This window comes from Ambystoma mexicanum, chromosome 7p (assembly GCF_040938575.1).
Source record: "Ambystoma mexicanum isolate Mex_15411 chromosome 7p, UKY_AmexF1_1, whole genome shotgun sequence".
Taxonomy (NCBI): Eukaryota; Metazoa; Chordata; class Amphibia; order Caudata; family Ambystomatidae; genus Ambystoma; species Ambystoma mexicanum.
Genome location: NC_090939.1, coordinates 637,217,330 through 637,289,418, shown reverse-complemented (window position 1 = coordinate 637,289,418; position 72,089 = coordinate 637,217,330).

Sequence of the window (72,089 nt, the reverse complement as noted above, 5' to 3'; positions counted from 1 at the left end):
CAGATTTCTCTCCATGCCGTTCACTTAGCTGGAGAACTCAACACAGCGGCAGACACAATGAGCCGCCTTTCCACCGTAATCATGAATTGGAGCCGAAGGAACCTGTTCTACAGGAGATTTTCCCAGCCTAGGGTCTTCCTCAGATGGATCTTTTTTCCACAGCACAGAACTGCAAGTGTCCATGGTTTGCAACTCTTCTAGGGCAGAATCCGGAGTCATTAGGGGCTGCCCTACAGATCCATTGGGAAGGAGAAGCATTTCATGCGTTTCCCCCTTTGCCGCTGATTCTGAGGGTACTTTCAAAATTCAAACCTGCACTCTAATTTTGATAGCCCCAAACTGTCCGTCCATGATTTGGTAATCAGATCTGCTTCTCCTCAGCGCTCACCAACCTTGAATTCTGCCAGTGACACAGGCTCTCCTGTCTCAGCAGCGGGGACAAATGTTTCATCCCTTGTCAACTTCTCAGAACTTGTCTGCCTGGTACCTCAGCAGTATGTCTTTGCTGGGTTAGGCATTTCAGATCACAATCTTACCATCATGCAAGCTGCCAGAAAACAATCTAGAATATAAGAGTAAGTGAACTTGGTTCTGTTTCTGGATGCTAGAGCCTTCATTGAATCCTCTTCATCCTTCATTGGGTAATGTCCTCTCTTTTCTATCTCATCTGGCTTCAACAAGCATTACTTGTGGTGCATACCTATGTGCTATAGGAGCTTATTCCAGTTCTCTGGAACTCAATATATCCATGTCAAACCCTGTTATAAAGAGACACTTAGATGGCTTGCTCCATATTTACCCACCAGTGGCTAAGCCTCACCGGTATGAGAACTCATTGTGGTACTGGCAGCGATTTCACATAAGCCATTCGAGCCCATGTTAGCAGCAGATATAAAGCTGTTTCATAGACAACAGCATTTTTAGTGGTCATAACTTTGCTAGAAGAATTAGCGAGATTCAAACTCTGTCTTCATCAGAGCCATATACCATCTTTCACAGGGATAGGGTGGTGCTAAGTACTCACCCTAAATGTCTAATGTTCTTGGCTTTTCATTTGAATCAAGAGATTATTTTGCTTCATTCTTCTCATCCCCGCAGAGGGACAGGAAAAGAGGTTTGCATACACTTGACTTGCGGCAAGAAGTTACATTTTACTTGGACTGATCTATGGCTTACAGAAAATTAGATAGCTCATTTGTGTTCTTCAGAGGACTGCAGGCCGGCACTCATGAATCAAAGGCCACAATAGCAAGATGGAATGTTTCCTGTTTTAAGGAAGCATACAAACTACAGGAAAAAACAGTACCCAAGGGCTTGCACGCCCATGCAGTCACAGAAAAGGCTAAGCTGTTGCGTTCCAAATAAACATCCCATGTGATGTCATCAGTAAAGCAACAACTTGGTCTTCTTTGTTTCCTTTTTTCAAACACTACTGTATGGACACTTAAGCCACAGCTGATACTAGGTTTGGGCAGGATGTTTTACAGAACCTCTTTCCTAAATTATTGTCAGCTTCCCAAGAGGAATCTCCCTTAAATATGGAGAAAAGGAGGTGGACATAATAGTAAGAAAATGTACTCTTAGTCCATAGTCCCCGTTCCTCCATATGCCCCATCCGCCATCCCTCATGAAATTGGTTGTTAGCCAGGTGTCCTGTCAAGCAGATGCAAGTACTGATGGTTGTTGCTGGTAAGCAGAGTCAGCGGGTCTAGCCACGCCCACGCTTGGAGCCTACCATGCAACCTACATTTCTTAAAGGGACATTTTACTGTTGTGCTATGCAAAAGTGTTCCGGTCCCGTCCCTATAGGACGCCAGACAAACTCTGATGCTCTTCTGGCAGCAGCCAATCAGTGTTTATGGCTGGAGATTGCAGGTTACAATACTTGCCACAAGACAAAATAGTTGCTTTTAAGTCCGGGTTCGCTGAGGCTAACTTAATTGCTTCTGATTTACGAGAGGCCGCAGCATATCACAATGATATGGCTGCTAGAGCCATATGTCTTCGAGTATACCTACGGCAGACGGTGTGGGTGAGGGCTACTAATTTTAATAAGGATGTTCAGGACAAAATCCCAGACCCACCTTTTAAAGGAAATTATTTGTTTTACTAGTCAACTGGCGATGAATGAAACAAAAAGAAGACCTCCATGATTACAGCCAAATTGCTCACACTGTACAGGCCTCCAGGCAATCCTGCTTCGATTTTAAGTACGAGAGCCTTGGAGGGCTTCCTTGGCTACCATGAGAGAAAGGGCAGACTGTCTGACAACGCCTAGCTCTCAGAAAAGAAAACAGCAGAGAACCCCAAATAGAGGTTTCTACTCTGCTCCCTCAACCTCAGTTACAGACACTAAGAAACAGTCATTTATACGTCAGGCTAAACTCCTCCCTAGTAGGAGGGAGGATTTTGAACTTCCATCACAGCTGGCGTACCATCTCAGAGGATTCCTGGACCCTCTCTATAGTCAATAGAGGTTACCAGTTACCCATTCCCTCTGTCCCCCCTGCATCTACTCCACTGATTCAACTAGCGTAATTTCTTTCAGGAGATTGCCAAAAGGCAATCGAGGATCTTCCCCCTCAGGAAAGAGAGGGAGCAGCTTCTGCTCTTGCCTGTTAACTGTACCCAAGAAGAACCAGGCTGGCCTGCGGACAGTACTGGATCTTTCCTACCTAAATTGTTCCCTTCCACTGGAAAACGCCAGGATGGTAACACCAGCTTATATTCGGAATGCCCTGACCAGGGGGATTGGTTGTGTGCTGTGGATCTGAAGGGCACGTAACAAGAAGGGCTGCGCACAAAGAATTCCTCAGATTTTCCCTCGGACAGTTGCATTTTCAGTACCTGGTGCTCCCCTTTGGTCTCAATGTCGCACCCAGAGTAGTTAGGAAACTGATGGGACCAAGCCTGATTTGCACACAGCCTTTCTCCTTTTGTAATGGCTTGGCAGGCGAAGAACAATGGTCTTGGGGGTTTCCCAGAGCAATGCCAGAGACTAAGATTAATTCTAAACATTCCAGCCATTACCTCTCTTGATTTGCTGTAGTCACCCGAGTGGGACGGGTATGCCCAGACCTGAGTCCTGTGTCTGCTGGGCCTAGAGACCCAAGCTACTCCTCACAGATGAGGCCCAACGAGGCCGAAACATGTTTGGGGATGTGTGTGGTCTTGTGCAGAAGGGATGAGACCACGCAGATCGGGCTGCACTGCCCCTTTTGGGTTGGACCAAGCCTGATTTGCATACCGTCTTTCTCCTTTTGTAATGGCTTGGCAGGTGAAGAACGATCGTCTGGAGGGTGGCCCTGTGCAATGCCAGAGGTTAAGATTAATTCTAAACCTTCCTATCATCATCTCTTTTGTTTTGCCATAGCAGCGCACTTCAGAGGGAAGGGAATACACATGTATCCCTACTTGGACGACTGGCCCGTCAGAGCAAGAACATGTCATGGGGCAACAGCAGCACGGAAGTAGTCGATACATTTGCTTTTTTTTATTGTGTTCAATGGATTTTTAAAGTTATGCAAAAAAAAGCAACAGAACCTTCACCCAACCTCCCCCCTCCCTTCCCACTCCCCCCACTATCAGAGCAGAAGAGAAGCCATCCCACCCCCAGCCCGCCCAGCACCCAGAGCATGTCTTTGTCACAGGAAGTCCATTATCCTAAGTTCTGTGGACACCACTGAATTTCGAAATCACATTGTAGGTGCACCAGAACCAACCCCCAGTCCTGCCTAAAAGCCTCTTGTGCATCCTGGAGCCTGTATGTTACCCATTCCATAGCCAGGAACTTCAAAACCTTCTGGATCCAGTCATAGTCTGTCTGAGGTTTACTTTGCTTCCAGGCCAGCCAAACCGCTACTAACAAGATCATGAATGCCTTCCTTTGCTCTCTAGATGTCAAGCAGTCTTCTGGATCACCCAACACATCAACCATTTCCTGGGTCCAATGCCTTTGCCAAGCCCAAAAATCCATTTGCTTAATGAGGTCCTGCCAGTAAGGTTGTATCAGTGGACAGTTCCAACAAATGTGAGCCCATGACCCCCTATGCCTACATCCCCACCAGCAGCTTGATGGGGTGTTTGGAAACATTCTGTGCAGCACCTCAGGTGTATAATGCCACTGCAGCATAACTCCGTACCATCCCTCTCTAAATAGAATCGAGCGAGTTAACTTGGGTACATTATGGCAGACACGTTTCCAGTGTTCTCCCCCGGAATCTTGGTTCCCAAAGTTGCATCCCATCCCATTTGGTCATATAGGGCCACCGTTGATGTGTAGAGTCCTCCAACACAAGTTTATAAAGGGAGGAGGTACGTTTTTTCGAACCACAGTGGGTAGTAATACATTTCTCGAAAGGTGTAAGTGCCGGATTTGCCAGCCAGTGCCGTAATTAAGAATACCTGTGTCTATCGCCTTCTGTTAATTCAAACTTTTGTTTGCTTTGCTCAAATGTCAATATCTCTGCTACCAGAAACATATCTCCCAGTTTTAAACACCCCACCTTCGTAAGGTGTTTGATCTGCAGATCGCAGGTTCGAATCCCTTTCAAGGCCATCTCAGCCTTTCATCCTTCCGAGGTCGATAAATGAGTACCAATTTCAATTGGGTAATGCTAGTAATGTATGTAAATATGTCCTAGGTAAAGCGCTTCAGATTAAAGCGCTAGGTAAAAAACAAATTATTATTCTTCCACTGTGGAAACGGTCCTGACTCCATACGCGGAGAAAACTGTGGGTTCCAGAATAATGAGGTAAAGTGAGACGGATTGGTTGATAGTGCTCCATGCGCCATCAAAGAATCCCAAACATCAACCACTGTTGACAAAATGCGACTGATATGCATATTGGATGGTCTATCCGCCCTGTTTAGCCATAGGGCACCCTGCAGCAGAGTAGCGGCCACTGCCCTATCCATGCGCACCCAGATTGTATACATGTCCCCTGTGAGCCACTCCCTAATCACCCTTAATTGGGCATCCTCATAGTACTAGACCCTGGCCTCAAGCCCAGGGACCGTATCTCTCCAGGACTGAAATGGCTACACTGGCTCCCTGTGGCTGCAAGGATTAAGTTCAAAACCCTCTGCATTGTCCACAAGGCATTCTGGGGCCTGAGGCCAAATTACCTTCAACTCTCCCTTCCTAAATATCTTCCTTCTCGAGCACTTCACTCTTCCGCCTCCAACTCCCTCAGGGTCAGCCGCTTCTCCAAGCAACGATTTGGGGGGGATCTCTCTCCGCAGCAGGGGCCTCCTTCTGGAACAGCCTTCCTGCCTCCCTGAAACTTGAGGCGAACCATCTCCGGTCCCGGAAGCACCTCAAAACCTTCCTCTTTGCTTCTGCTTTCTCTCTCCCTCTCCCCTGCTAAATCACTGAAACTGTACTGAATCAGGAACTGGGCCACTCACCAATCTCGGTCCTTGGCCCAGCCACTCTCCCCTGCACTGCCTCCTGGCAACCCCTGCACTGCGGGACTGTCTCTGTATCCCTACAGCCCCTCTTCCCAGCACTTGTCTGCACTTATCTTGCACTTGCCATCAGCTGGCCCTTATTATTTATCTTGTTCATTACTAACCCTGTACTGCACTTTCCCCTCTCCCTTTCCCCCTTGCACTTTTCCCGTCCCCCATACCCATGCACTTGCACAATCTGAATGACACCTGGCCTAGTAGGATCGTTGTCTGTCTCCCCTTGTTCCCCCCTCCCTGCCTCGTCGCGCCTTGAAACTCTTGTGTATAGGCGCGTTACAAATGCCATATCATATCATATCATATCATACTTCAAAAAGTTAGGTGCCCCCAGCCCTCCCCACCCACCACCTCTTGCAACCATTAGGGTATTGCTACCCTGGGGCGCTTATGCCACCAAATAAATGCTAAGATGATCCTATTTAGGGACCGAAAAAAAAGTTGGGAAGGGGGATGGGAACTGCCTGAAAGTAATAAACACCCTGGGCAGGATTACCATTTTTATCAAGGCTATTCGACCTAACCATGATACAGCAAGGGGATTCCATTTTAGCATGTCTGCCTTTACTTTTAGTAAGAGAGCTGGGAAGTTCACCTCGTATCATTTATTTTTTATTTTATTTTATTCATTTATAAAGCACACAGCAGCCAGTGGGCATTGTGGCGCTGTTACAGAAATCATAAAGTGCATTGAGGCCATACAAATGGGGAAAGAGCGCTATTTAAATAACCAAATACAATGCAATACAATATACATAAATTGCATGTGGAAGGCGTATACATCGTTACAATTGATGTTAGAGCAATTCATGCTTACCTTATTCGAACAGCCACGCTTTGAGAGCTTTGCGGAATGCCCAATAGGAAGGTTCTGCTCTGAGAGTGGGGGTCAGCGAATTCCATTGTTTTGCCGCAATGTAAGGGAAGCTTACTCATCCCGCTTTGGCACGTCTGACTTTGGGATGTAGGAGTCTATGGGCCTACAGTATTCTGGTAGGTCTGGATGAGTAGGCTCTGACTATTTTCTGTGAGCGATAAGTAGGGGATGAGTTCCAAGTCTGCTCTTCCCCATAGGTTTCCTGGGAGACTTCGGTATTGTGCCCTCGTCAGCGAGTTTCAAGATGTTTTCCCCTGCCTCAGCTGTTGTGATTCGCTGCTGTCTGCCGTCCCATGTGAACAGTGGGCAAATGGGAATGTCCATCTGTATCTGATGTTTTTTGCATCAATTATTTGGTGATTGGCCCCATTACAATTGCTTTTTGTAGAGTAAATTGTAAGAGGGCTTAATAAAGGTAGATTTCTGTCCCATTCACTACTAGATGCTTCGCCGTACTTTCCGTTCTCAGGATGGTCTTCTTCTGGCCGTAGGATGTCAAAGCCACCAACATTTACTGGGTCTAGCCCCTTGTTTAGATTACTTTGGGCCCACCTTGTGAATTCTGTCAATGCCGATATCTTCACCTCGGAGGTCTGTGACCAGCCCTCCGAAACAGTGCTGAACTGTTTCTTTAAGATCCTTGTCAATGATTTCTTCAGGGAGGCTTTTGATCCTGATGTTTGATCTTTGGGATCTGTTCTCGAGCTCCTCACACTGGATCTCTAGGTTTTACGAGAGAGTAGTCAGGTGTTCCAGGGCTTCGTCTAAATTTTGGCTTTGTCAGACAGATCCTGCAGGGCCCGTTCTGTGGTGTCCATTCTTTGTTCCAATTTCTGCTTTCAGCTCCTTGGTGGATTGTTTGATCCCTTAATTCAGTGCTGCAAATTGATTCTGGAAGGATGATGTAATTTTTTTCTGAAAGTCTTTCAGACACTGGACTAGTTCTTCCTTGCTCGCCACCATGGTATCGGCTACAGTGCTTGGCGTCTTTGTTCCAGGGGAGTACTGTGTTCCCTCATCCCCTACTCTCACCGTCTCCTGTCTCTAACAGTGTTGGAGCCCCCCTTCCAGTGTTTTAGGAGCAGAGGGGTACAGCTGGGTATCACTCAACCTCTCCTGAAATGCCTTTGTTTTCGACGCAGCATCAGCTGGACGCAGCCGGTCCTACACCACCCAAAGTCTCCTCTGGTGTCTGTGGGGTGCTCACTTTGCTCACCAGGTCAATCATCGTAGCCTTAGTGGCTCCCCACATCAAGCGATGGATCCAACAGCAATTATGGAGTCAACATGTGTGGAAGGCCATTTATCCACATCCAACAGATCAGGATTGCCCTACTTCTCTTCCTCCCTTGTTGTGCAGTCTGTTTTTTCATGCTTTTTCCTAGATGCCCCAGGGAGTCTACTAATTCCCTACCAGCAGGCCACCTCCCTCGGAGACCTTGGCTCTGCCCTGTCCCATTCACCGCTAGATGCTTCGCCATTCTTGCCGTTCTCAGGATGGTCACCATCTGGCCGTAGGATGTCAAAGCCGCCAACACCTTCCGGGTTTAGTACCTGGTTTGAATCGCTTTGGGCCCACCCTGTGGATTCTGGTAATGCCGATCTCTTCACCTGGGAGATCCGTGGCCAGCTGCCCGAAGCAGAGCTGAACTGTTTTTTTTAAATCCTTGTCAATGATTGTTAGGCAGAATCACATGCAGTACCCTTTGGGAACACTACATGTAATTAAGACTACAAGTGTCAGTACAATTTCACCTTTGGTACAAGCCTGTACTACACAGTTATGTGGTAGCAGTGCTGAGCAGCCAGACTTACTCTAAGAGTTGAGTGAGCAGTAGAACAAGTTACACAAAGGACCAACAAATAAAGTGATTCAAATATACACTCACTCAAGGTTTCTTGGTAAAAGAATAAAGATTTATTTACACAGTCAGTTTGAAAACATTACACTAGCAAAAGCAGCTCAATATCATATACTAATACACTACAAATACTAAACCAACACGTTACTGAACAAGTTCAGCTCCCCTGAAGTGGGAGCAAAATGGCACTTCAGATACTTTAAAAAGGGATAAAAAGACAAGGTTATAAGAATCAATAGCACAAATACTTGCATAGGCAGGGCAAAGGGTTTCAGTGAACTACAACCAGCAATTCAGTTCATAGGGCTGGGCCAAAGTCAATGGTTCAGAGTCTTTGTATAGGATAGCACAATTCTGTTAGTAAACGGTTAAGTCTTTGCCACAGAGTTTAGAAGAATTTGGCTAGGCGAAAAGTTAGACAAATGTTTAGGGAAGGACAAGCCTTCGAAGTTGAGAAAGTTCCACGAACTTTCACAATGGCCGAAAAGATTTCCGGACTGCGTTTGCACAGTACCTTGTAAGTGAAGAAGAGCTGTAGCTGAGGCAGTTGTTCCTGCCAGTTCAAGCACATCTCGCTGTTCCTGAGCTTCAGTCGTGGGGACAAGAAGGAGGACGTCGGGAGGTTCCTGCACTGCCCAGGGATGAGGCCACAAGCTTAGCAAAACGTCGGTTTAAGGTGTGAGTGCCTTAAAGACCGCACACTGGTATCCTTCCCTCTGGCTATTCGGTTTTCCACAGCACTCTGCAGAAAATTCGATCAGGAGGGGACGGTGTCCAGGCGGCTTATGAGTTGGTTGTTCCCACCAAACTCAAGGGAAGAAGGTAACCTTGAAGGGCTTCTCTGTCGATGGAGTTTCAGGCAATTCGGACCTGCAGCAGGGCTTCACCGGTCGTCCAGGAGTTGCAGCAGTCCTCTTCCTTCAGCTCGTCCTCGGTTCTTTTGTTCCAGTGGTCGACTCTGCTTTCCAAGTCCCAGAGACCTGCTTTTAAACAGTTTTCCCCCATTCATTCCAGCCCGACTGTCACTCACAGCAGGGGGGCTGTCCTTTCAGGACAGCCAGCCAGCCAATCACGCCAGAGTGCATTCAGGTCTCCTAGGAGTCTAAGCACAGGGAGTTTCGGGCACCTCCCTCACATCCTGTGCACCCCAGACACCCAGGCGCCAGAGGAGGGCTTCAGCACTGAAGACCGCCAAAGGCCAACGAAAAAATGGACCAAACCTGGTTTGGTGTGCAGAGACAAACACAAGAAGGATCTTCCCTAAAAGAAATGGTGAAAAAAGTCGACCAGAGTTTTTACAGATAGGTCTTGGGCGCCATATTAAAAAACCTGGCTGGCACGATTTTCAGCTATCGTTGATCACGGTCGGGAAAAATCATGGTAGTGTGATCTAAACCACTTCCACCTGCTATTTAAAGTAGGAAAGGGTAACATTTGGCTGTTACATGAGTGTTTTGACTAAAGGGAAGCTGGGCAACCCCTCCAGCACTCTATAGGAACATAGGGTGTGCTGGGTCTGTAAATTTAAAGAGACTATTAAAGTCAATTTAACTTTACATGCTCTGGGAGACAGTAGTCAGTCCCAGAGAAGGTATTTAAACCTTGGGAAGTCTGAAAGACATTCCTGTGTCACTGCACTGAAGGTGCTGTGTGACACACAGAAAAAGATGATGCCCATGGAGTTGTTTTAAAACTCCATAACCAAAGAACACAAAAGTAAAACACACATCAAAATACATGGAAGAGTGCGAAAAAAAGGCTCACACTCTTCCCAGGTAGAAAAAACAAATCCTAGAAATCCAGCAAAGTTGCTGGGGGTCTCAAAAGGTAAGGGAAATTAGCACATGTTGAGAATTCTCCCTAACACTCGTCCCCCCCAGACTAAGGGACAGGAGGATTTAATACACTCCTTGATGAATTTCCTTACTCCAGTCGGTCAAACATCCTGGAGAGACCATCAGCATTTTGGTGGTGACACCCAGACCTGTGTTCAATTGTAAAATCAAACCCTTGCAGGTTGATTGACCATCTCAGTAGTTTAGGGGTTTCCCCTTTTATTAGCATCAACCATCTCAAGGGTTGGTGGTCAGTCTGAATCACAAAAGTAGATCCATACAAGTATGGTCTAAACTTCTTCAGTGACCACACAATAGCAAAACATTCTCTTTCAATGGTTGCCCACCTTGTCTCAGGTTCCTTCAGCTTCCTGCTGATGAAGCAAATAGTGTGCTACCTACCTTTCTCATCCAGCTGACTCAGAACTGCACCTATACCTGTATTTGAAGCATCTGTCTGCTTAATGAAGGTTTGGTTATAGTCAAGAGCTTTTAGGACTGGAGCTTGACAAAGGGCTTTCTTTAGGCCTTCAAATGCTTGACTGCACTCCTCATTCCACCTGACCTTTTTAGGGAATTTGGGAGAGGAGACCACATTCAAGGGAGAAGCTATGGTTCCATAGTTCTCTATGAAGTTCCTATAGTAACCAGTGAGGCCTAGGAAGGCTCCCACTTGGGTTTGAGTAGTAGAGGTGGCCCAGTTTTGTACAGCTTGTACTTTGCTAGGCAATGGCCTGATTTCACCTCCTCCTACCTCATGTCCAAGGTAGACCACTTTGCTCTGACCAATTTGACATTTACTAGCCTTTATGCTCAGATGGGCCTGCTCAAGAGCCTGCAAAACATATCCTAAGTGGTCAGCATGTTCTTTCCAAGTAGGGCTGAACACTGCAATGTCATCCAAGTATGCCATGCAGAGGTCCTCCATCCCATTCAGAACCTGGTTAACCATCCTTTGGAATGTAGCAGGTGCATTCTTTAGTCCAAAAGGAATTACCTTAAACTGGCAGAGGCCTGCTGGGGTTGAGAATGCAGTTTTCTCCTTGGCATGGCCTGTCAGTGTTATTTGCCAATAGCCTGAAGTGAGATCAAATGTACTGAGGTACTTGACTGAACCAAGTTTGTCCACCAGTTAATCTGTCCTGGGTAAAGGGTGGGCATCAGTCCTGGTGAATGCATTAAGAGGTCTATGGTCCACACAGAGTCTCAACTCCTTGGATCCTGACTTTGGTACTAGAACAACTGGACTAGACCATGGACTGGTAGAGGGCTCTATTACCCCAAGATCAGGGGTTTGTGTTGATGTTTCACAAAATGGGCCACCATGGGTTTATCGTCTATTTTGTTTTTCAGGCAGGACCTGTGCTCACAAATTCTTTGTCGTATTTCACGCTTGCTTTTACCAATGCAATATAGGTTGCACGGGCATATGATTAAATATACGCTCCATTTGGTCAGGCAGTTCGAGAAAGTTTTGTGTTTCCAGATGGTGCTGTTGAGGGTTATCTCTTTCTGGTCTTTTGTGAGGTGGCATACCGAGCATTTGCCACAGCGGTAGTGTCCAACTACCGGTGGAAGCTGCCAGAGGGTAGTTTGGGCTCTGAGTGTGGATTTTTCTATGGGGTACGTGTGTACCAGGTGGCCTTTGATGTTTTTGCTTCTTTTGAAGGCAAAGCGTGGCATTATCGGGGTAAAACTGTCTGTTTGAAGCAGATGCCAGTTACTAAGGATGGTCTTTCTTAGTGCATTGCTCACTGGCGAGAAAGTTGTTACACATGTCATCTTGTCCTTGTGTTCTGTTCTTATCTGTTTAGTCAAGCACTCTGTCCTGTTTCTGTTTCTTGTTGTTTTTCGTGCTTTCCTGATGATGGCCGCTGGGTATCCTCTTGTTTTTAATCGGTTTTCTAGATCCATTCCATGGAGGTCGTACTCAGGGAGTGAGGAATACTGGGTGTCTCTCGTATGTACAGACAATTTACAGTGATCTGTAAGAAGTGTGCTGGGTCCACAACCAGGCCAGTGATAGACAGGTGGGGAAGCCTAAGTTCTTTGTTCTTTGTTCTTTACGTCACCACAACCCCTCTTGATTTAGGCCCCCGTTATCAAAAAGAGGGACACATTACCCCCAGATATCACAATCTTCGAAGGGATTGTGTCCTCCGTCGTAGTCCTTATCTTTGATAATTCGTCTCCAGCTTGCTGGCCTCAGAATTTTTTTTCTCTGTAGAGGGCGCTGCGCGTCGACGTCCGCCGAGTCGATGTCCCTCGACAGCCACCGTATCGGCGCCGACGTCACCATGCCCATAAATAGCCACGCGCGGCGTCCGTTGCTCAGTTCCGTTTTTCCGTGCTTCGTGGGGCCTCGGAATATCGTTGCTCAGTTCAGTCAGATAAACCTTCTACATTTACTCGAATATACCAACTCGTTCTCGATGGCATCTTCATTGGGACCGACAACGCCGCGATCCGGCTTCAAAAAATGTCGAGACTGCAGTAAAAAAATGTCGATAACGGATCCACACAGGATCTGCTTGTGGTGCTTGGGAGCCGAGCACCATTGTTCGGAGTGTGAGGACTGCATGTCCATGACAGCGAAAACCTTGAAGGAGCACAAGGGGAAGCTCGAGAGAGGTAAGTAAGTCAAAACCTCCTCGAAAGTTTCTTCGGCTGAGTCGAGGCATTCGTCTCCTTGCAGTCGAAAACATTCCCGTTCTAGATCTCGAAGTAGCTCCCACCATTCGTCGAGATCAAGACACTCAAAGAAGAGACGTCGAAGATCCCCTTCCTCGTCATCTTCTGTTTCCCCAGAAAGGGTCTCCTGCCCCACAAAACACAGCTCTCAGGCTGAGTGGGAGGAATTCAGGAAGAAAATGCTAAGCGTCTTCAAGAAGGCGGCCTCAACCCCCTCGAAGACAGCTGAGGGTGATGCCCTGGGTGAAAAACCCAAAAAATCGAAATGCCGCGAGACGCTGCACCTGGCGAAAGATTCCACCCGAGAGCGCCACGGGCCATTGGGTAAGAAGGCACCGTCTTCGACGCCGTCGTCGAAGATCCCTTCGACGCATGGATCGGTGCCATCGACGCCGTTGTGGAAGGGTTCTTCGAAAGCATTGGTCGATCAACTCGACGCCATCGTCGACGCCGACATCGACGCCGATGAAAGAGAAAACCACGGCTGCTTCACAGCCAACGGTGATACCAAGAGCCTCCGGCACGACGCCGAGACCGTCGTCGACATCCTCGAGTAGGATCCCAATCCTCTCGAGTTCTTCGAGGCCTCTTCCAGTTTTCTCGACGCCATTCTCGGCGCCTTCGAAGCTTGTCACATCGGCGTCAACGACATCGATGTTTTCTCACCCAATAATGACGAGTTTGGCTCCTTCTGCCTTAGAAATGGGTTTTACACCATTTCCGAGGTCAGAGTACCCCAGATTATTTTCAATTTATGAAGAAGGGGAGAATTCTGACCAGGAAACCTTCGGGTTGCAGAGGACCACACTACCTGTTTCAGAGGATTTCACCTCTGAGGAAAGAAGGTTGAAAGACCTACAGGAGTCATTACATGAGGCAAGTGGGCTGGACACTTCCCCAGAAGTGGAATTTGTTAAACCAGACCCAGGGGAACATTCCGAAACACCCTATAGAACCCTGATGGCAAGGATTATTGAATTTATGGGTTGGTCTGCGCCTTCGCCTGTTTTTCAACAGGATGACCTGACAGACATATTAGACAAAGGTCCACAGGAGGATCCTGTGTTCCCCTTCCATGCAGCCTTACCAAGAAAGATTTCATCTAATTGGGAAACTCCTGAAGTTATCCCTGCAGTCAATAAAAGATTATCAGCCAAGTATAGGGTAGCTGCGGCTGACCCTGAATATCTATCAAAACACCCGACTCCAGAGAGCCTGGTGGTCCAAGTGGCAACTTCATCAAGCAGCAGGTCCGCTTACCCTACTGTCCCACAGGATAGAGATGACAAGAGGTACGATTCTATGGCAAAAAAGTATTTTCAGCTTGTAGTATGGCGTTGAAGTCCATCAACGCCACCTGTACGCTCGCCAGGTTCAGTCACACACTGTGGGAGTGTGCTTCATCAGCGGCTGACTGCATACCCGAAGGAGAGGAAAGGGAAGCCTTCCTTAACATTATTAAAGATGGCAAAGATGCCATGTGCGAGTCACTTCAAACTGGCATTGATTCCGCTGACAGTATCAGCAGGGCCATGGTGGCAAGTACGACAATCCGCAGGTATGCATGGTTGCGAAAGTCTGGCTTTGCTCCAGATGTACAGGCCAGACTTTTGAATATGCCCTTTGACGGCTCTTCTTTATTCATTAAAAAGGCTGATGACAGTCTGGAAAAGTTGCAGACATCTAAAGCAGCAGCAAAATCGTTAGGAGCTGCAATCCGCCAAACTCCTTTTCGCCCCTCAGGAACCTCTGGAAGAGGAAAGTCCTTTCGCTATTATTCCGCATTCGGGAAAGGCTGAGGACAGCCAGCTCAAAGAGGCCAAAGGAGATCCACCAGAGGTGGACGGGTCAAAAGTACTAAAACCGCAGCAGCAGCAGGTGCCTCTTTACCCTCGGATCTGCATCAGCCGCCCCCAAACCACTCTGAGGTCTTTCCACACAAAACACCTGTAGGGGGCAGGTTGACTCACCATCTGACAGAATGGCAGGCTATAACGTTAGATGCTTGAGCATTGGAGACAGTTGCCCAGGGTTACTGCCTGCCCTTTCTACACATCCCTCAGAGTCATCCACCGGGGGACAGCTATCTAAGAGTTCCAGATCCGCTCCTCTTGCAGGAAATTATAGACCTGCTAGAGAAAGGTGCCATAGGACCGGTACCTGTAGCGGACAGGAACAAGGGCTGGTACTCCCCCTACTTTCTCATACCAAAGAAGGACAGAGGACTGAGACCCATCCGGGACTTACGAGAATTGAACAAGTTCCTCAGGAAGGACAAGTTCAAGATGGTAACTCTCTCTCAGATCCTTCAGGCCTCCAGCTCCAGGACTGGCTGGTATCTCTGGACCTTCAGGATGCTTGTTTCCATGTGCCAATCCATCTCAAACACAGGAAATACCTGAGGTTCGCAATTGGCGACTCTCATTATCAATTTCGAGTTCTGCCATTTGGGCTGACCTCCGCCCCGAGGGTCTTCACCAAGCTAATGTCGGTAGTGGCTGCGAGTCTAAGGAGGGAAGGGATCCACGTCTACCCCTACCTGGACGATTGGCTGATCAGTGCTGTATCTTCGGAACAAGCTAAGATCCAGCTAGATTATGTCTGCCACTTCCTTCACAAACTGGGCTTCTCCCTCAATTTAAAGAAGTCACAGATGATACCATCACAGAGACTCCAGTTCATTGGAGCGGTCCTGGGCACTTCCCTGGGAAAAGCCTCGCCACCAGAGGTGAGGGCTCAAGATATTCTGCAGATGGTCAACAAGGTCCAAAATGCCCAACGTCTCCCATCCTTCGACTTTTTGAGGTTGCTAGGCCTCATGGCATCCTGCATCTTCCTTGTGCCAGAGGCTCGCCTGAGAATGAGATCTCTTCAGTAGGCACTGAGAACTCAGTGGTCGCAATTCTCAGGGTGAATGACAGATCTCCTCCGGATTCCGGACAAGGTAGCCCACGACCTTCAATGGTGGGCCTATCCAGAGAACATCTTGAAAGGAGAACTGTTTTGGCAAACATGGCCGGAGATAACTGTAGTCACAGACGCCTCACTCACGGGGTGGGGAGCCCATGCCAACGACTTGACCATCAGCAGTCGTTGGTCTCCATCGGAGTCCAGACTACACATCAACCTATTAGAGCTAGCGCTGAAAGCTTTCCTGCCATCAGTACAGGGGAGAAATGTCCTGATAATGATGGACAACATGGTGGCCATGCACTACCTCAACAAAAGAGGAGGCGTAGGGTCACTGCCACTGTGCAGAGAGGCAATGCAGCTCTGGTTTTGGGCAATTCAGGAAGGAATCTCTCTATCGGCAGTCCACCTAGCCGGAGAGAAGAATTTGACAGCGGACGCTCTGAGCAGGCAGAGCACAGTCTCCCACGAGTGGGAGCTAGCTCAGGAAGTCCTTCAAGAGATCTTCGCCCTTTGGGGAACCCCTCAGGTGGATCTGTTAGCCACCAGCACCAACAGGAAGTGCGATCTGTTCTGTTCAAGGGAATTTCCCCCGAGAGGAGCTCTAGGGGACGCGTTCGTAGTGGACTGGGAGTTCCCACTCCTTTACGCGTTTCCACCAGTCCCTGTTATTCCTCAAATGATCAGGAGGTTGAGAAGATTCTGGAAAACCATGATCCTAATTGCCCCGGACTGGGCCAGGAGAACGTGGTACCCGGACCTTCTAGATATGTCCATCTGCCCTCCAATCCGTCTTCCACTCAAAGAGAATCTTCTCTCGCAGTAGGGAGGTTAGGTTCTCCATCCAGACATCAGAACCCTCAACCTTCACGCTTGGCTTCTGAAAGGGTGAGGTACAAGGATTGGGACCTCCCTTTCCCATTGGGTAGCTACAGAGGAACCCCTCTGGAGCGGTTGCCAGTGTTGTCGGTACCATGGGCGGTTGGCTCCTTCCGCTACCTCGGAATAGAGGTGTATCACACGGTAGAGGAGGAACATTTGCATAATACCAAGGTGGCTGTGGGAAAAATCCGTATAAGTATGAAGTTTTGGGAGAAGTTGCCGCTGGCGATGATGGGACGGGGGGCGATGCTCAAAATGGTGGCCCTGCCCAGGCTCTTACATTTTTTCAGCAATATTCCGTACATGATACCTAAAAAGTTTTTTGCCAAGCTGAATAGAATGTGCAGAGACTTCCTATGGCATGGCACTCAGAATAGAGTGGCGCTATGGAAGTTGCAGAACTTCTATGAAAGGGGGGGTATTAAGCTGCCAAATTTTGAGGCCTATTATGTAGCTGGCCAGTTACAATTTGTGGCCAAATGGCTTTCTGATGAGGTAACTCCTGAATTTAGGGTGTTTGGACAGGACTGTACTCCGTTTTACTTAAAGGAAATTATTTGGTTGCCTAGACTAGAAATGAAGGAGCGCCCGGGTATGATGTTGCTTGGGTGGAAGATGTGGCGTAGAGTATGTCGACTGATGGAGAACCTGTACCCGTGTTCCCCGCAAGTGCCGCTGGTGGCCTTGGCAGGGGAAGACAAACAACTAAGAATGATAATCAGGACCTACTGGGAGTCGGTCGGGCTGGTTACATTGGGAGATGTCTGGCAAGAGGGGGTCATTAAGGATTTTGAAGAATTAGGGGAAGAGGCAGGCTTGCATAGAGGCCAATATGTCACGTATCTGAGGCTAGTGCAGATTATTCGTAATACCTGGCCTGAGACTGCATTGGCGGAGGTGCCAGACGCCACCATGGGGACAATATATGACGTGTCAGAAGGAGGGCACGAGATCTCTAGACTGTATGAGATGGTGATGACCCGGGTAGGGAAGGATTTGACGCAGTTAAGGCTGGATTGGGAAACAGAGGTGGGAGCACAGATGACCGATGGGATGTGGGAGCGTGCTATGGGATACCACAAGAAGGTGTCCAGAAATGCCAGATTACAACAAATACAGTTGTACATAACACACAGAGCCTACATGACCCCGATGAGAATATCGAAGTTTGTAAATGCGGGATGACAGGCGTGCCCAAAATGCGATAAGGTAGATGCTGATATGACACACATGTTTTGGTCTTGCCCAGTGATTGAGAGTTTTTGGGGGGAAGTGGCACAAAAACTAGCGGACAAAGGGCTCACGCTCACTATAGATACGTCCTGGGCCTGCCTGTTGGGAGGGTTTCCCAGACCACGGAATATTAAACATGTTGGGAAACTGAAGGACTTGGCATATGTGCTTGCAAAACGAAGGATTGCCATGGGCTGGAAGCAGTGCCATAAGCCACTGGTCGAGGTATGGTGGCGGGATTTGCAAAAATGGGTGGAGGCTGAAACGGTGGTATGGCAGGAGGCATGTAGCAAGTGTGGGGAAGAAGAAGTGAGTACCTTGCTAGCATGGAGAGTGTTAATAACAGGACTGTTTGGCACAATAACGGATTCTGCAGTCTCAGAAGAAAGCGATACCCTGCCACACGCAGCAGATATGGAATGAGGAAGAACAAGCTCTTGAGGGGGGAGGGATTGGGGGAGCAGTGGTGTTCATTAATTGATGTTCATGTGTTTTGTTGCAAATAACGCTGCTAGTTTGGTTTGTATTGTTTGTTTGTTTGAAAAAATAATAAAAACCATTTAAAAAAAAAAAAAAAGGATTGGGACCTCCCTGATGACCTCATGGAGGTGTTGCTTTCGGCCAGAAGGCCAGCAACAAAGTCTTTATACCGCTGCAATACATTTTGCAGCTGGTGTAGAGTAGAGAATATCGACCCTTTTTCATGTGGTACACCAACGGTGTTATTGTTTCTGCTCTACTTGGCAAACTCAGGCCTTCAAGTTGGCACTGTAAAAGGCTATCTCGCAGCGCTATCAATCTTCAAGCGTACTGGGAGGAACCATCGTATTTCAAACTACCCCTAGTAATACAATTTCTGAAGGGATTAACTAATGTTTATCCTCCAAGACCATTCCAAGTTCCCTTATGGTACTTAAATTTAGTCTTAAATTTCCTAATGGGTACTCCCTTCGAACCACTCCACTCTTGTTCGCTGAGATTTCTCACTCTTAAAACTGTCCTATTAGTAGCACTAACATCTGCTAGGAGGGTGAGCGAATTACAAGCACTATCTTGTAAACCCCCCACCCCATACAGTTTTCCATAAGGACAAAGTTGTCCTACAGGTGAAGCCTAATTTCCTCCCAAAGGTGGTTTCTGAATTTCACATCACTCAGAAAATTACCTTACCTTCTTTCTACCCTCCTCCCCATCCGGGGAAAGAGGAAGAAAGGCTACATATGCTGGACCCAAGGCAAGCTCTAAGCTTTTACATCAGCAGACTGGCTAGGATTAGGCAAGCAGACCAACTGTTTGTAGGATACTCAGGTCACAAGTTGGGACTACACATAACAAAACAGACCATTTCCAGGTGGATTATTTTGGCCATTCTGGAATGTTACAAACTGGCAGGGAAAGAGCCACCCCAGAATTTTAGGGCTCATTCAACCAGGGGTATCACAGCCTCTTCAGCCCTCCAAAGAGGGGTACCGGTCCAAGACATATGTGCGGACGCACATTCACAAGATTTTACAACCTGGATTCCTCCACTAGTCAAGAGACCAGATTTGGCAAAGCCGTATTACATTCGGTTCATTCCTAAAAGGGATACATGACATTATTACTCCCACCTCCAATTACATACCACTGCTATGGGAGTCTATCAAAGATAAGGAATACGTCGGAGGACACAATCCCTTCAAAGAACAAATTACTTCTTACCTTGTAACGTTCTTTCGATGGGATGTTCCTCCGACGTATTCCTTATCGCCCCTCCCATCCATCCCCACAGTAATGCTTCCCTTGTGGTTGCAGCTTACGCTCCTTCAAGGTCAATAACCAATTCAGGCATGACTTATCTTATGCTACAAAACTGAACTGAGCAACGGACGCCACGCGTGGCTATTTATGGGTATGGTGACGTGGGCGCCGATACTGTGGCTGTCGAGGGACATCGACTCGGCAGACGTTGACGCGCAGAGCCCTCTACAGAGAAAACATTTCCGAGGCCAGCAAGCTGGAGACGAATTATCAAAGATAAGGAATACGTCGGAGGAACATCCCATCGAAAGAACATTACAAGGTAAGAAGTAACTTGTTCATCTCTATACACCAAATACAAGGTCCAAAAAGGAGTGACCCTGGTGCCCGTCCACGGGATGTTTTGGCTGCCTATACCTACTATTAACAAAAGGAGCAGATACTAAAAACGGCCCATGAACAAAGTAAGATTACTTATAGCGGGACGGAAATCAAGTTTTATCAGGATCTCTCCCAGATCACTCTCCAGAAACGGCGAGAGATGCAACCGGTTGTCAGAACATTACGGGACTGAGGGATCAAATACAGATGGACGTTTCCTTTCAGACTTTTGTTTTCCATCGACGGTATGCAACTGTCAGGTTTCCACATTATGTACTTCACATTTGCAAGGGCCATAGGAGATTTGGGCGTTTCAGGCATTCTTTCTGGAGAAATAGAAGGGAAGGTTGGTTTAAGAATTAGGTACATTCTGGTTACAGTTTAGCAGTTTTCCTATTAAACTATGTTTATCTTTCCTTAACTGATCTTCATTTAGGAAGATGTAATTCTCCGAAGCCAAGATGGTAGAACATATTTTCAACAGTGATTGGCTTAGACTATTGCAGTCAGCATTGTGTTGTCGCTTAGATTCTTCATTACAATTCTAAACTGCCTTTCATTAAAGTTTTTCCTCTGAGTAGGTCATGTTATAGTTAGCTCCAGTAAAATAAAGTTCTAGTTTTCATTTAATAGTTGTAGACTACTTAATTTGTATAGTTTTCACCCCATCTTAGTATAATAATAGAAGACTGCAGCAGAAGAAATAAAAACCCAAGAGAACCAGATTGCTGTGCAGCTGAGTATCCAGTCCACAAGATACAGACTAAGCTAAGTGATCTTCTGGATCTTCAGTATCTAAATAGTAAAGGATTCAAGAATACTTGATTTTTGCAAACTAAGCTTGAACAGAACTTGGAACTCTAAATATTATTATTTGGGGTTTTGATATAAAGACTTCTATTCTTTAATTGAAATTCATGAACGTTTTAAGTAAACATAAGGATTAGAGTTTTTTCTTCAAAAAGATTCAATATTGCGTGTATTTTGCTTAACATAATTAACAAAGCGTGCGGTACAATTTGACCATGTTACTAACATTTTAAAGACATTATTTGAGTTACTAACTGTGTTGTATTATTGCTACGGGCGCGAGACGCGAGTAAACAGTCAGCGCGTACAGTATATTTTGATCGATGCGTGCGGTTAAAGAAAAGGACCTTACGACATCGACGACGTTGTGCGTGCGTCGTGGCCATTTTGGATGTCATTGCAATTTTTCGTTTTTCTCAGTTGCGTTTCGTACGAGAGACATTGGAGTTTAAAGACATTCCCAGTGGAAGGTTGTTTTCCGATTTTTGATTTTAAAGACAGCCTAATCAGATTTATTCATCCTCAAATACAGCATCAGGTATTTTAAATGAAGAAAAGAATACTATGAGTTTAACTTACAAAACAAAGATTAGTAATAGCAGTAAATCTTTTTCTGGGTATTTATTTAAGGACTAGTTTTCGTGGAGATAAAGATATGAGTTAAGTGAAAAACGAATTGAAGAAGAAGTGTTTTATGGAATTCGACATTACAAATCTTGTGGTAAAAATCATTAACAGTAGTCTTCAGTCAACAATAAAGACACATAAGGAAACAGCCTATTGGCAATCAAGCTTAGGCTACAGGTAACAAGCAAAGTGTTGTTAAGAAAGTTTTTAGTCAAGTGTAGAGAGTTAGAAAATATATTAAAAAAAGATTGCCTTTTCATTTTAGGATCTCTACTGAAAAACACAAAAGACATTCCAGTGAAGACAGACTGAAGTGCCAGCAGTAGGAGTTTGTTGTTTTCTCCATGCCCCTTTCCCCTTGGGTTTGCCTGTCCAATAGTTTTATAGTAACAGGATTGTTGGGCTGGCAGGCTTAGGGGGTCTGGAGGGCCAGCTTCACTCCTGCAGGATTCTTCAGCATCAGTTTATGACAGCAACGTAGTGTAAATGTAGTTTTGCAGCCTGTTAAAGCTAGTCCGTGGCGACTCTTTTGTTGGTTAGTTTAGATTAGTTTTGGTTGGTTGTCTAGCAGAGGTTGCTCCCAAAAAGTGTGTGGCTGCCACACAGACAAAGTGTTTAAATAGATCAGAATGGGAATGATCCTGATATGCGCCAACCAATAAGTACAAAATAACTATATTCTGCTGAGTCTAAGTTCAAATAGCAAGCTGACACAGGATTACATTTTCAAAAGATTGTTCTCTTATTGGTTTTTATTTTTGTTTGAATGGTGTTACTTCAAAACAAATCTCTCAATGTTGTTGAGCACAGTTTTGTTCATTTGTGAAAGTCTTTGTGATACTCGTTATTTCAAACTTCTCTTTTTATTTGGACGGTGTTACTTCACACCAAATCTCACAATGTTGTTGATCACAGTTTTGTTCATTTGTGAAAGTCTTTATGATACTCGTTATTTCAAACCTCTTAACACGTGTTTCTCCATTCTTTTTATAAATGGTTCCTCAGGAGAGAATAGGTAACTAAAACATAAATAAAAGAAAAATAAATGATTTCAACATATTAAAGACTCTATGGTTCAAACAAAAAATACCTAATATGTTAGCACCTAGTTTATAAGTGATGATGCTTTTTCTTTTTCATGACAATTGAAAATGTCAAAGTTAGGTAAATATGGATAACGTTTTCATTGCTTTGAAATGAAGAAATACAAGAAAAATGTGACTCACCCAGATTTCACAAAGTAAGTGATAGTATACAGGTTTGATTCTTTACACCACAATTTCAATGTGGTCCCTGTTGTGGAAAGTCATTGGGTGTATCAAAGTGAGCTCTTGAGCTCTTTAGCTATGAGCTGATGCCCCAGGCAAAGGAGGAAGAGAAAATAGAAAGCAAGAAAATTTTGTTTAAATGTATTACCAAAGAGGTAATGAAAAGTTATGTTGTGAAAAGCAAAGATTATAAGAGCCTGTTCTAGCTCTAGGTTCTGGGAGAAAAATAAGGGGAATGGTCTTACCAGTATAGTGTAGAAGAATAAAGGCCTTGATATGCTTGGTGACCCGTGGATTCCGTCTGGAGGCACAGGTAAGAAGTGATTTTGCGTGCTATTTGTAATGTAAAAAAGGATGTTATAAGAGATGACATCATGCGCATCTGCACGTATGCGTTATGACGTCATTGCATCCGTCCCGCAGCCATTTTTCGGATGGAAAATGTTTGTTTAATGATCGTGGTTCTGAAGTAAGATTGAAAAAAATATAAATAGAAAAAAGACTATAGATTTCAATAACAGTGCAGCTAATTAGTTATGAGTGAAATTGTGTGGTAAATAGTTTTGCCATTTGTAAAAAAATTATTGCAAAAAAGATGTCAATAGTTATGACAATTAGCTGGAAGCAAGTTTAGAATGAAATGAAAAATTGAGAAGTCAAACGTGGTGTGAAAAAGTGATGTGCTGTTGAAGAAACTATTAATAAGATAAAAGGAATGAATAGAAAGAAAAATAATTAGAAAGAAAAAGATATATATATTAAAATAAGATGTTTGAGGAGCATGGAAGAAGGATAACAAGAAACCTTGATTAGAAGGGCCCATCTCTATTCTTAGCCTAATAATTTAGAGAGGGAACATGACAATCTGGTTGAACAGATAAAATCCACTTAGTTCCTATGTTTGGCAACACATTATATATGCATATACATTTGTAGCCTATTATACATCTCCGAATCACAGTTTAAACCGGAAATACAAGTGCCCATGGTACAAATCCATTTGGATTCCTTTTTTCAAAGGATTAGCTCTTTGTTTACTCCTCTTGGTAGCTGTTTCACTTTTTCTAAGCAATATACTTTAAGGTCCTCAATTATGAAGTTTTGATGATCTGTTATGGTATGTACTGTTAAGGGACCTCTGAGGTCTTTATTCCGAATTGCTCTGAGGTGCTCAAAAATTCTGGTCTTTAGCATTCTAATTGTGCTTCCAATGTACGTTTTACCAGAAGCACATTCTATCCCGTATATAACGCATTTGGAATTACAGTTAATAAACTGATTGATGCGTTTTGTTTGTCCATTAGGTAATAGAATATCTTTCTTGCCATGTTGTATGAATGGGCAGAGTTTACGGGTGCCCAAAATGGGGTTTTGATTGAAGATTTCTTTTGGGTTTTGGCTAGAGATGGGGCTAAGAAAGCTGGGACTAATTAGATTCCCAATTGTAGGTGCGCGCCAATAGCAAATACTAGGATGGTTTTCCAGATGTTTGTATAGGCTAGAATCTGTTAGAAGAATATTCCAATATTTATTTAGAACTTTTTTTATTTTGGTTGCTTCCGTGCTATATGTTGCAATACATTTCGGAGAAGTTAATGTAATGGTTCTTTTCGGTTTGGCAGTCAAAAGGTAATCTCTGGAGATTTTTTCTGCTTTCCTTATTGTTTCTTTTATGATCTTGGGCTCATATCCTCTTTTGGTCAAATTTGGTCTCCATTTTTGTTAGATTTTCTGGATAGTTGGTTGATGTGCTACAATTTCTTTTAATCCTTAGAATCTCACCATAGGGGATATTATTGATGATATGTCTTGGATGGAGGGATGTAGCAAAGAGGAGACTATTATCTGCTGATAATTTGATGTAAAGTTTACATTGAATCTGGGAGTTTCCCACAAACAGTTCTAGATCTAGGAATTCAATGTGGTTAGAACTTACTTGTCTGGTGAATGAAAGATTGTTCATATTGAGATGACAGATGTATAAATGCAGGAGTTTGATGTCTCCTTCCCAGAATTAGGATGTCATTGATGAATCGACCCCAAAATTTGATATTGTTCAAAAAGAGTTCATGATTCCATGCATGTTTTAATTTGAAAAAAAAACCATAAAGAGGTTTGCTTAAGTTGGGGGCAAACTTTGACCCCATAGCTGTTGCTTGGAGCTGTCTGTAGGTATTTTTGTCAAAGCAAAAGATGTTATTCTTAAGCGAGAAGATTAGCATGGAGTGAATCATCTTGTTTTGCTGTTTATAGGAGACCGATCTTGTTTTTAAGAAATATTCCGTACTTATCAAACCTTGTTCGTGTTGGATGCTCGTGTATAACAAGACTACGCCAAGAGTGACAAATAGGTAGTTTGGCTCCCATGGTATTTGATTTAGCTGTTGGATAATGTGTTTGGTGTCTTTTGCAAATGAGGCAAGTCCTTCAAGCGGCTGTAGATGGGTATCGATGTATTGTGATATGTTCTCGGTAATTGACCCTATTCCATGAATTATGGGTCGAAATTATGGTACTCCTGTGTATTGTTTATGTACTTTTGGTAAAAAATAAATTGTGGACATTATTGAGTCTTTGCTTAGCAAGCTGCGATATTCATTTTCTGTCAAGAGTTCCAGTTAAAACCAGATTTTGATATTGTTGTTCCATTCTTTTTCAAGATTGGGTATAGGGTTGACAGATAATTTCTCATAACATTCTTGATTATTGAGGTGTTTGTGACCTTCCATGACATAGTCTGATCTGGTCAGAAGGATGATTTTACCTCCTTTGTCTGCTGCTTTTGTTATGATTGATTCATCTTTAGCCAGTTTTTTAGAGCTAATTTTCCTTCTAGTGTGAGATCGTTTTTGGGTCTGGAGATTGAATTTTTAAGATAGTTTTCGCAAATTTTGTTGCTAACCGCTCTATGAAATATATCAATCACATTATCTGAAGAAAGTACTGTTATGAATGTGGATTTTGGGTCTGAGAGTAATAATAATAATAATAATAATAATTAGGCTTTTATATAGCGCTACAAACCCTCAGGTATCCGAGCGCTGCTTATTAATACCCACGGTGTGTGGTGCTCATTTATCGACCTCGGAAGGATGAAAGGCTGAGTTTGGCCCCGCCGGGATTCGAACCTGCGTTAACAGGCTCTGCACGGGTGTCAAAGCGAGCGCTCTACTCGCTGTGCCACTTGACCGGCTAGTTTCCTCTGACAAAAAGGATTTGAATCCTTGTTCTTCCGAGAACATTTCTGTGACATATTCTATGTCTCCTCCAATATTCAATAAATCAATTGTATCCTCCACCATTTTTTCCGATAGTGAAGATGGAGTAGATGTCATTTTGGCGATTTTCTTAGTTGGTGCCTCCTCAAAGTGTTTTTTTAAATTTAAATTTTCTGCAGAATTTGTAAATGTCCAATTGCGTTTGAAAATAGTCTCCTCGGAATGTAGGGCTGAAGGAGACCTTTACTTAATGCAGTTTTGAGGGCAGGAAACACTTGAAAATGTGATACGTTGACGAGTTGATGATCAGCTCTATCTCCTCCGTTCTTGTTTTTGCGATCTTGTTTCTAATCCTTGTTTTTCTTTTTTAGTGTCTTATTTCCCCCTCTCTTTCCTCTGAGACGGATGGGTGCAAGGTACTTGGAGTTGGTTTTGGATTTACCAAACTGCTTCTGTTAGTTTGGTATAGTGTGCTTGAGCTCTTCCTGTGTCCCATAAGTTCCTCTAAAAACAGACAGTCTTGTTCTTCATTTGCCGTAGAACTTGATGATGCATTCTCTTCCAGCGTGCCAGTTGGGGCTGTGTCTGATTGGTTTGGTCTTACTTCTGTGTCACTCGTAGTTTCCACATACGATGTGGTTGGTTTTGAAGTATTGCTAGTTGCATTCGATTCCTTGTTTTGTTTATACTGAAATTCAATTGCTCGTCTCAGATGTCTAAAACGTGGGAATGGTGAGTGGTGTCGCGCCAAGGGAAGAAGCAGATGCAACAGCAAAAGGAGGACTGGAAGGCCTGCTTGAGAGGTCCGACTCCCAAGGCGACCGATTAAGTCTTAATCATTGATAACTGGGAATTAATAGATGTTCTGAAGCAGACTTACATCATAACTGAAATGGAGGTGGAGATGCTGCAGAACTTTGTTGGAATCTATCTGTTAAGGTAACAGATGGGGGTACTGGGATAACCTGCACGTTGTCCTGGGGTTTTAGTGGGTTCACGGCTGGGGCTGATTGCCCCGGATTTTGTTAGGAACTGTGGCTCACGCCAGGAGACTATTGTTGGGGTTTGGTATGTACGAGTTGGGGTTAGGGAGGGAGTAACGGGTGGGGACAAGCTGGATGGGAAGAGGTCAAGGGGAAGACCCGCTTGGTACTTTTGGTCAACTTATGAAAATTGGTTGAAGCTTGAAGATGTTGGGATATTAGCAACCCAGAAATCTAATGTGACAGTTTAAATGCTTATCACTGAACATTAGAGGGTTGAATACACAGGCGAAGCGCAGAAGCGCAGAAAATTGGATGATCTTTTGCGGCGTCAACAACTGGACTTGGTGGCGCTCCAAGAAACGCATATAAGTTTATCAGATAAGCATAAATTGCGGCTTCGTTGGTATATGCTGGTGCTACAGGAAAATGTAAAGACTAAAGTGGCGGGAGTACTTTTGGTGTTGAAAGCAGCCCCTTACTGTTCGGTGTTGAAGACGCATATCCATAAAGAGGGATATTATATTTTCGCAATACTGAAAGTTGGCCCTAAAAGAATAATAGTGGCGTCAGTATAGTGTCCTAATACGGGCCAAGAGGCCTTTCTAAAATCAGTTATTACCCAGGTTGAAAAGCTCAGTGAGGGAGACATATTAATGCTAGGAGATTTTAACATTGCTTGGTACCCCATACGAGACCGAAGTAAACCTACTTCCTCGATACATTCAATACCCTCTATCGTACTAAAACAAAGCTTAGCTAATTTGACTCTAGTTAATTTGTGGCCGTCCCTGATGGGGGATGGGAAAGGATATGCATTTTATTCACATGTGCATCATACTTTTTCTCGAATCGATTATGCTTGGGTATCGAAACCTATCTTGAGAAGAGTTACCTCTATGATTTGTCACCCGATTGCAATTTCCGCCCATGCTCCGTTGACTATACAGTTTGACATAGAAGGGATGATCTAAAGGGTGTGGGCGTGGCGAATCCCGTATGCATTGGTGCAGGAAGTAAGGGGGAAAGTGGAGGCTAAAATAGAGGAATTTTTTGACCTGAATATAACTCCCGATATCTCCTTTAATATGATATGGGATGCTTTTAAGGCTTCAATCCGTGGGATTTTAATAGCAGAGGCAAATAAACGCAAGCAGAGAATGGCGTTGGAAATGTCCCTGGAAACAGAACTACAACATGTAATGAGGGAAATGGAAATGCACACTGACCCGGTAATACTAAAAGCGTCTAGAGTAGCAAAAGCTAAACTTAATTTGTTCCTGACCAAAAAGGCTGAGAAATCTCTGCTGTATATGCGCCAATCCTATTATGTTAAGGACAATAAAGCAGATACACTATTGGTGAGACAACTGTGCCAGAGGTTCGCCTCACAAACTGTCCAAATGATAGACTTGCCGGAGGGGGGCACTGCAACTGAAACTCCTCAAATCATAACACACTTTCACACATTTTATTCACAGCTGTATCGAACCGAGAACCCAGATGAACAAGCCCAGTTACTATACTTGCAGTCAGTTAATCTCCCCCAAATCTCAAGGATAGACCAAGATATTTTGGTTGAGGAGGTGCTTAACGTAATGAAATCACTCCCTTTGAACAAATCTCCAGGACCTGACAGGTTTTCTGCTTCTTTTTATAAGAGTATCAGCAAGGTATTGGCTCCAAGGCTAGTGTATCTATATAACTCATTCCTTAGCACGGGTGGTATCGCCCCTTCAATGGAAGAAGCCAAGATCATACTGATTCCAAAACCGGCCAGGACCCAAGCAGGTGTGGTTCGGACCAACCTATTTCTCTAATTAACCTGATGCCAAGATTTACTCAAAAATCTTGGCAAATAGAATGGAGGGTTTACTTCCGTCCATTATACAGCCAGATCAGTCTGGCTTTATAAAAAACCGACAGACGCATGACAATATACAGCGCCAATGTCATGTTCTGGAAAAAGTGGCAAACAAACACATACCTAGAATTCTCTTATCATTGGACGCCGAAAAGGCTTTCGACCGAGTTGAGTGGTTGTTCCTTTTCCAGGTCATGGCCATGATGGGGTTTGGCCCACAGTTTACGGCAAGAGTCAAAGTGAATTATAATTCCCTGTTGGTACGGTTATTAATTAATGGAGAACTTTCACCTTCTATCTCCCTTCAAAACAGGGATGCCTCATGTCGCCACTGCTGTATGCTATTGGATTGGAGCCATTTTTAGCGAAAATTCGGCAAAGGTTAGACATTCACGGGATACATTTTGGGGGGTTAGAACATAAAATCATGGCTTACGCTGAGAATATGCTGCTAGTGATTTCAGAGCCTGCTGTATCATTGTTTGGAATAGAAAGAGAATTGGAACATTATGGCTTGGTCGCGGGTCTGAAAGTTAATTTGGCCAAATTGGAAATATTAAACCTATCTCTGCCCCTACCACTCTGTGCTTTCTACATACTCAGGGTCAAAATAAACTCTTGGGAATTACAATAACCCCGAATTTGGAAGGCCTATATGAAGCTAATTTCCCCTTGTTGCTGAAAGCGATCACGAATCAACTTGGGCGGTGGGGCCTGCTTTCAATTTCTTGGCTTGGACGGATGAATGTTCTAAAAATGCCGATACTCTCAAAAATATTATACTTCTTCCAAGCACTTCCAATCCAAATTCCTCTGACATTTTTTAAAACGTTGAGTAGGAGAATCTCTGAATATATTTGGAATTTTAAACCCCCTAGAGTGGCATATGAGGTCTTGATTGCACCCACCGAGAAAGGAGGGCTGGGGTGTACCAATCTGTACATATTCTACCAGGCAGCACAGCTTCAGGTAATTAAAGACTGGTGGGGAGTAGACGAAGAGAAATGTTGGCTACAGATGGAACAGGCATTGGGGGATCCAAATTTAGGGGAAGTGTTATGGCATGCTAAGAAAGACTGTTCTCCCAGTATTCATAGGAGTAAGATTACACACTCAGTAGAGGAGATTTGGGATTGGGCGGTGAGACAGACTGGGCTCACGAGATTCCCTTCACTGTTTACTCCAATTTTCTTTAACCCTGCTTTCCCTCCGGACGAGATCCTCAGGCTTTTCCCCACTGGAAGCATGCAGGTTGCAGGAAAATTCGAGATATGTTTGTTGGTAAGGAAGTAAAAACTTTTACACAGTGTAAGGTGGATTTTGGCCTAGACGATAGGGAGCGCTTTCAATACTACCAAGTACGCCATTGGATACTGGCTCCGGCTATTAGAGAGCTTACTTCTTTTGAAAAATGTGTCACTACTAACCCGGGCAATAAGGCTTTAATATCAAATATTTATAAAATGTTAAATGAGTCACCTTATACTCCCTTATGGCATTATAAAACTAGATTAGATGACAGTACAATTTGGGGTCACCTGTTGCAGATAAGGAGTGGGAAGAACTTTGGAAGGATATTCCTAAATACACTTGTTCGATACAATTGCGAGAGTTTTGGTATACATTGCTCACTCAGTGGCATTACACAACCGCTCGATTGCAAAAGATCAAACCCTCTCTCTCAGACCAATGTTGGCGACAATGTGGGGCGATTGAAGATTGGGGGCATGTTTGGTGGCATTGTCCAGTTCTGGCGGGCTATTGGGCAGAGAGAGATAATTGTATGCAACAATTGTTCGGGGTGTTAAAGCCTCCACCAATGAAATCAAATCTATTGCTGATTTTCGACCCCATGATGCAGAGTACTTCAAGGCAAAAATGTACGACTATTATTATTGTTGCATCTAGTTTATAATATAAACTTTTACAACATTACAACATTTCATACATACATATTATTCGACATATTTATACACATTACCATCACTTAACACAGCTCAAGACTCCCTTACTTAAAAAAAAAGATCTATATCTTAAGTAAGATGCTAATGTACACAAATATCTTGAACAGAGAAAAACACATTGCAATTGTTTAAAAAGTATACAGCGCACAGGTATCTTGCTTCTAGTGCAAAAAAATAATCAATATGTTGTTAGTGCCGTCATTAAAAACAAACCAAAAAAGTAAAAAATCACAATTACATTAGCACTACCCACTACACAAAAAAGAAAGGAATTGCTGTGTGAGTCAGATCTGATGTTACAGCGAGAGCTGCATCCATTTATTACCAGATACTACTGGAGACTTATTTTCAACATCATGATAATAGCCATTGCAATGTACGTTTTCCAAATCCTGCCAATAGTCGTTGCCGGCCTTTCCCTATCCTAAGTTCGATGGCTAAACAGTATATCACTTGATTTCGTTTTCTTCGGCCCTTCCACAAGACATTACCACTATACCCTTGTCTACCTGTTGGAGAAGATTGAGGTTTATAGTACAGTAAGGTGTTAAGCATAGTTTCTGAAGATCTTAAATGCCCAATCCAATAGTATAGCCACTGAAACCTGTCCCACTTCACAATTCAGGGGCATAATGTGAGCCCCCTTCACAATGTGCATAAATGGCACATGCATCCTATTTTAGAGTTAGCAAGCATACTCTGTGACAAGTGGTCTGTTACTGTGACAGCATAGTAAGCGTCTTCCCCAAACACACAAAAAGTTATAAATCAGTCCTTACTGGTATGTAATGGGCTCACGTTGTGTGCGAGTGCCTCATTAATAATAGTTAGAAATCGAGCCTTCACAACGATAAACCATCTCGGCACACTCAGAGGGCCACTCTAAGTTGGATAAAAGTCTGGCAGTTGAAGAGGGAGACGATGGTTCTTTCGAACCAGGAAGGCGATAGGACAAGACACAGTAAAACACGCTTGGTGCCGTGAATCTTCAAATGTTCAAGACCCTTGTAAAAATTAAAAACTTTTTTGATTAAAATTCAAGGAAATAAAATTAAAAAAATATAGTTAGAAATCGAGGTAATGCAAGGATGAGCGTGATGTTAGTTCCCCACATGTATCTGGCCCATAAAAGTACCCTTGACAGCAGGGTCTCCAATGTTCTCTTTACCCAGCTTCGCAATTCTAACCATTTGAAAGAATTCACAGAATATCGCCATGGTTACCGCCGTCCGTGTAATGAGGCCCATTGTATCTGTATTGTTTGCCAGAGTGCTCTCGAGGCAGCAGAGTTCTCTGGATGCTAAATATTATAAAAATCTTTGACAAACTTGTAATCAACTCTTGTGGTCTCATTCCCTACTGGGATGTGTCCTTTATTCTGAGTTTTATTGGTATTGTGGGGAGTGAGTACTTTCAGGGCTCCAGCCATGACCAGTCTTTTATGACTTTAGATAGCGATACAAGCTGCCCCATGGTAGATTCATTAGGCATATCAAGGTTTGTATTCGTTTTCAGCATGGCCAAAGGTGGGTCGCTTAGTTTCTTGTGAAAAGCAATTACTTCAAAGGCTTCACTGTTTGACAAAAACAGATGAGGTGTTAAGGCTAGTTGCATGAGATCTGTACGGTACTCCCAAACCAGTTTAGCAATAATTGAGGAATGAAATTGAGAAATCATACGGTAGTTATTTGTGGTACTTAGTGTAATCCAGTCGATGTCCTCGGAATTCAGAATTCTCAATGGAGAGATATAATTGAATGCACGCAGAATAAAAGACTGATTAATTTTGCGGTTGCCATTAATGGTGTGATTGCTCACCCATCCAATTGTATTTGTAGTTTCAGGATTAAAGTTACTTCTGACATTCTACACTGAGTGTGCTTCATTACCTCAGTTTCCACCTACCATTTGGGGTATTGGCTCAGAGGAAATGCCAAAGGTGTTCGCTCGGGAATCAGTGGGCCTCATTACAAGTGAGGTGGAACGGGTTAACGGGACCCGCTAAAGAAGGTGGACCCGTTAAACCCGTTCCGCCTCATTACAAGCTCCCCTCGCGGGACCCGGTAAGTAACGCCTGGTTAAACCAGGCGTGCTTACCGGGTCCCGCGAGGGGAAGAGGGAGCAAACAACGGGCCGCTCGTAATCGCCCTGTTGTTTGCTCCCTCCCCCATTTCCATTCAGCCCTATGGGGGCTGAAATGGGAATGGAGAAGGTCCGGGCCCAGGTTCCTGGAGGGAGGAATTACCGGGCCCTCCGAACTCGGAATGGCCCGGTAATTCCCCATTCTGGGAACCCGGACCAGGACCCGATTTCGGCAGCAGCAATGCCGCCAATAGCGGCATGGCTACTGCCAAAATCGTAATGAGGCCCTTGTATTGCCATTTACATGCGTTGAGTTTGCACTTGACTTTAACATTCTCTTAGTAACGTAACTGTATCATGCTTCTTCACAATTACTGCTGGCTTTTCAGAAGTCTGATGCTTTCTCTTTTTACAGCTGTTAGTGAACAGCGCTCTTCTTACTGCCTTTAAATGTACACATGCGCATTACATTTACTAAGGACTTCACCGTGCTGAGTTTCAATTGTTGTCTGCATGTGCATTCGCATTTCACTTACAAAGGACTCGCCGCTGCTGAGCTTCAATTGATGTCTGTTTCTACTCATGAATCCCGTGCACTCGCTTGCCGGCTGCCGCTCAGCTGAGAACTCCACCATACTCTGCAATCTGCAGCTGTTACGAAGGAAACTAAAATCTCGGCGCTGCGCGATTCCAACGCTTCCTCCTCATGCTGACATGTGCCGATAGGTCCTTTCCTCTAGCACTTACAGGTTGCCGACGCACACGTTACCAGCTAGTTGCACGCGTATGCAAGGCAGGCAATTACTTAAACAAACTCAATTCCAATGCCGGTGCACGCAAGGAAACAACCTGTGCCACTTTGTTTCTTGCAAAGTTCACAACAAAAGTCTTTAACATAACTTTAACTGTTTGCTAGTTCTCCTTTTGACTTTTCTTCTACAACATATTTACATTTCAGATTAAAATTACTGCTTCATATAGAAAATGCTTCAAGATTCTCATTGACTCTATTTCTCAACCGTCACTTATCTGCATTGATCTCAGGCACTTTCAGATGAACTTCTTCCTTGATGTGTGGTTTCTTTTCTCTGGTTTCACTGTTTTCTCTGGAGCTCTTGAGCGCTGTGACCACTTCCAAAGGGATCTTGAATGAAAGGCAGTTTAGAACTTCTCCTCAGGTTCCAAACTCCATCACAATAGTCTTTAGCCAATTACTGCTGAGCAGGAAGTTCACCATCTTGGACTGGGACTATGGCAGCTGGCTAATATGACGGTCAAGGAAATATTGTGAACACAACCTGTTCACAACCAGAAACACTACTACTAATGCCTCCTGTTACCCAGGGACCTGACAGGGCAGCTTGAAATTGTTTGCCTACGTTGTCTTAACCAGAACAACTTTTGCTTTCACGGACTGCCCCACTCTCTTTCGAAGCTGTCGTCCCCCGCATACAGCAAATCAACAAAAAAATACTGGCACAACTTTCAGACGGATCAAGCAAGTGCTGGAAATATTTGAGGGACAATATGCCATACAACTTAGTTTGAACGGCCAGCATAGCCTTATGGGCTCGTCAACTGGGTGCGTTAGTCCCACAGTGGGTTAATTATTGTATGCTTTGCTGAGGTAACTAGATTAGTGCATGCGGTACTCGTTAGGAGAATTTAGAGATATGCACCCAGCACCTTCAAAGAACAATTTTGCGTCCCAATGCTGTGGGTAAGGTAAAAGTCCCAGATGGACCCCAAGACAATTGCAATCAACGTTGCATGGATAGAGGTAGTAAACAGTTGGGCTAAAAGTAAGCCCCTCGCACTTACCATACACCCGACCGTGACACCCAAGGAGCAATTATCCCGGAAAACAATCACTCAGGATGTAAGAGCTTAAGAGAGAAAGTGGTCACTGCACGCCCAACCAAACAGCCAAACAGCACACTTCGGTGCACTTCTGGTGCACGCGCGCTGGTGCGTGTGCCCACGGCTATTATAGGACTGCTGGGAAGTGGTGGGCGGGGCCAGAGGGAGACTCTACAATCAAGGAAACAGAGAGAGTTTAAGCATAAAGTAAGGACCAAGCAAAAGTAAGAACCAAAAGTCTCAAGTGCAAACAAGGTCCAAATAATTACTTGAAGCAAAGTTTTTGCATTAAATCCGCAGCGTTTCGGCAAAACAAAACCCTTCCTCTTGAGCATGCAGGTCAGTCAAGGAAACAGCGAGACCAGCCAAACAGCACACTTCGGTGCAGTTCTGGTGCGCGCGCGCGCTTGTGCGCGAGCCCATGGCTATTATAGGACTGCTGGGAAGTGGTGGGTGTGGCCAGAGGGAGATTTCGAAGCAAAGTTTTTGCATTAAATCCACTGCATTTCGGCATAGCAAAACCCTTCCTCTTGACCACGCAGGCCAGTCAAGGAAACAGCGAGACCAGCCAAACAGCACACTTCGGTGCACTCCTGGTACTTGTGGTACAACATTTGTGGTGTTACAGTTGGCTGCGTTATTGGGAATAGCACAGAAGTGGAAGTCAAAGGTCCCTCCAGTGGTAGTTGAATGGTTTTATCGGATCTGGAACTTTGTGGCATTAGAATGGACTACTTATGCGATTCAAGGTGAACAACCTAAATTTTCCAAGGTCTGTGCGGGGGTGCTTGAAGTTGTACAGTCTGACTTTAACTTACAGCACTGTCCTCAACGGCTGCGGATTCTTGATATTTGGTAATTATGTATGATGTATTTTCTCTGTACCATGGAAAGGGTTGAAGTGGGGCTGTCCAGCTTGGGGGTTGGGGGGTTAGGGGGGTTTATGTTGTAATATTTTAAAAATAAAAATAAGAAAACGTTTTAAAAAATGTCTTCAAAATAATACTGATACTTGGAAGCTTAAAACTTTTTCTGTGAACAACTTTGCCAATTTCGTGGGTTCCTTACTGTCAGAAAATATGGTGACGGGTCTGATGAGGAACGTAACCATAAACAGGACATATACCCATGTTTATAATGAAGAGCTGTTCCTACCCAAAAGGGATATGAGGCGCTCAATCAGGAGCATAATGAGTAGGGCGATATGTCTCTGGAGCAGAGGGTGATCCTCTCCAGGGGCATACGGCAGTCCTATCAAAACTGGCTCCTTCAAACAATTGTGCAGAGAACCCAGGAGGATGCTGAGGGAATGTTTTATGCCCTAAAAAATAAAAATTCTAAGGCCTTCTGGTGGTTAATGAATGGACTTGATTTTTCTTTAATTCTCAGATTAATGACGTCCAGGAATCTGCCTGTGTAGAGCACTTTGAAGCTCTGTACTCATTGTCTAAGGGATCACTGTGTAGCCAGGCCCTAAACAATGCAAAGGCTCCTGATTGGGCTGGAGTTAACTTTGAGTATTAAGCGGTTCTTAAGGTTATAAATAAACATCTCCTCATATCGTGTAGCTGGGCAACATGGGATTTAAAATTTCCTGTTTAAGGAGGAGCCCACTGTCTGGGCAAAGACACTGCTTTATGTGTTTCAAAACATCATTATTACTAACACCTTCCCTACAACTTGGTGCACTGCTTATATAGTTCATATTTTTAAAAGGTGATAGACCCAGTCCGCTGAATTATAGACCAATCGCTCTTCTGGATGATGACAGCAAGGTGTTTGCCAACATTTTGTTGTCATATCTGGAGTTATGGGTGAGAGAATTTTCTATACTGGAGAAATGGCAGACTGGGTTTCGTAGGAACATGGGTACATCAATTAATGGCTTATTTCTGAAATGTGTGCAGAGCCTCGCATGGTGTGGGAACTATGACTCTATATAAGTAGCTTCTGTGGATTTGTCGCCTGCTTTTGATGCAATCGACCGTAATCTACTTTGGTCCAAATTACATTCTTGGGGAATTCCATCTGGCCTTTTAAGGCTAATTATACGTGTATATGTGGAAACTGACATCCAAGTACGATTAAATCATACCAATTACTCTCTCATACCATTAAAACTTTTTGGGGAGTCAGGCAGGTTTGCATTCTCGCTACCTGCCTGTTCAATTTATATATGGCCGATATTGGGAGCTACTTGAAATCTGCAACCTTTATATCTCTCAAACTGGGCAACTTGAGGCCACTTTGGTTATCGTATGCTGATGATTTTGTATTATTTGATTGTGCGTCTTTAGGTTTGCAGCGTTTTTATTGATGCATTTAATTGCTTTGTGTTGAAACACTCAATAAAGATGTGGGGAAGAGGGATAGTACATTTTGTTGGCAAATTGGTGGGAAAGCAGTGGTGAAAGTCTGCTCTCTCATCTGTCTCGGTTTCATGATTGCATCTGAACCGAATTTAGGTAAGCTCCATACCTGGCTTTTGGGGTGAGCCTCTGCTATGGTGAATCAGCTGTGTAGGATGGACTCAAGATTTGGGAAGTTCTCTTTGTGGCCACCAGTATGATACTTTCGAAGGGATTGTGTCCTCCGACGTATTCCTTATCTTTGATAATACGTTTCCAGCTTGCTGGCCTCGGAAATTTTTTCTGTAGAGGGCGCTGCGCGTCGACATCCGCCGAGTCGATGTTCCTCGACGGCCACCGTATCGGCGCAGACGTCATCATGCCCATAAATAGCCACGCGCTGCGTCAGTTGCTCAGTTCCGTTTTTCCACGCTTCGTGGGGCCTCGGAACGTCGTTGCTCAGTTCAGTCAGGCTAACTACTATATCTACTCGAATATACCTTCTCGTTCTCGATGGCATCTTCATCGGAACCGATGACGCCGCGATCCGGCTTCAAGAAATGTCGAGACTGCGGTAAAAAAATGTCGATAACGGATCCACACAGGATCTGCTTGTGGTGCTTGGGAACCGAGCACCATTGTTCGGAGTGTGAGGACTGCATGTCCATGACGGCGAAAGCCTTGAAGGAGCGCAAGGGGAAGCTCGAGAGAGGTAAGTCAGTCAAAACCTCCTCGAAGGTTTCTTCGGCTGAGTCGAGGCATTCGTCTCCTCGCCGTCGAAAACATTCCCATTCTAGATCTCGAAGTAGCTCCCACCATTCGTCGAGATCAAGACACTCAAAAAAGAGACGTCGAAGATCCCCTTCCTCGTCGTCTTCTGTGTCCCCAGAAAGGGTCTCCTGTCCCACTAAACACAGCTCTCAAGCTGAGTGGGAGGAATTCAGAAAGAAAATGTTAAGCGTCTTCGAGAACGCGGCCACGACCCCCTCGAAGACAGCTGAGGGTGATACCCCGGGTGAAAAACCCAAAAAATCAAAACGCCGCGAGTCACAGCACCCGGTGAAACATTCCACCCGAGAGCGCCACGAGCCATCGGGTAAGAAGGCACCGTCTTCGACGCAGTCGTCGAAGATTCCTTCGACTCACGGATCGGCGCCATCGAAGCCGTTGTCGAAGGGTTCCTTGACGCATCGGTCGATCGACTCGACGCCATCGTCGACGCCGACATCGATGCCGATGAAAGAGAAGACTAAGGCCACTCCACAGCCAACGGTGATTCCAAGGCCCTCCGGCATGACGCCGAGACCGTCGTCGATGTCCTCGAGTAGGATCCCGATCCTCTCGAGTTCTTCGAGACCCCTTCCAGTTTTTTCGACGCCGTTCTCGGCGCTTTCGAAGCCTGTCACATCGGCGTCAACGACATCGACGTTTTCTCGCCCAATAATGACGAGTTTGGCTCCTTCTGCCTTAGAGATGGGTTTTACACCATTTCAGAGGTCAGAGTACCCTGGACTATCTTCAATTTATGAAGAGGGGGAAGATTCTGACCAGGAAACATTTGGTTTGCAGAGGACCACACTGCCGATTTCAGAGGATTTCACCTCTGAGGAAAGAAGGCTGAAGGACCTACAGGAGTCACTACATGAGGCAAGTGGGCTGGACACTTCCCCAGAAGTGGAAGTTGTTAAACCAGACCCAGGAGAACATGACGAAACACCCTATAGAACCCTTATGGCAAGAATTATTGAATTTATGGGTTGGTCTGCGCCTTCACCTGTTTTTCAACAGGATGACCTGACAGACATATTAGACAAAGGTCCACAGGAGGACCCTGTGGTCCCCTTCCATGCAGCCTTACAAAGGAAAATTACATCTAATTGGGAAACTCCTGAAGTTATCCCTGCAGTCAATAAAAGATTGTCAGCCAAGTATAGGGTAGCGGCTGCTGACCCTGAATACTTATCAAAACACCCGACTCCAGAGAGCCTGATGGTTCAAGCAGCAACTTCATCTAGCAGTAGGACCGCTTACCCTACTGTCCCACAGAATAGAGATGACAAGAGGTACGATTCTATGGCGAAGAAAGTCTTCTCTGCTTGTAGTATGGCGTTGAAGTCCATCAACGCCACATGTACGCTTGCCAGGTTCAGTCACACACTATGGGAGTGTGCTTCATCAGCGGCTGACTGCATACCCGAAGGAGAGGAAAAAGAAGCCTTTCTTAACATTATTAAAGATGGCAAAGATGCCATGTGCGAATCACTTCAAACTGGCATCGACTCCGCTGACAGTATCAGCAGGGCCATGGCGGCAAGTACAACAATCCGCAGGCATGCGTGGTGGCGAAAGTCTGGCTTTGCTCCAGATGTACAGGCCAGACTTTTGAATATGCCCTTTGATGGCTCTTCACTATTCGGGAGAAAGGCTGATGACAGTCTGGAAAATTTGCAGACTTCTAAAGCAGCAGCAAAATCTTTAGGAGCTGCTATTCGCAAAAAACTCCTTTTCACCCTTCAGGAACCTCTGGGAGAGGAAAGTCCTTTTGCTATTATTCCACATTCGGGAAAGGCAGAGGACAGCTGGCTCAAAGAGGCCAAAGGAGATCCACCCGAGGTGGACGGGTCAAAAGTACTAAGGCCGCAGCAGATGCCTCTTTACCCTCAGCATCTGCATCAGCCGCCCCCACTCTGAGGCCTTTCCACACAATACACCTGTAGGGGGTAGGTTTACTCACCATCTGACGGAATGGCAGGCTATAACGTCAGATGCTTGGGCATTGGAGACAGTTGCCCAGGGTTACTGCCTACCCTTTCTACACATTCCTCAGAGTCATCCACCGGGGAACAGCTCTCTAAAAGTTCCAGATCCGCTCCCCTTGCAGGAAATTATAGACCTGCTAGAGAAAGGTGCCATAGAACCGGTACCTGTAGCGGACAGGAACAAGGACTGGTACTCCCCCTACTTTCTCATACCAAAAAAGGACGGAGGACTGAGACCCATCGTGGACTTACAAGAATTGAACAAGTTCCTCAGGAAGGACAAGTTCAAGATGGTAACTCTCTCTCAGATCCTTCAGGCCCTCCAGCTCCAGGACTGGCTGGTATCTCTGGACCTTCAGGATGCTTATTTCTATGTGCCAATCCATCTCAAACACAGGAAATACCTAAGGTTCGCAATTGGCGACTCTCATTATCAATTTCGAGTTCTGCCATTTGGGCTGACCTCTGCCCCAAGGGTCTTCACCAAGCTGATGTCGGTAGTGGCGGCGAGTCTAAGGAGGGAAGGGATCCACCTCTACCCCTACCTGGACGATTTGCTGATCAGGGCTGTATCTTCGAAACAGGCCCAGGCCCAGCTAGATTATGTCTGCCACTTCCTTCACAAACTGGGCTTCTCCCTCAATTTAAAGAAGTCACAGATGATACCATCACAGAGACTCCAATTCATTGGAGCGGTCCTGGACACTTCCCTGGGAAAAGCCTCGCCACCAGAGGTGAGGGCTCAAGATATTCTACAGATGGTCACCAAATTTCAAAATGCCCAACGTCTCCCAGCCTTCAACTTTTTGAGGTTGCTAGGCCTCATGGCATCCTGCATCTTCCTTGTGCCAGAGGCTCGCCTGAGAATGAGATCTCTTCAGTGGGCACTGAGAAGTCAGTGGTTGCAATTCTCAGGGAGAATGAGAGATCTCCTCCGGATTCCGGACAAGGTAGCCCACGACCTTCAATGGTGGGCCTATCCAGAGAACATCTTGAAAGGAGAACTGTTTTGGCAACCATGGCTGGAGATAACAGTAGTCACAGACGCCTCACTCACGGGGTGGGGAGCCCATGCCAACGATTTGACCATCAGCGGTCGTTGGTTTCCATCGGAGTCCAGACTACACATCAACCTTTTGGAGCTGAGAGCGATCAGACTAGCGCTGAAGGCTTTCCTGCCATCAGTACAGGGGAGAAATGTCCTGATAATGACGGACAACACGGTGGCCATGCACTACCTCAACAAAAGAGGAGGCGTAGGATCACTGCCACTGTGCAGAGAGGCGATGCAGCTCTGGTTTTGGGCAATCCAAGAAGGAATCGCTCTATCGGCAGTCCACCTAGCCGGAGAGAAGAATTTGACAGCGGACGCTCTGAGCAGGCAGAGCACAGTCTCCCACGAGTGGGAGGTAGCTCAGGAAGTCCTTCAAGAGATCTTCGCCCTTTGGGGAACCCCTCAGGTGGATCTGTTCGCCACAAGCACCAACAGGAAGTGTGATCTGTTCTGTTCAAGGGAATTTCCCCCGAGAGGAGCTCTAGGAGACGCGTTCGTAGTGGACTGGGAGTTTCCACTCCTTTACGCGTTCCCACCAGTCCCTGTTATTCCTCAAATGATCAGGAGGTTGAGAAGATTCCGGAAAACCATGATCCTAATTGCCCCGGATTGGGCCAGGAGAACGTGGTACCCGGACCTTCTAGATATGTCCATCTGTCCTCCAATCCGTCTTCCACTCAAGGAGAATCTTCTCTCGCAGAAGGGAGGTCAGGTTCTCCATCCAGACACCAGAACCCTCAACCTTCACGCTTGGCTTCTGAAAGGGTGAGGTACAAGGATTGGGATCTCCCTGATGACGTCATGGAGGTGTTGCTTTCGGCCAGAAGGCCAGCAACAAAGTCTTTATACCGCTGCCGTTGGAACAAATTTTGCAGCTGGTGTAGGGAAGAGAATATCGACCATTTTTCATGTGGTACACCAACGGTGTTATCGTTTCTACTCTACTTGGCAAACTCAGGCCTTCAAGTTGGCACTGTAAAAGGCTATCTCGCAGCGCTTTCTATCTTCAAGCACACTGCGGAGGAACCATCGTATTTCAAACTTCCTCTAGTGGTACAATTTCTCAAGGGATTAACTAATGTTTATCCTCCAAAACCATTCCAGGTTCCCTTATGGGACTTAAATTTAGTCTTAAACTTCCTAATGGGCACTCCATTCGAACCACTACACTCTTGTGCGCTGAGATTTCTCACGCTTAAAACTGTCCTATTGGTATCATTAACATCTGCTAGGAGAGTTAGCAAGCTACAAGCTCTCTCCTGTAAACCCCCACATACAATCTTCCACAAGGACAAAGTTGTCCTACAGGTGAAGCCTAATTTCCTCCCAAAGGTGGTTTCTGAATTTCATATTACTCAGAAAATTACCTTACCTTCGTTCTACCCTCCTCCCCATCCGGGGAAAGAGGAGGAAAGGCTACATAGGCTGGACCCAAGGCGAGCTCTCAGCTTTTACATCAACAGAAGGCTAGGATCAGCCAAGCAGACCAACTGTTTGTAGGATACTCAGGTCACAAGTTGGGACTACCCATAACAAAACAAACCATCTCCAGGTGGATTATTTTGGCCATTCTGGAATGGTACAAACTGGCAGGGAAAGAGCCACCCCAAAATCTCAGGGCTCATTCAACCAGGGGTATTGCAGCCTCTTCGGCTCTCCAAAGAGGGGTACCGGTCCGAGACATATGTGCGGCTGCCACATGGTCGTCCACACATACATTCACAAAATTTTACAACCTGGATTCCTCCACTACTCAAGAGACCAGATTTGGCAAGGCCGTATTACATTCGGTCCATCCCTAAAGGGATACATAACATTCTCAGTCCCACCTCCAATTACATGCCACTGCTATGGGAGTCTATCAAAGATAGGAAAACTTTGGAGGACACAATCCCTTCGAAGAACAAGTTACTTTTTACCTTGTATCGTTCTTTCGATGGGATGTTCCTCCGACGTATTCCTTATCGCCCCTCCCATCCATCCCCGCAGTGATACTTCCCTTGTGTATTTGTATTTGTATTTATTTATTTATATTGCGCAGCCTGCCCAAAGGCATCAGGGCGCATGTTTAGAAGGGTTACAAAGGTTAACAGAGAGATAGATTACAATTGCATAGTAAATAAACATACATAGAGAGTCGTCACCAAACAATACAGCAGTGGATGGGGTTGTAGAGCATGCAGTGGATGATTACCACATGGTGGTCAGCTCTTCGTCTTGCTCATAGAGCCATTGTTTTGTTCTGTGTTTGAAGGATTGGAGGGAGGGGACGTTCCTGAGGTCATTGGGTAGTGAATTCCAGAGCTTAGCGGCTAATACCGGGAAGCTTGAGCCTCTGGCAGTCTGTAGTTTAAAGCAGGGTATAGTAAGTGTATGTGCTTGCGCAGCTCTTAGTGGTCTGTGGGCTGTGTGTTGTGTAAAGCGCTCTGACAAGTAGGCTGGAGCTGCGTTGTTCTGTGCTTTATAACTTAAGATAAGAGTTTTGAAGGCAATACGCTGTGGGATAGAGAGCCATCGCAAGTTCCGTCTCGTGGATGAGATGTGGGAGCGCCTAGGAATGTTGAGAGCAGCCCTAATGGCGTTATTCTGGGTTACCTGAAGTTTGTCGATGTTTCTTTGATTAGTTCCGAGGTACAGGGCATTACAGTAATCAATTTTGGATAAAATAAGGGTTCTGGCGAGGATCAGGCAGTTGTCCAAAGTTAGGAAAGGACGGCAGGCAGTGATTAGTTTGCACGTGTAAGCCGAAGCTGAGGCTACTGAGTTAGTTTGTCTGGTGAGCGAGAGGGTGGAGTCAAGGTAGATTCCAAGTGTTTTAGTAACGTTGGAGACCTTAATGGTGTTGCCATCAATGTTGAAAGCATCATATTTGCTGCCAAGTTTTGCAAGTTTAGATTGGGAGCCTAAGATGAGTAGCTCAGTTTTCTCGTCGTTAAGGCAGAGACCGTGGTGGGCCATCCACGCCTGGATGACGGTGTAAACTGCATTGAGAGCTTTGACGTCAGTTGCGTAGTCACCTGTTATAGGGATGAGTATCTGGGTGTCATCCGCATAGTTTGTATAGGAGACACCCAGATGGTCAAGAATATCAAAGAGTGGTTTCGTAAAGATATTGTAGAGCGTGGGTGATACACATGAGCCTTGTGGGACACCGCAAGGAACATGTGCTGGGTCAGCTGCGGCATGAGATGAGAAGACTCTCATGGATCTGTTTGCAAGGAATGAACTGATCCAGGAGTTAGCTGCATCAGAGAAATGGGCAGCTGTTATAAGGTGCTGGCAAAGGATTTGGTGATCTACCAGATCAAAAGCGGCTGATAAATCTAGGAGGAGTAGGAGCGCTTGTTTGCCCTTGTCTTTCAAGTCCTCAATTTGTGTTTTTAGGTCTATAAGGGCGGTCTCTGTGCCGTGTCTCGGCCGAAAACCGGATTGCCTAAGTCCTAGTAGGTTGTTCTTGTCAAGATAGCTTTGAATTTGGATGTATGCCGCCCTGTCCAAGATTTTTAGAAGGTATGGTACCGTGGTGATGGGCCTATAGTTGGTAGGAATGTTAGGGTCTAGGTTAGGTTTTTTGATTAGGGGGATTACCCAAGCATCCTTGAGGTTATCTGGTACTATGCCAGATTTAAAGGAGGAATTGATAAGGGTGGTGATAAAGGGGGCAAGCTCAAGCGCTGCTTCCTGTACGATCGGAGCTGGGCAGGCATCGCCTTGACAATTAGATGGCTTTAACTTCTTGATGATAATTTCCACTTCCTTAGCGGTTAGAGGAGAGAAACTGAAAGGTTTGAGGTGGTGATTGTGGGAGGAGAGATTGGCGGTTTGGGAGTTACCTGCTGAGTCAAGGAGATAGTTTTTTTTTGTGTTGATTTTGGTTTGGAGAGTGGTGATTTTGTTAAGTAGAGCTTTTTGAATGTTGGCGCACCATTCGGTGTCCGGGGTGCAAGTGTCAAGGGGAGCAGCTGGGGACTCTAATTCCTTAAGAATTTTAAAGAGTTCCTTGGTATTGGAATGAGCCTGCATGATTCTATTATTGTAAGCTTCTTTTTTTGCTGCTAGTATGGCTTCTTTATACGAGAGGGTGATGGTTAGAAGGTTAGAAGGTTGATTTTATTTGCTGGTGTGGGTGAATTTCTCCAGAGGGTCTCGGCTTTACGCTTGTCTTTCCTAAGTTCACGTAGGTGAGGGGTGAACCAGGAGTTGAGGTGGTTGCGTGGTTTTTCTTTGCGTTGTTTGAGAGGAGCAATGGTGTCCAGTGCTTTTAACATAGCACGATTGTAGGTATCCACAAGGACGGTAGGGTCCGCACAAGTTGTGGAGACAGAGTTTAAAAGTGGGAGGATGAGTGGGAGTAGTTTCTCAGTTGTAATATCCTTCTTGTTGCGAGTAAGTGTGGGTGGCACAGTACAAGGTTTGTGCACAGGTGGGCACGAATTGAGGGAGAATGTTATTTTGTGATGGTCAGACCAAGCACATGGTAGCACAGAGGTTATGTTTAGTGCGCAATTCAAGTCTGAGACCCAGTCTAATGTGCGGCCTTTGATATGGGTGGGTACCTTGACATGCTGGGTTAGGCCAAAGTCGGATAGCACGTTGGCAAGGTCACAAGCTTTAGTGTCGTTTGTGTCCAGGTATCCTAGGTGAAGGTCTCCAAGTAGGATAATTTGGGATTTAGGCTTGGTGCTAGAGGCTAGGATAGAAGAGATGTCTTCTATGAATGTGGACGTGGGACCAGGTGGCCGATAGATGAGGTACACAAGGGCGGTATGATTCGGTGAGATTGGGAGTTTAATTGTGAGTAGTTCCGCAGATGGCAGCTGGTGATTGTTAGTAACTCTTAGATTGTGGTTGCAGCCTGCGCTCCTTCAAGGTCAATAACCAATTCAGGCATGCCTTTTCTTATGCTACAAAACGGAACTGAGCAACGGACGCAGCGCGTGGCTATTTATGGGCATTATCACGTCGGCGCCGATACAGTGGCCCTCTACAGAATAAATTTACGAGGCCAGCAAGCTGGAAAGGTATTATCAAAGATAAGGAATACGTCGGAGGAACATCCCGTCGAAAGAACATTACAAGGTAAGAAGTAACTTGTTCATCTGGGGAAAATAGACCCCAAACTCTTATATGGGATGGAATGCTATGCCTTGGCAGCCACACATTTTCTGCCAGCCATATAAACAATCAGATGTTCAAGTGTTTCAGTTTCACCACTCAGCATACAGAATCAACGTGTCTCTTTTTCATCAGATAACATTTTGTACCTGACCAAGACCTGCTTGGTGAGGATTAGTCCCCAATGGAATGGCAAAAAAACAGATTGAGTACATTTGTCAGGATAAAGTGAGGGAAATGGAGCCAAATTTCCCAATTTTTTATGCTCACCTACTAAGTGCCTTGGAGAAGGATATGTATGTATATTCCCAACTGTACATATCCAGTCATAAAGATAAAGAGACCGTTTAACTTTATCAGGGTTGTTAACAAGTTCTTCGGGCGAGCTACCAAATTCCTCAAGAATATTTCTGCTAAATCTGTGCATATCCTCAATCAATGTACTCCCCTCACCGCCAATAACGATTTACAATCAGCATAGAGAGAGTCCTCATCAGGGCATAGGATTTTGCGCAGAAAAGACAGAATCTTCCAGAATGCTCTTGCTTTCAATGAAACAATCCCTAATTCATAACGAATCACATTAACTGGGACGGAAGGAAGTCGCCTCAATGTCCACCTCCAAAGCATAGCTTCTTGCCCGTCGATCCAGGGTCTGCGGTGGAATCTTTTGAGAAAGGTTTTTGAAATGTTTTCTTCTAGTCAGGATGAATTGATTTGTAATACATTTTTGGCGGGGCGTACTAGCTCTGTAGTAATTGCTGTCAATGTTTTTTTCAAAGCTTTACATCTTTCTGTAAATTGAATTTTCCTTTTTTTAATATCTATGTTTATCAGTATTTTATGGAATTGTCTTGTTTAAAGGACTATAACCTGTGATTTATTATGAATTGTTTATGATGTGTAATGGAAAGAGTAACATGTTAACCAATAACATAAATTTAAATAAAACATTTTTTTTAAAAATAAGTGCTGATACTGACCTTAATTTATGTAATTCTCTGTGCTGGAAATCTGAAGCATAGAAAACATTACTCAGCTGCATTATTGTTTCTTATATAAATTAATTTCATTTCACATTAATGTTATTGCTAGTTGCTGCATTTTAGGTTTGCTTGTGTGCCTTGTGTATATATAAATAAATATATTTAATATAACTTTAAGTGAGTAAGTGTTTACTTGGATACCTGTGTGAACTGATTTCATTGTACTGCTCTACAGCTCACATTACTCCCGCCTAGGATAAGCCTGGCTGCTCAGCCATTCTACCGACTTGTGTAGCACAGGCCCATATTAAGGGTTGGGTTCCTAATACCAAGAGATAAGTCTTATGATGTCCCGCACCAGTTGGACTTTAGAAAAATGTACCTAACAGAAGACAGCCTTTATAGTGACTGTTACTTCTGCTTACACTGTATTTCATAAGGTTAAGATGGTTCTTAGAACACATCCTAAATTCTTACTTAAGGTCGTTTTAGCTTTTCATCTGAATCAAGAAATCGTCTCACCAACGTTTTTCTCCTCACCACAAACCAAAGAAGAAAGAGTTCTGCATTCGCTGGATATTCGGCAGCACTTAAATTCTACATAGAGCGATCTAAACCATGCAGAAAGTCAGACAGCTTATTTGTGTCAGACTGGCCTTCGAGCATCAAAGGCCACCATAGCACGTTGAATCGTCTCCTGTTTTGCAGAAGCATACACATTACAGAAGAAGATGTTACCCAAAGGGATACATGCTCACATAGTTAGAGCTAAGGGTACAGCCCTGGCTGTCCAGAGAAACATACCATGGTAAATAATTAGCAAAGCAGTGACGTGGTCCTCCCAGTCTGCTTTTTGCAAACACTACTATATGGATACAGCAGCCAGATAAGCGGTCAAGTGGTCAAGCAGTTCTGCAGTTCTGTATAATATTTTTGTTTAGGATTTAGCTTCCAACTATGCAGAGGGATTATTGCTTTGTAATCTCACATTACAGTTTTACCGATCAGGTAAAATTGCCAGTGCTGTGATTACTGGAAATTATACCGGCAATTTTATCTGACCGGCAAAACTGTAATGAGGCCCAATTACTGTTTATCTGCTGCCACTTAAACAACTTAAAATTGATTATAATCCTTTTTCAACCTTTCTGTTATGTTACTTTACACAACCATTGACCTGCCATGCATGTTTGACAATTTAAAGAACCAACCAATTTTATCAATTTTTTGCAAATAAATACTGAAGGGGAAAATAGTGATTTTAATCTGTATTTATGTGGAAAAGTCAGAAAAAGTTGAAAACAGGCAGCCTTCAATACAGGATATAGTCTCCTTGTTCCTTTCTCACGGCCAGACGATAGCCTGATGGTTCCTACGTCTGTCGGGCTGATGGGCCATGCATATTGCCCGTATCTATGGCCAGGCTGCAGATACGGTTTACTCAGCTACACCTGTTAGTGATCTGGTCTCAATTGTCAGACCCTCTAAACAAGGCACACCCCATTCCATCATGCCTGCTGCAAGATCTGCTGTGGTGGTCAGACAACAGGATACTATGGATATGAACCAACTTTCAGGACCTTCCTCATCAGCTCACCATCACAACATACTCCTCCATATCAGCATGGGGAGCGACACTGGTAGGCCTCCAGATTCATATCATGTGGAACGAGGAGACTGCTCAGGAACACATAAATGTTTTGGAATTATTGGCAGCCTTCCTAGCCCTGTAGTCTTTTCTGGCAGTGATAGCGGGCTCCAGGGTGTTGATGCTGACAGACGTGTGGTAATGATGTTTTATGTAAATAAACAGGAAGCACCAAATCATTGAAGCTGTGTTACATAGCAGTGTATTGATGGGGCTGGGTATTGAGTCACAAATGTTCATACAGTCAGCCAGCCTGGCGGAAATAGAAGATGCCCAGGTGGATGAGATCAGCAGGAAATCAGCCACCAATAACAAGTGGGAATTGAGCAATCAGGTCCTCTGGGAGATGTTTGCTTTCAAAGGCCACCCCTCAGTGGATCTATTTATGACAGAATGGAACAACAAGTGCCACCATTATACCTCATGGAAGAAAAGAGGGAGGGGATCATTAGTGGACTTGTTGTTGATATTGTGGAACAATCTGTTCACATATTCGTTTAGCCCTCTGCCGCTGATTCCAAGGATCTTGCAGAAATTCAGAGGAACCGGCCAGACAGAGAACCTGCTAATAGCACCACCCAGGTCACAGAAGCATTGGCACTCAGGCCTACTGCTTATAGCAAGTGGACCTCCTTTCGCTTTCCCCTTTCTTGCGAACCTTCTTCCCCAGCAGGAGGGGAATGTGATTCATACCTGCTCACAACCTCTTTCCTTGGCACTCTGGCACCTGAAACATTAACCTATGGACAATTGGGCTTATCAAATTACACTGTCAGGGTGATGTGAGCATCCAGAAAAACTTCCACTTGCTCTCAATATAGGGGAAAATGGCTTTGTTTCTGCCACTGGATGCTGTATAAGGAAACAAATCAACATCAGCCATCCATAGACGACAGCATTCCTTCTTGTCAAACCTTGTTCAAACAGGGATCCAAGTTTCTTCCTACCGAACATGCCTTGCAGCGATTGGGGCTTACCTCTCAAATAAAAACAGGCTACTCTCTTTCGCTAACCCAATAACCAAACGTCACATTGGGGACTGGTCTATCTGTCCCTTCCCCCTCCCCACTCGACGTTGGACTGTGAATTGGGACCTAAACGTAGTTTTGACAGCCTTCACACACAAGCCATTCAAACCAATGGCATCAATTGATTTACATCTGATCACTTGGAAGACCGCTTTTCTGGTTGCAATCAATTCAGCCTGCTGCATCTGCGAGCTCCAAGCACTGTTTACTGATACTGAGGATTCCTACGTCTCATTTCACCAGGACAAGGTGGTGTTGCAGACTCGTCCATCCTTTTTACCAAAGGTGCTTTCTGACTTCATATAAATCAGGAGATCACATTGCCTGTTTCTCGAGAGGACTAGGCTTTAAAGGTCCTTAGACAGACTGTCACCTTTGGAGAAGTTCATCCTGGCAAACAAGCGGCTAAAACAACTATTGCGAGATGGATAGATTCTTGCATTTACCATGCTTACGAAATTCAGGGCAAGTCACTCCCTCATGGTCTTCTTGGCCATTTGACAAGTGCAAAGAGTACGGCTCTGCCTTTCAGCGCCATTTACCCTGGAAGGCCATATGCAAGGCAGCCACTTGTGCCCTTCCATCAGTTTTTGTAAACATTACGTGCTGGACTCCAGCTCCAGGGCTGATGCCCAATTCGGACAGGCATTCCTTAGGAACCTTTTTGCAACAGTTTAGTTCCATCCTACATGGGTCAGAATAGTGCTTAATAATCTCACATAGGTATGGAAGAAAGGGGATGGGACAGAGGAGTAAGGACAATGTACTGAAGTGACTACTGTACTCCTAGTCCAATGTCCCCGTTCCCCCATATGTCCACCCTCCTACCCTCTAAACTAGTTAGATAGGTCCTCTCAGTGGATCAAGGGATTGAAGGGAAGGAGCGCAAGAGGAAGGGTTATGGACGTGGTCTTTCTGCGCACACGTGGCCCACCCCTGTCCTCCCTAAATTCTTAAAGAGGAAGCACGCTTGGGCTTGCTGTAGCTTCAAGTCTGTCACCACTCAGCGGGACCTCCCCTCTCCGTGGAAACTCCCATAAGTATATAGGTATGGGGACATTGGATTAGGAATACAGTAGTCACTACAGTGTTTACTTTTACAGTGAGTACTACGTTTTCTTACATTCTAATCACCCCCTCCCATCCTCATATATGAAAGCCGTACACAAAAGATTGGAGGCTTACTTTGTGTGTTTAGGCATCATTGTGGTACCAAATCTTATCACCTGTAAAACTTTGAAAGTATAAGGAACATGAAGCCCTTTCTTCTTAAACTTTGTGACAATGATTGTAAACTGTCTTTCCTAGACTAAACCGGAAGCACTACCTGCAGTTGAAAAAATGGAAGACAAAGCACAACACAAATTGGCAAGTACCTCTTTTTTATGTCTAATTGTTGATGTTGGGGGATTTCAGCCACGTTATCACATACTACTCAATATGACACTATTTCGAGACTCACTGTAAGGGTTAGTAGGAATAACACATACTAAGAGTTCACCAGTAATGTGTATTTTACAGATTCACCTACCTTCGAAAAGTCACACCTTAGAGGCTGAGGATTTGTTGATGTTTAACCATATCATTTAGTATAGAAAAATAACTTTATAATTTCTTTAACAGTAACCTGCTTATTCTCATGGATACATTCTTCTGAAAGATTCTTCCTCTTTTGAAATATTCTTCTGACGCAGTCAGCTCTTGGAAAGAATTTCAATGATCACCAGGTGGTGCTGTGTGACTCTGAAGTCGGCTCATCACTTTTGCTAGACACTTATTTGTGGCTGGAGTTATGTCATCTCCATATATACTCGGGCTTGCAGCAGCATTTTTCCTCAGTTCCTTTTTCTTTCCAAGTGAAGCTCAGGAACATTACTTTAGTCACTCCAGTCACTCAATGTTTTTCAAGATTTTGACTATTTCTACCTGTAAGGCAGGCTTTAAAACCTCCCTTGAGTGACTCCCCTCCATGTCTGTGATTGACCCACACTGGTTAAGGGGAAAATGGCTTGAAATGAGACGGGTAGAAAAATTAAGTGAGTGCAGTTTCTTGTCCATGTACATTTATACTGCTTTGTTAATGTATGGCAGATTCCAAACCTGACGGCGGGGAAATTTCAGCAGCATGTAAATTATTAAGGATACGAATGCTGGAGAACTGTAGTTACAGGTATGTAACCTTTCTAAGGGACACACTCGTCCCACAGATTCTGCATCTTCTGAAGTATCCCATTCAACTCAGTATGCCCCAGAAAACATTTTGCAGCCACGAGGTGGTGCTGCCCAGCCCCATCTTTGACTTTTTCCTCTTGTTGCTCCATCTCGTGCAGAGACGAAATCAGTATGTATGTGCAGCGCCTTTTTCCTCTATTATTTTTTTTCACGACAATGTACTAGCGCTGAGATGGTCACTAGTCAACAATTTCTTTTAAGAAAATGTATGTTTATTATCATTTTGTATAAGAAGATCCAACAGAGCAGTACAAAATAACATCCCAGGCCCCCTTCCTCGTCCTGTGATACCAGATCCAATCATCAACAATTTCTTCAAAACTTTTTCAAAAATGTTACCTCCCACATCCTGCTTCAAGGCCTGTAAAACATGTCATTGTTCGATGTCGGTTATGGAACCCCACACCTCACGTCTTTATTGTCTCAGAAAAGAACACAATACGGAGGAGTGTGGATCCTTCCATATTATGACACCCAAGTCTGTTAAAAAGTGGCTACCAAGGCTCTTTATGAGATTGTCGCGAACAACTCTAAGGGAATCGAAGGTCAATAATTTTTAAAAGGCACAGACTCTGAGTTCCCCTTCCTCCGATCAACCTTCTAAGTTGGAAGAGTAGGACAAAAAGAAGAAATAGAAGAAATACCCCCACCGCTGCAGGAGTCGCTCTTCTTCTTCCAGAACACGCTCATCGAGGAAGCATAGGCAGCACCTTTTAGGGTCCCTGTAGTCGGGCAAGAAACCTATGTTTCCCACTGCATCTTCTTCTGAAAAAGAATATGAAGCATGCAGAGCCTCAATGTTAACACCGCGCCTGTGTGCTTCCGAGCTCGGACCCCGGTGCAAAAGAAAAGAAAAGAAAATGGTTAAGATGTCTGAGGCGCCAGTATATTCATCGCAATTGCCTTCACTGACGCAAAGTAAAGACGAGACTACCAACCCGTAGGCGCCTTTGACATCAACCTCAGCCCCTATAGCATCAGAGACAATGGCTTTGGAACCGACAGCATTGGTGCACAGAAGACTAATTGAAGAACTGCTCTTGGATCCTTTGGAGCCAAGCAGTTCTTTTTTATAAGCCTTATGAGAGGGGGACCATATTCAGAGCTTTCTGAACATATTCAAGAGGATGTTCAGGAATGGGCTCCTCCAGGTTTCTAGTTGTCCTCTGATATCTGTAGATAGTCATGGCCAGAGGACGTCTTGGACAACCAGACAATTGATTCCCTTTTGTTTTACAATTGCAGAAATAGTTGCAAGAGGCAAGTTGCCTAGACATGTTTCCTGAATTTGATATATGGCTTGACCCCATATCAATGTTCGCCCAACATATTGGCTCTCAGGGCTGTGGTGGATAGATTATTAGACACCCCTAACCTGCCATGTTCATCAGAAGAAGTGATAACACATGTTATGAATGACATATTGAAACCGAAGCAACCATTGGTACCAGTCCTGATTTTCACTGGGGCGCTGGTAGATATGTTGAAGCCACAATGGGACAGACCAGTGTCCACTGCTACTATGGACCACAAACACTGAGCAGGATTAGGTGACCTTCATTTTGTGACACTACATTCTTTAGCTGACAGTTTGGTAATTCAAGCAGCCACTCCATGTTCAAAGTTCACTGCATTTCTAACTACCACCAGAGACAGAGTCAAAGAATTTAGATGCATGAGGTCAGAAGATCTTTGCAATATGAGGTTTGATGCTCAAATCTGTAAATGCAACCTGCACCCTGGCAAGATATGCACATTTGGTATGGGAGATAGCAGAATCACCTTGAGGTCGTCTTCCCCCGGACATAGCTCTTTTTTGCAGTTTATACAGGATGGCAAGAACTTGGCCAGAAACATCTTGAAGGTTGGACATCACACTGTTGATTGTGTCGGGAGGTCTATGGGCACAGATATTGTTGTCTTTAGACACTCATGGATGAGATTGGCTAATGTTATACAGGACGTCCAATCTAAATAATTTGATATGCAAATCAATGGTTCCAAATTATTTGTGATGAAGACTGAGGAAACCCTGCAGAAATGTAAGGAATCCAGGCAGACGGCTAGTTTGTAAAGTCTCTCATTATCAAATCCTGCTACTGTTTTTTTTCTTTCTACAGAAAGGCAGGGGAGCTAAACAATAACAAGAACCTGTACAGAAAAAGTTTTTCAATGGATTGCTATTCTCCCGCAGATTCCACATCTTGATAGATATCCTGGTCCAGCTCTGCTTCTCGGAAATCTTTTCACAGGGGGTGTAGTGCACCTCGACTCGGCTGTTGGTCGTCGATCCATCTTGCACGGTGGTCGATCATCGGCTCTGGAAGTGATGTCAGGCGTGTAAGGAACTTATGGTGGCAACAGTAAAGACAGACACAAGTGATCACAGTTCAAGGGTGTTTATTAAACTGTACAAATGGGTAAGAAAAACACCTAATCTAAACCTAAATCTAAGCTACGACCATCAAATCATATTAATGCAGTCCTAGTGGCGTCTTGTCAAATAGAAAGGGCCTATCTAAGAAAAACCTATTGCCAGTCCTTACCGCTAAGAAATAAAAAGAGTGTGGGATAATGTTCGCAAGAAAAGAAAGAAGTGTTCACAAATAATAGGACAGGATGGTATGGCCGGGATCTCCCTTCCCCATGTTTTCAAGCACCGGACAAAGGTGGGACTCTCTAGCAGAGCACACTCCTGGGCTTCTCCAATACAAGGTTACAGGTTCTTTCCAACTATACCAGGCATCTTCCATGTCCAAGACTCCTTCAAGTAAAGTCTCTTACTTACGAGGGCCTGATGCTTCAAAATGATAAACCAAAAGTTCCTTCTAATTTCTCTTTATGTTGGGCAACTACTTTTCACCTGTGGCTCCCCCTCAGCCGGGCTACGATCCGTTTCATACGTTAGTCTCCCTCAGTCTGGCTCAGACCAACCACTAGCTTATCCAGCCCCCAGTCAGGCTGTCTCTTAGCCCCCTGTCAGGCTTCATACAGTTTGTACGACGTTCCCCTCTGCCGGGTCCAAACGTCAGTTTCAACTCTTCTGCATGTGTCGTATTCAGCAATATTAATGTCTTGGGGCCTCATTACGACCCAGGCGGTAAGTTACCGCCTGGGCCGTGACTTTACCACCATGGCGTAAACTACGTTTACGCCATGGTGGTTGGCGGACTTACCGCCCCATTCCGACCTTGGCGGGGCGGTAAGTCCCCAATCCCCATTTACCCTTCCCCATTCCCATTTTTGCCCCATAGGGCTTAATGGGAGTGGGGAAGGCGTTAATTACGCCACCGTAAATTACGGTGGCGTAATTAACTCCATGGTCCCTTAGCGCCATGGATTTTAACACCTGCTAAAAGCAGGTGTTAAAAGCTCCATGGCGCTAAGGGACCTCGTACTCAGGCGGTAAGGGTCGGCGCTGTTTACGCTGCCGTAAACCCCTTACCGCCTGGGTCGTAATGAGGCCCTTAGTGTCTTTCACGAGAAAGAAGTTATATTAAAGTTCTGGCAAATTAAACCTACCGGAGTCAAGTTAATATTAAAATGCACCGGCGGTATGTTTAGAGGATGTCAGAAAAGTGGTAGCCTCGAACAATGGGAAAATCCCATAGGGAAATATTTGTGGTCAAATATTTATGTTAGTGGGATTCCAAGATGGCTGCCTAGGGAGTAGGACGCGTTGCCCCGCGCTCCCGACCTGCACTGACTTCCTAGCCCGTCCACTGCATTAGCAGCCCTCCCCGGCATTTGGACGGGCTGGGGGGGGGGTCTTTGGACTGTGCCCCGATTTCCTCGGCGGCGGACGGCCTGGGAGGGACCGAGGCAGGCGCGGCCGCGGCCAGGGGTGTGGCGGCCTTGCGGCTCGGAGCCGGAGCGGCCTTCTCCAGTGTGGGCGAAGTCGGTCCCCACGGTCCGCAGGGTGTGCCTGGAGCACGTCGGCTGGTGTCCGCCGGGTGGTTGTTGTCCTCTCCCCCCCTTGAGCCCCGGATCGCCGTGCCTAGAAGACATCGGCTGGTGGCTGCCGAGTTGTTGCGGTCCCTCCCCCTTGGACGCCTGGAACACCGCCTGGCTGGCTTGCCTCTGCCGGCCAGCGCTGGAGGTGGAGGGGCTGCCTGCGGCCCGTGGGGCGGCCCTGGCGGACATCGGTCAGTGCCCTGTGAAGTTTTCGTGGCCCCTCCCCCTTTAAGGATAGCGAGGACGTCCGGGCGGCCTGCTTCTACCCGTAGGTGGCCAAGTGAAGCGGACTTTCACTGCCCCCTCCGTGGAGGTCCATCTTTGAACGTGCGGAGAGGGGCCGGTGGACTGTGGGGGACCTGTGGCTGAGTTCACGGCAGGAGGCTGAGGGTGGCATCCCCATTGTGCTCCCTGCACAGCGGGGGCGTGGAGGCTCTGGAGGCCAAGGAGGGGAAGCGCTCCCCCATGTTCGTAGCACAGAGGGGCTGGGCCACCCCTTGGAACGGAGGAAGGCATCCGGGGACCGCTACCCCGGTAAGCATTTGTGGCCACTGATTGCGCTTTGGAGCGGGGGTTCCCCCATTACAATATTTGCGTTCTGCAAGCAAGAAATTGTTTAATCTGAACTACGGGGGTGGCATCCTGGACCGGACTGGAAATTGCGCGGTTGCTTAGGGCTGTGACTTGGCTGGGGAACGGCCGGCCCTACCACCCCCAACCCGCATCGCCTCTGCCGGAAGGTTTCTCCGGGACATCAAACCAGCTCCCTGCTCTCTGGTGATAGGGGGACCCAGGCACTCCCATCAGTCATGTCAAGAATTAAGGGTAAAGACTGCCCACCCCAGGGGAAGACACCCAAAAAGACTTCAGCAGGCCCCATCACGAAATTCTGGTCTAAAGAGGTGGAGACGGCCTAAGCCCCAGAGGCGGTCCAAGACTCCCCTGAGAGCGCCCCCGGGCTGTCCCGTGAGGGTCAAGACAAGCCAATAAACTCAAGCGATGCTTTCGCAGTTTATGGGGGAACTGGTTGAGAAGATCACGGCTGCGGAGCAACAGCAAATGGACAAGCTGCGAGAGGATCTGGCCGAAAGCCTAAGGGAACTTAAAAGAGATGTTAATAAAGTGGAGGAGAGAGTGGACATTAATGAGCGGGCCATACAGGAACTGACGGAGGATGCAAGAAAAGTGGACAACTTGCTGGAGACGCTTGCTGTAGCTACACAAAACATGGAGTTACAAGCAGAAGGTCTGGAGAATAGGTCAAGAAGAGCGAACATTAGAGTAAAATCATTGCCGGAAGATATCCAGGATCAGGAGTTGGGCCCAGTCCTGAAAGCAATATTTGTTGACCTGCTAGAAGCGAATTCAGACCCTGAAATGCAGTTTGACAGAGTCCACAGGGTGGGTCCGCGTACGGCAGAGCCAGGATCCAGACCGCGAGATGTGCTGGTGGCCTTCCATAGTTATTCAATGAAGGAGAAGGATATGGAGAAAGCAAGAAGGGCCGCTCGCAACACCTACAACGGCCAGGAAATATCGCTGTACCAGGACCTGGCGAGGATCACGCTAATTAAGAGGTGGCGGATGGGTCCGGTCCTGTCCTTCCTTAGATCACAGCAAATTCGTTACAGATGGGCCCACCCCTTTGGTTTGTCATTCATCTGGCAAGGTTCCCACCACAAGATCACGACTTGCGACCAGGGGATGTCCTTGTTGGGCCTGGAAGAGCAGGCCCCACCCCCACTGGAGGGGCAGAGGTGCCACCGGCTACACGCAAGCCATGGGAATGGTCTACAACCAAGCGCAGGAGAGGTCGCAAGAGAGCAACAGACTCGGTCCACGGGAAGCCCATTGCTGACAGAGCCGGGGTCCGTTCGACAGGGTAGTATAGTCCTCCATCAGCCTCATAAGGCATTCCTTGGCTGAGCTCATTTTACGATTAGAGCCCGGGGATGGCGCTACTGCAAGCTGTTCACTAGTGGTTGATGGGTTGTTCTAATGTGTTGTAAGGGCTGCGGGTCTGGGGGAGGGGGATGTCGGGAGTCTTGGAATAGGAAAGGGTTTTCCTGCGTTGGAAGTCTCTGGGTTTGATAATGGGATCGGCTCTCGTGGAAAACTCACATGGGGGGCTGAGGGCCAGTCGTTCCCGCCTAGAGGGAGGGTGTGGAGGGTGTGGGAGGTGGGGAGGGAGGGTGGGAGAGGTTTTAGATCCAGGGTTCAGGGCGGGGTGCCCCGGCATTGCGCCCTTGGTAGGAGCGCAAGCTGCGAACAACAAATGAGGAACGGCTCGGGGGGTTCTTTAGGGTTAATAAGGTCCACATGAATCAGGCAAATGGCTAGCTCTCAAGTTGTAAAGTTTCTTTCCCTAAATGTGAATGGTCTCAATTACCAGGTTAAGAGGAGAAAGGTGGAGAGGTTTCTCAAGAGGGACCAGCCCCAGGTGGTGGCTCTGCAAGAGACACATTTGCACACGAAGGACTCTCACAGAATTAGATTTTGGGGCTATTCTAGAGTGGTACAGGCCACACAAGCATGCAAGAAAGGGGGTCTTAATTGCGATACGCGATGGATCAGGTCTTTCCATTAGAGACATGCAGAAGGATAGTCAGGACCTTATCTTGCGGTGTTACTAGAGGGGAAGGGCGTGGTCTTCACGGTGGCATCTCTATATGCGTCCAATCAGGCCCAGGGTGCCTTTTTAGAAAAATCCCTCACACAATTAGGGAATTTTGCTGGGGGGAACATTTTCTTAATGGGGGACTTCAACTTGGAATGGGACCCCTCCATAGATAGGAGATCCTCATCGTGGGAGAGTCAGGGGGGTGCATCAGGGGATCTGGTGAGGAAAATGTGGGTTTTGGCCCTGGTGGACACTTGGCGAGAACTTTACAGGCAGGCGAAGGGGTACACCTACTCGCATGCGCATAGGTCGCATTCGTGGATAGATTATGTCTGGATCTCGAAACCACTGTTGGGAAGGGTGACAGCTCTGGAGATAGGAACGATCACATTGGGAGATCACGCTCCGCTCACCCTGGTAATGGCAGTACCCAGGGGTACCCCGGCCGTCTGGAAATGGAGGTACCCATTCCTGCTGTTTAGGGATCCGGTCCTGGTTGGGGAGATAGAGAAGGAACTAGGGGATTACTCTAACCACAATAAGTGGGACGATACTACCCCTCAGATTTGGTGGGACGCCCTTAAGGCTACAATTAGGGGAAGGATCATTGCAATCAAAGCTAGAAGGGAAAGGGAACTGAGGTTGGAGGAATTACGACTGGAAGCAAGACTTAAGGAGGTTATGGCTCGCAAGAGTACTGGATTGTCGGCACCCACCAAAAAGGAATACAGGGCTGTGCGAGGTAAGCTGAACCTCATACAAACAAGGACGGCCGAACGTAGCCTTCTCCGACAGCGACAAAAGTATTATGTCAAAGGCAACAAAGCGGATCGCTTGCTGGCCAGAAGGTTGCATAAGGAAGCAGGCGATAAGACTATACAAAAGTAATGAGTGAGGGTGGAGTCTTGCTCACGTCAAACTCCGACATTGAGGCTCAATTTACTAAATTTTACGCTGCCCTCTATAGTTCAAGCTTCCCCGAATCCACAGACCAGGAAGCATATTTGCGTGATGTAGACGTTCAACGGTTATTGCAGGACGATTGGGACACGCTGGAAGTTGAGATTACCGCGGATGAAGTGAGGAGAGTTATTAACAACCTTCCATCCGGCAAAGCCCCAAGCCCTGATGGGTATGTCTCTGAATTTTACAAGACCCACAAGGAAATCCTGATTCCAATTCTCACTAAACTGTTTAACTGCATAGGGGCGATGGGAATTCTCCCCAATTCTATGAATGAGGCCAAGGTAATCTGGTTATATAAACAGGCCAAAGATCCGACGGACTGCGCGTCCTACCGCCCAATTGCTTTAATAAACATGGATGCCAAAATTCATGCTAAAATCGTGGCTAACCGCCTTGAATCCATCCTCCGCAAACTAATTCATTGCGACCAGTCAGGGTTTATAAAAGGCAGACAAACCTCAGATAATGTCAGACGTCTGGCACACCTGGTTGAAAAGTCTCACAAAAAGAATATCCCGGCCCTTCTTCTAGCGATTGATGCCGAGAAGGCTTTTGATCGGGTTGAGTGGGGCTTCTTGTTTGCGGTCTTGGGTCGAATGGGATTTGGCCGGGTTTTACTAATCGGGTAAGGACAAACTATCGAAACCCAGTTATACAACTGGCAATAAATGGCCAAGTCTCCGCCCGATACGGGTGGGAAGAGGCACCAAGCAGGGCTGCCCGATGTCGCCGCTCCTTTATGCCCTCCACCTGGAACCGTTTTTGGAGACGGTGAGAGAGGCTGATGATATCAAGGGAATCCCATTTCGGGGGGAGATCCATAAGATCGCAGCCTTTGCCGATGATATGATCTTGTCATTGACCCACCCGATCATCTCATTGCAGGCAGTGGGAAGAGGGCTAAACAGATTCGGGCAGGTAGCAGGCCTAAAAATTAATGTCCACAAGTCTGAAGCGCTTCCCCTTACCTTGTCACCATCCGCTACCCAAGACCTCAGAAAGGTTTATAACTATAGATGGGTGGACACCTCGCTGAAGTATTTGGGGATCCAGCTGACCAAGACTGTGGAGCAATTATATATAGCAAATTATACCCCGCTCCTTCAGAAGGTGAAATCCAAGCTGGTAGACTGGGGCCCCCTGGAGATATCCTGGTTGGGTAGAATCAACACCTTAAAGATGGCAATTCTTCCACTGCTCCTGTATCTTTTTGCGGCCCTACCGGTTCGTGTCCCTACTTCTTTCTTCAGAGCCTTGCAAAAAATAACTAGTAGGTTCGTATGGAACCGAAAGCGCCCAAGGGTGGTGGCATCCAGGATGAAAGCCTTGCCGGACAGAGGTGGAGTAGGGGAAACAGACTTCCGTGTGTACTATTTAGCAGCACAGTTGAGGGTCATTAGGGACTGGCAAAGGGATGACAGGGGCAAGGTGTGGAGGTCGGTGTACAGAGCAGTGGTGGGGAAAGACTTGGAGGGGTTCCTGTGGGTGCCAAAGCAAGATAGGCCGACCAGAATGTATTGTAGTACAATAACTTCAATGACAGGGGATGCCTGGGATCAAGCCATCCTGAGAGCCCGGATCACCTCCTTCCCCTCCCCGTACTCACCCCTGCATGGTAATCCACAATTCTCTCCAGCGGCCTCGTATGAGCCGAGCTTCGATCCATGGTTTCTGGAGGTTGCAGGATGCTGCGAGATATGCTAGAGGGGGGAGAGGTGAAGCAGTTCGAGCAGTGTAAGAAGGACTTTGGAGTGGGGGAGAAGCAGAGATTTTCGTACCTCCAGTTCAGGCATACAACTTCATATCCGTCAGTAAAGCAGGCGGGTTCTCGCTCCCTTACTCATTTTGAAAAATATCTAGACACTGACAGAGGGGTGATCTCATCCATTTACAAACTCATAAAACGGGAAGAAACTATACACTTCAAGACTTACATGAGCAAATGGGCGCAAGATATTGGGTCTGGCATAGAGGAACAGGAATGGCTCAGGCTGTGGTCCCAAATCCCGAAACTTGCAAGGTCTATTCAAATCCGCAATTGCCCAGGTGTTGGGGCTCCAGCAGACCGGCAGTAGGGGTCGGGACTTGCTGGGCGTGAATGCAGTCTTCACAACCTTGCCCACCAAAGCTGACCGCAAACTGTATGTGATAATGAGGATGTCGGCTGCTTTAGTCCTAGCTAGAAAGCGGAATTCAAAGGTCCCCCCACAGGAGCAGAAGTGGGTCACGAAACTCTGGACACTGGTCGCAATGGAATGGCTCACCTACTCGATCCAGGGGTCTCACATGCGGTTTTATTCAGACTGGGCCAGTCTTCTGTCATTTCTAAGGGAGGGTGCCCGCCGTGCCTGGTGCCCCAAGGTGATGGAACTACTGGGCATAATCCGCCCTCAAGACGAATCAGACCTGTGAATTCACCTTTGCCGTTGATTATGTCTTTATTTCATTTGTTGAACTCGAGTTGTCTCTGAACCCATTGGGTCTGCGGGGGGTCAGGGTGGTGGGGAGGGGAGGGAAGGGGGGATGGGATGGGGGTTTAAGGGAAGGTTTGTTGATTTCTAAGTCATACTTGTTTCCATGAAAATCTGGCAATAAAAATGTATTGAAAAAAAATATTTATGGTAGTAACCACTGCCACCAGCCAGAAACTTTTGAGAGAGGGACTGTACGGTACCCTCTCGAAAATGAGCATAAGGGAAAAACTATTAACCCTTTCCAGTACCTCCATAGAAGTAAGATGGGTTGTACTGGTTTAGTTCATAGGTTTTGACTAGTAAAGTTAATTGGGACTTTACATGCCCTGGGAGACAGTAGTCAGTCCCAGAGTATGGAGTCTATGTTTGGGAATCGCTACGACACCCCTGTGTCATTGCACTGAGGGTGCTGTGTAACACATGTGGATAACGATGGTTCCTATGGGGTTGAGAAAATCCCATAGACATTAAACACAAAAATAGCCTAGAACACACATAGCAAAAATGCCTAAGAGTGGAAAAACGAGTCTCACTCTTAGCAGGTAAAAAGAAACAAATCCAGCAAAGCTGCTGGGGGACTCTATAGTTAAGGAAAATCACCCATAGAATGAGAATTCTCCCTAACACTCGCCCCCCCTCCCCAAGACTAAGTGACAGGAGGATCTAATCCACTCCTGGATGAGTCTCTTACCTCTAGTCGGTTATAAACATCCTAGAGAGACCATCAGCATTTTGGTGGTGACATCCTGACCTGTGCTCAATGGTAAAATCAAACTCTTGGAGGCAGATTGACCATTTTAGCAGTTTTGTGTTTTCCCCTTTCATTTGCATCAACCATCTCAAGGGTTGGTGGTCTGTTTGAATGATGAAAGTAGATCCATACAAGTATGGTCTAAACTTCTTCAAAGCTCACACAATGGCAAAACATTCTCTCTCAATAGTTGCCCCCTTGTTTCAGGTTTCTTCCGTTTCCTACTGATGAAGCAAATGGGGTGCTCCCTACCTTTCTCATCCAGTTGACTGAGTACTGCACCTATACCTATATTGGAAGCATCTGTTTGTACAATGAAGGGTTGGTAGTAGTCAGGAGCTCTGAGAACTGGAGCTTGACAAAGGGCTTTCTTCAGGCTTTCAAAGGCTTGATTGCACTCCTCATACCATTTGATCTTTTTAGGGAACTTAGGAGAAGAGATTACATTCAGTGGAGAAGCTATGGATCCATAGTTCTCAATGAAATTCCTGTAATACCCAGTGAGGCCTAGGAAGGCTCTCACCTGGGTTTGAGTAGAAGGGGGTTGTCCAATTTTGCACAGCTTCAATCTTGCTGAGCAAAGGCCTTATTTCACCACCTCCTACCTCATGCCCCAGGTAGACCACTTTACTCTGACCGATTTGGCATTTACTTGCCTTTATGGTCGGATGGGCCTGTTCAAGAGCCTGCAAAACATATCCTAGGTGGTCAACATGTCCTTTCCAAGTAGGGCTGAACACTGCAATGTCATCCAAGTATGCCATGCAGAAGTCCCCCATCCCATTCAGAACCTGATTTACCATCCTTTGGAATGTAGCAGGTGCATTCTTTAATCCAAAAGGTATAACCTTAAACTGGTATAAACCAACTGGGGTGGAGAATGCAGTTTTCTCCTTGGCATGGTCAGTCAGGGCTATTTGCCAATAGCCTGATGTGAGATCAAATGTGCTGAGGAACTTGGCTGAACCAAGTCTATCCACCATCTCACCTGTCCTTGGCAAAGGATGGGCATCAGTCTTACTGACTGCATTTAGATCTCTATAGTCCACACAGAATCTCAACTCCTTGAAACCTGACTTTGGTACTAACAAAACTGGGCTAGACCATGGACTAGTAGAAGGCTCTATTACCCCGAGATCAAGCATCTTGTTGACCTCTTCTTTGATGTGGGTTCTTACATTTTCTGTCATATTGCAGCCCCTGCTTTTGACAGGTAAACAGTCACCAGTTTGGATATCATGCTGGCCCCAAGGGGTCAAGCCTGGTGCTAGAGAAAACAGAGAGGCAAATGGATTTAAGAAAACTTTGCACTCCTCCTGTTGCTCAGGTGTCAGATTAGAAGAGAGATTAACTCCTTCTATCTTCTCACCTAAAGGTTTGCCTCTGAGGAGGTCAGGTAGAGGTTCACTCTCCTCCTCCTCTTGAGCTGAAGCTAGAAGCAGAGCTCCCAGTTCTGGTCTCGAGACATAAGTTTTTAGACGGTTGATGTGAAAGACTCTAGGAGCCTCCTTAGGATTGCCTAAGTCCACCAGATAGTTCACCTCTCCAAGTTTTCCCACAACCTTGAAGGGTTCCATCCATTTGTCCTGCAAGGCCTCTGCCTTGTTGGGACCATAACAAGAACTAGCTGGTCTTGAGCGAACTCAACCATGTTGGCCCTCTGGTCATGCCAATGCTTGACCAGAGCCTGACCTGCTTTCAAGTTATCACTTGCCACAGCCATCATGTGTGACATTCTCCTCCGGAGTCCTATCACATCGTCAATGACTCTGACTGGCGTGGGGGAAGGAGCACTCTCCAACCCCTCCTTGATCAGGGCCAATGGACCTCTGACCGTATGGCCATAGAGAAGTTCAAAGGGACTGTAACCCACTCCCTCCTGAGGGACTTCTCTATATGCAAAGAGAAGGCATGGCAGTAGAAGATCCCACTTTTTCTTAAGAGGGTCCTCTAAAGCTCCTATCATGCTCTTCATGGTTCTATTAAACCTTTCTACCAACCCATTTGTCTGAGGGTGGTATGCTGTTGAGAACTTGTAGTTAACTCCACAGTTTTTCCACATGGCCTTCATGTAGTGGGACATAAAATTTGACCCCATGTCGGATATTACCTCCTTAGGAAACCCAACCCTGGTCAAAATACCAAGGAGGGCCTTGGCCACAGCCGGAACTGTAACAGTCCTCATAGGAATTGCTTCAGGGAATCTAGTAGCATGGTCTACTACAACAAGTATAAACCTATTGCCTGAAGAAGTTGGAGGATCAAGGGGACCAACAATGTCGATTCCTACCCTCTCAAATGGTACTCCCACCACAGGGAGAGGCACTAAAGGTGCCACGTTCTTGGAGCCACTTTTATCAGAGGTTTGGCAAAAGTGGCAACTCTTGCAATACTTATCTACCTCAGCCCCCATTTTAGGCCAATATAAGTAGAGAGAGAGCCTTTCCTTGGTCTTCTTGAAGCTCAAGTGACCAGCCAAAGGTATCTCAAGGGCTAGTTGCAAGAATTGGAGTCTGTTCTTTTGGGGCACTACAAGTCTCTTGTAGTCTCCAGGGGTTGACCCTGTCGGTTCACTATAGAAGAGGCCATTTTCCCAGTGTAACCTATACTTCCCAGGCCCTTGCCCTTCAAGCTGAGAAGCTGCCTTGTGGCGGAGACCTTCCAGAGATGGACATTCTCTTTGTCCCTTACTGAAGTATGCCCTTTGGGGTCCACCTTCTGCCAGTAAAGACTGCAGCTCAGGAAGGTGCACAGGGTCCAGATCTCCAATGAGTTCCTGGCCTCCTAATAGATCTGAGTCTTCAGGCTCTAGTTCAACCACACAGGGTTGTACCTCACTCTCAGCCTCAGCTGGAGGAGGAATCACAGGTGTGATTTTTGACAACCTAGGAGATTTCCTGGTTGGCAGCACTGGAGTGCTTTCTGCTGGTTTCTTCTTTGAAGTCTTGGGTTTCCCCTTTGCTTCTGGTTGCTTGGAAATAGCAGTTAGTAACTCCAGTGGAGTAGGAGTGATTTTCTTTCCTATCATCTCCTCAGGAGAGCTCCTCAAGCTCCTCTGTCTTGCAGGTCTGGTAAGCTCCTGTAATCTCTTACTAGCAGGTCTGGGAGTACTTGACACTACTCCCAGGTGTTTCAGATCATTGCCCAACAGCACCCTTCCTGGTACTTCAGATTGTACACTCACAGGTATCCTGACAGTCATTTCATTGCACTGGATGAGAGCTGGTAATTGGGGAAGCATCTGCACAGGCCCTGCAGCTAACTTGGTGTGGCGTTTGGGTGCCTTAGCAACATCCTCTACCTTGAAAAAAGATTTGTCCACCACAGTTATGCTGGCCCCAGTGTCTCTAATGGCAGGGGTTTCCTGACCATGGACTAGGACACTGTCTTTATAATAGTCCTTTGTATTAGGAGGGATAGAATTATACACATCTTAATTCTGTTGTTCCCACAACCCTAGAGATACTAAAGATACACTAGCTGAGACTCCAATGGGATCTTCAGCTAGTAGTTTAAAGTTTCCACTGGCCATATGTACTTCCTCCTCTGGAGCAAAGGCTAAGGAGACAGTGTGGACCCCTGAAGGTTTACCCTTACATCTGGGATCCCCTTTCACATGATCACTAGAGCCACAAACATAACATTTTCCAAATGTCTTTATGAATGGTGGCTTGTTCTGACCCCCTTCTGGTCTGGGACCAGAACGTGCACTAGTCTGATTAGGTTTCCCTTGTGGCTTACCCTTAGAATTTTGTTTGGGGCTCTCTTTGGAATTGGAATTATTTGAATTCTCTTTGTTGTCTTTCTTTGGCTGCTTTCCCTCATCCTTTTTCTGAGTTACTCCTGAATCCTTGTGAGTAGCCCTGTTGACAACCCACAAGTGAGCAGCCTTAGCTAGCTTCTTAGAATCCAGTTCTTTTGAATCAGCCAAGTGCTGTCTGAGCTCAGGAGAGCAGGCATCATAGATAGACTCCATCATAACAAGATTGCTCATTCCTTCATAACTGTTAACTCTATAACCCTTCATTCATCCCTCTAAGTTCTTCAAACACTCATTCACCCAAGTAGCCCAAGGGGTACTATCATGCTTTTTGAGGACCCTAAACCTCTTAAGGTACTGGGAAGGAGTCTTCCCAAATCTAGCTATCAAAGCTAGCTTTACACACTCATAATCCATCCTATCCACCTCCCCCAAACTCCATTACCACATCAGATGCAACAGGGGGGAGCCTAGAGACTAACCAGGGGATCAACTGATTCCCTGTGACGTCCTGGAGCCCATGATTGTATTCAAACATAGCAAGTCAATCTAATACATCCAATTTAGGTTCATACATACCCACAATCTCTTTAGGCATCCGGGGTCTTTTTGGACTGGAAGATCTAGAGGATTCGGGGAGAGAAGCATTTTCCAAAGACAATTTCTTCATCTCAAGCTCATGGTTGAGTTCCATTTCTTTGAGCCTTAGTTCTTGATGTCTCTGTTCAGTTTGGGCACTAATTCCTTTGAATTCTAGTTCAAGTCTCATTTTTTCTAGTGAGATAAATTCAGGACTTAATGTGGGACCTGGTAAGGGTCCAGTAGCCATAGGTTGAGGCCTTTGAGCAGGTAGAGGGCCAGAGGGGGTGACGTCGTTATCCTCCTCTTCCTCATCTGTTTCCACAATAACATCTTCAACATTATTTTCCTCAAGATTTGCTACATTTGCTGGAGTAGTGGGCACTACAGCACCACTATCCAGACTTTGTTTCTCTAACAGTCTATCAATCATTTCTAATTTCTTGCCATTGGCAGGAAGACCTTTCTGTCTACACAGATCCCTTAAATAATCAGCAGTATTAGTAAGGAGGGTCTCCTGGCTGTAACTTTCCATAATTTTGACTTCTGTTTAAAATAAACTTGTTGTGATAGTTAGCCTTGTGGTTATTTGAACCAAGGTACTAGCAGAACTCTAAAATGTAAATCCAATACTTTTATCCTCACCGCTGTACACCAGTGTTAGGCAGAATCCTGTGCAGTTCCCTTAGGGAGCACTACACAAGATTAGGACTACAGGTGAGAGCATTAAATCCCCTTTGGTATCAGTCTGTACCACAAAGATTTAGTTGGTAGCCGTGGTTGAGCAGTTAGACTTATCTCAAGAGGGAGATGAGCAGTATTTAGGGTTTACACAATAGGCCTACAGTACTATGGCACAAAGAAACAATGACCAAAGCTTTGTATTAAAAAAGTAGTTATATATTTATTTCATTTATTAATAAAACACATGTATCACAGTCATCAAGCAAGTTAAATTAAGTCAAAGGAAAAATATACACACTCCCAAGTTAAATTGTAGACCAAGTGAACCAGAGTGAAAACTGAGCCAAAACGGCACAGTGACAACTACACACAAGGGATCCTCTAACAATTCCTCACAAGGGATAGAAAGCACAAGTTATTCAGAAATATCTTCTTACACACCATAGCAACACTTCCCATAAGTGTGTGAACCAGTTTAAGCAAGACAGTGCATCAGTATAGGCAATACTTAAATGAAAACTGAGCAAAATGGCTTTTCACAAGGTTTAGAAAAGGGAAGTAAAGGGCAGTTGTAAGAAATAGGTGCACCACACAGTTCTAGATGTGAATCAGTCTAAAGAAGGCAGATCTAACAAATGTTGCCAGAGTCAGTAGGCCTGTGCCAGAGTCAGTGGTTCAGGGCAAGGGCCCAGGAGCAAAATGTTCTTGTAGCTGCAGTCAAGTCTTTGGTTAACAAATTTGAAAAGGTGGATGCAGAAGTTGAAAAGACAATGTTAAGAGAGAGGGGCGGCCAACCCAACAGGTAGGTAAAGGATTTGAAACACCTTTAGTGCTACCGCAAAGAAAGGGCGTCCTGGCGGAACAATGTACCTTTAAATGAAGAAGTGGCTCCTGCGGTGGCGGTTGTTCCTGGTAGTTCCTGCAGTTCGGGTGATCCAGCAGGGGAAGAGAGGCTCTCGTCGTGGAGGAAAGTTCGAGTTACTGCACTACCCAGGGATGAAACCAGTCGCAGTGCTGCCCGACGAATAAAAGGTATGCTCCTTTAATTCGAGGTCCGGGTGGACTGGTGCCTGGCTATCCGGCCTCTGATTACAGGGTACGGGAGATTTGACCAAGGCAGGTCCGGGAAGGCGATTGGCAAACTGGTTGGTCCCACCAGCTCAAGGGAAGAAGGCTCTTGCAGGTGAAGATCTTCTCTCGTCGTGTGGAGAAAAGTGGTGAGACGCTACAGCAGGGCTTCACCAGTGGTTCAGTCGTTGCAGATGTCTTTGGCTTCTCTCCTCTTCGGCTTCTTAGTTCCAGTGGCGACGTCTTGCTCTTCCCGTCCTCAGGACCCTGCTTTTATGCAAAAAGACCCCCATTCATACAGCCTAGCTGTCACTCACACAGTGGAGTGGGCATCTTGGCGGGAGACCCTCCAGCCTATCAGGATAGAGTGTGACATGGGTTGGGAAGGCAACCCTGTCCAGGGGTCCTACTCCCCCTCCCACACAATGGATCCACCCCAGACTCAGTGGCACCGAAAAGGAGGGCTTTTCGGCAGAAGCCCACCAAAAGGACGAACAAAGGATCCCCGACCTGGGTTAGGAGTTTAGAGAAAGACACGAGAAAGAAGTTATGTTAAAGTTCTGGCAAATAAAACCTACCGGAGTCAAGTTAATATTAAAATGCACCGGTGGTATGTTTAGAGGCTGTCAGAAAAAGTGGTAGCCTCGAACAATGGGAAAATCCCATAGGGAAATATTTGTGGTCAAATATTTATGGTAGTAACCACTGCCACCAGCCAGAAAATTTTGAAAGAGGGACTGTACGGTACACTCTCGAAAATGAACATAAGGGAAAAACTATTAACCCTTTCCAGTACCTCCATAGTAGTAAGATGGGTTGTACTGGTTTAGTTCATAGGTTTTAACTAGTAAAGTCAATGGGCACTTTACATGCTCGGGGAGACAGTAGTCAGTCCCAGGGTATGGAGTCTATGTTTGGGAGTCACTACGCCACCCCTGTGTCACTGCACTGAGGGTGCTGTGTAACACATGTGGATAAAGATGGTTCCTATGGGCTAGAGAAAATCCCATAGACATTAAACACAGAAATAGCCTAGAACACACATAGCAAAAATGCCTAAGAGTGGGAAAAAGAGTCTCACTCTTAGCAGGTAAAAAGAAACAAACCCTTCAAATCCAGCAAAGCTACTGGGGGACTCTATAGGTAAGGGAAATCAGCCATAGAATGAGAATTCTCCCTAACACTTGCCCCCCCAGACTAAGGGACAAGAGGATCTAATCCACTCCTGGATGAGTCTCTTACCTCTAGTCGGTTATAAACATCCTAGAGAGACCATCAGCATTTTGGTGGTGACATCCTGACCTGTGCTCAATGGTAAAATCAAACCCTTGGTGGCAGATTGACCATCTTAGCAGTTTTGGGTTTTCCCCTTTCACTTGCATCAACCATCTCAAGGGTTGGTGGTCTGTTTGAATGATGAAAGTAGATCCATACAAGTATGGTCTAAACTACTTCAAAGCTCACACAATGGCAAAACATTCTTTCGAATGCATTGTGTCCTCCCACGTATTCCTCATCTTGTGATAATCGTTATCTCCAGCTTCGTTGCTTCGGAAAAAAAAATTCTCGGCAGAGGGCGCTGTGCTCGAGGTCGTGGCGTCGATTGTCCCTCGACGTACTCCGTACTCTGTCGACGTCACCGATGGTATAAGTAGCTCGAGCCGCGCCCGTTGCTTCAGTTCCGTTTTTCCGATCGCTTCGCTATCGAAAACGGCGCGCTTCTATTTTCTGTGAAGAAAATGTCATCATCTTCGACACCTTCGACACCCAGGACTGGGTTCAAGAAGTGTGCAGATTGTGGATCTAAGATGTCGATTACCGATCTCCACCGGATTTGTCTCTGGTGTCTCGGTTCCAGTCAACGAACCGACGACTGCGGCTCCTGCCAATCGATGACCGAAAAAGCTCTTTGTGAGAGGAGAGGTAAACTGTCGGTGGGGAGGGAGGCCTCAAAAAAGGTTTTGTCAAAAAATCGGATTGCCATAGACACTCGAAGAGATCTCAATCTAGAAGTAGATCGAGACATTCTTCGTCGTCATCGAAAAAAATGAAGAGGAGACATAGATCTCCCTCATCATCTTCTTCATCAGAGTCGACCGAAGAAATTCGTTGTCCGACTAAATCGGATTCTCCCAGTAAGTGGGAAGAATTCCGCAAAAAGATGATGGAGGTTTTCGAGAATGCGGCCTCGATCCCCTCGAAAGAACCTCGAAAAAGCCATACCCCTAAGGTTGCTCCGTTGGACGACAAAGGGAAGTCCAAGGCTACTATGGCTAAGACCAGTAGCGTCGAGGAATACAAAAAACCTTGAGTCGACGTAAAACCGTTGAAGAAACCTCGAGAGTCGAGCACCTCTCCGGTGCCGGCCAAGAAACACAAATCGTCGAAGACTTCGCCCTCGACGTCGATAATTTCGACACCAAAACCACATACGTCATCGACGCCATTATCGAAGTCATCTTCGAAGACTTCGAAGACACCCTCGAAAACTTCGAGGGATTTGCCATTTCCTTCGAAGCAGATGGAAGAGGAAGAAAGGAGATTCACTCCTTTGCCCAGATCAGACTTTTTCAAGTCTATGTCTGCAATTTATGAAGAGTCTGCTTCAGAAGAAGAAGACGAAGTTACTCCTTTGGGAGTTACTTATGGGACAAGACAAGTTCCTGAAGAACTTATTGACCAGGAATCCAGAATGAGAGACCTGAGTGATACTCTACATTCTGCCAGTGGAGTTGACACATCCCCAGAATTAGAGTTCGCCAAACCTGATCCTGCAGAGCATGCAGATGCTGGGTACAGGGGTCTTATGACCAGGGTAGTTCAATACATGGGTTGGGGTAATATTTCACCCATTTTTGAACAAGATGACATGACGGATATTATCGTCAAGGGACCTCAGAAGGATCCTGTTCTCCCTTTTCACAAGGCCCTTCAAAGGACTGTGGAGAAAAACTGGGAGAAACCAGAAACCATTGCTGCTGCAGACAGCACTTTTCCAAGAAAATACGGACCAGCTGGATCAGATCCAGAATATTTGAATAAACATCCGACTCCAGAGAGTTTAGTCATTCAAGCAGCATCCACTTCGAAACAAACTGCTTATCCAACTATCCCTCCAGATACAGAGGATAAAAAAATTGACGCCTGGCACGTAAAGTTTTCACGTCAGGCAGTATGGCACTTAAGTCGGCAAATGTCACCTGTACCCTAGCCAGGTTTACCCATACCCTGTGGGACTGTATTTCGGTGGCGGCTGATCATATTCCAGAAGGCGAGGAAAGGTAAGGCTTCCTGAATATAGTCAAAGACGGGAAGGAGGCAATGGGGGAATGCCTCCAGTCTGGACTGGATACTGCTGATACTATCAGCAGATCCATGGCTGCAAGCGTTGTGCTACGCAGATTTGCGTGGTTGAGGAAGTCGGGATTTGCATCGGACGTGCAAGCTAGACTCCTCAACATGCCCTTTGATGGCTCGAGGCTCTTTGGCAGAAAGGCTGATGAAAG